This window comes from Pimephales promelas, chromosome 7, assembly GCF_988280905.1.
Source record: "Pimephales promelas chromosome 7, fPimPro1.hap1.1, whole genome shotgun sequence".
Taxonomy (NCBI): Eukaryota; Metazoa; Chordata; class Actinopteri; order Cypriniformes; family Leuciscidae; genus Pimephales; species Pimephales promelas.
Window position 1 is genome coordinate 17,416,802 of NC_142775.1, and position 71,320 is coordinate 17,488,121.

Genomic DNA, 71,320 nt, shown 5'->3' on the forward strand with positions numbered 1-71,320 from the left:
GTTGTGTTTTTCTCACCACAGGGGCTTCACACTTGATGTTAAAATTCAATCTCAAAACCAGGTTAGAAAATTACTGCACTCGCCAATTTTCCTGCTGGGATGAGTGTCATCATGACTGCTTTGTGCTTATATTTATTTTGCATTGGCCACTGTAGATTTCATCCTTAATTATATTCCTCGGGCAGATGGATGGTTTCTTGAAAAGATCTCTGCTGCATGCTGTGTTAGAATCGTCCGATGATGTGAAATGGTCAACATATATCATAATCATATTGAGAGATGACATCCAGGGAGGGGCACAGCCTCAGGGTGGATAGATGCTTTCAGGGCAACATAATAACACAAACAACCTGTTTTTCAGCACCCCTAATTGCTGCACTTTAATTACATTAAGGAGTGGAATATCAATAAATCAATGGGCAAATGAACTGGGCAACTATGAGCAATGACTGTTTAGTGTTGCTCTGTATTATTCTATTGATGTTCCACTAACGGCCGTCCTTGAGATTTTGAATGCTATTCAACCCAGGCGCTGACATCATAATAGAAGGCAGCGTTGAGCAGTCTGGCCGGGTGCACGGACAGTCGGCCTCTGCGGCATGTTTTCCTCACCTGTGGACATGCTTTTGAACCCTAGAGTGACACTATAGTTTTATAAAGTGAGTGTACATTTGGACTTTCAAGTGAATAGTAAAAGTAATTGTCTCTCTAAAAATATATATATATATATATTTATAGCCAACATTCACTGATCTGTCCCTGATTGTCTCTTAGCTGTGAGATCTGGTTATATGGAGCCATTTAATGACACAAGACAAAAGTAATTGTAAATATATAGCCTAGTTAAGACCAGTATGAAAAACTTTCAATATATTCACATAAATGTAAAGGTCAGACTGGGTTGTCACATGGATGTTGTCATAACATATTGAGGCACAAGTCCAATTATCTATTTGTTTAGATAAAATGGTCTTATAATCATTGTGCTAATATTTTCCAAACTATAATTAAGCCTATCATTGTATTTTAAGCTGTATGACATAACAAACTGCACTCATATTAATACAAGGCTCTAACTATATGATCAAGGGTATTTTTCAAAAATGTTGGGGAAAGTTTTCAAAAACATTTGTTTTTAAATGTTCTAATTTTCAGGAAATATATTAATTCGTTATATCTGTTGGCCAAAACAAGGGTTATATTATAGCTTGACTGTTTCTTGAATTTGTGTGCTTCATAAATGTGTCATTGGTTTGCTGAAAGTCATCACATTGTGACAACGTGCTCAAAGATCTGTAATAACATTAGAATTGTTTAATACATTTTTATAGTAAAGACTTCAAGGTTTGTTTGATAGAAATACACAGAGAAACATTCAAAATGTGCAATATTAAAAAAATAGCCTATATTTTCATTTCAGGACAAAGAAAAAGTCTGTGACCCTTTCTCTCTAGTAATGAGTTTGACAGAAATGCTTTTAATGTTTGATATCTAGGATATGTAAAAAGTCATGTGAGAGAATTTTGTCAGCTTGTTCTTGACCCACTATTTTTTAAGAATTTGTATGATCTGTGTTATGATTAAAGCTTTGATGGTTTTTTTTTTTTCTGTGGCAAGTTTATTTTAAGCCTGTTTTAGTGCACTTTCACCTTCATGTGAGCATTTCAGACTGTTGACAATTGCCATTTTAATCCAATAGCCTATTCAAAGATTTTTTTGTAGGATAGCAGGCTAATTCAAATATCAAAATATTTTGGCAGGTATGATTTCTTTGTTGGTTTGTTTTCATAACCTCGGTGTCTCAGAGTATTATTAAGTAAAATCTCTTGAGTTCTGTTTGAAGATATAAATAGCGTGTACTGCCATCTAGTGCTGTAATTATGCAACAGTGCTTTCCGACGGTGTATGCCAGTCCTCAAACTTCTGACTGATCTGTTCCAGTGAGGATAGTCTGCATACTTTCTAGATATAATATTCAATCATTAAAAAAGTCTAACATTCATAATTAAATTATGTAATGGAGGCAATTTTTAAAAAGCCTCTGTTGATCTCATACAACGTGCGTGTCGTTCAATTGTCTCGCAATTTGAGTAAACAAGAACAAAGAACAGCAAAAACGAGCAAACCATGGTTGCAAATCAAACATGCAAATAAGAGGAATTATTCGCATATCCTGCACAAACTAGCTCAGTGGGAATCAGTCAGGCTTGTTCTCGATGGCCCTCTTCTTTCCTCTTTTTCCCTGCTGTGAACAACGTGCTCTGTCAGTGATTAGCAGTAACACAGACAAGGGATGTAATTTCGGTAGGAGGGCTCACGTGCAATATCAGACCTTTAATAAGCACACGCACACACATGACACATTCTTCTTCTCTGTGCCTGAGTCCCACACAGGTTGCCTACAGACAGTTTAAGACACGTTTTTTGATATTCCACATCTGAGTGATTGTGTAGCATATGTAGCCATCAGACTCCTGCAAGGCCAGTTGCAGATTTCCGCAGATGCTCGAGAAGAGCAGAGAAGGCCATCACTGGCGCCTCCATTGTCTATATGCTACACAGGTACACACACATGCTGCCTACTCCCCGGGTTGCTAATGTAATGGCTTTACATTGATTCTGTCTGACTAGATGGCTTGTTTTCATCCATTTTAGGGAGCTGGGCCAAGGTTTTAGCCTCCTGTGATGTGAAAAGTGTGTCCTTTTCAGCACGAATCAAACAGATAGGCTACTACCTCGATATGTTGGCTGATACTGTCCTCAGAAAGATTTTTTAAAGTATCTTTTTACCATGCAGTCAGACATATCTGTTGCCATGGTAGCATACATTTGTTTCTGAAGCACTTTGAGAGGATTGTCTCACGGCCTAATAAGAACCAGATCTTTATATCCCAGACGTCAAGACAACGTCTCCGATAATGTGAGGTGGAATTATGTTTTAGGAATAGGCCTAAGTTCGAACATGATCATGTGATCTGACAGAAGGCCCTGACCTTCAGATATATATTCAAAATTTCTTTTATCGACAAAATTTCCCCCCAAAAATAGTAGGCTAATAATATCCAAAATCCTTGTGGGGACTTTTTTTGTGTATATTTAAATTTTTTATTTAGATAGGCTACATTTTAATGTTGGTTACCTATGTGTAATATTCGCATGTCCCTGGATAGCAATCAGATGGAAACACTTCTGGAATTTTTATCACATATCCTGAAGAAGATGCTCACAAATTAGATACTGCTGTAGTCAAAGGAGTCATTCTTTGGCAGAGATAAAGAGAATATTGGCTCGATTGAAAGATCACAGTTAGCTGCCTTTGATAAGACATCACTGAATTTTCTTTCTCATTAAAAAAATATATATTTTCAATGTGTTACTAATTTCATGACAAATTGTGGCCCGTTTAAAATAATGATAACATAATTGCTCACATTAAATGTTATTATTAAAACTTAGGCAGAAAAAAAAATAATGATTACAATTACTGATGACAATTTGCCTCGTTCAATTTAAGCTCTGATTTTGTAGGTCATTAATGGTTTTTAATTGCAGTCTCTTCAATGTTATTACATAAGCTACTTCTTTTTCTGTGCATATTGGTGAATAAAAGTTTCATTTTACCTACACAAAAAATAGATTAACTTTATAACTGTTCATTATTAATTAACCTTGTCTGTCTACTTTGATCAGCCTTAAAAAATGTTTGAAAAACATTTTTTTAAAGATGTATTTCAGGTCCGACTCTTTATTTGAAACCATTGCCTTTTTGGTAGTCCATTACACAGTTTCAGCTCACATTCGTCAGATCGTTCGCACTCTAAAAATCTGAACATGAGCTGTGCTGAGCTCAGACTGTAGCCCTGAATTACAACATTTAAACTGTATTTATGCTTTCATTGATTTTCGTGACGCAGAGGTGAGTTAAATTCTCAATCTACACCTTGTCACTCACATCAATGAGATATTACACCACAGTAAATACATCTGAACCACAGCTACCACAGTCAGCCTGAGCACAGATCCACTGATAACTATGATGGGAGTTGTTGGACTGATTCTTCACTCAGTCAAATCCAATGCCTTCTAATCTTCTCCTGCTTTTTCTGAATTATTCAAACAGATCTTGAAGCAACAGAGGCGTCTCGACAGCGAGCAAAGCTCCCTATGAGAGAGCTTCAGATAATGTGAAATGAATGATGAAATTCTGGGAGCTGAAATGAAAGACTGATGTGATGCATGTTCAAAGGTGGGGCCCGGGTCCCCAGGCCCTTGGAGGGCTCAACAAGCCTCTTTTACCTTTTTTTTTTTTTTTTTTTTTTACCAGGGATGAATATGCTGTAACGTCTTTGGCAAAAAATAACCAAAACCTATTTCCACATTCACATGGCAGCATGCGGGCATGTCAGGGAAATAAACGGCTCTTTGTCCAGCATTGGGGGCAATCGGACAACTTTTCTTCTCATGTTTGAGGGGGGAAAAACAAGATTGAAATCTCAAGTCAATTAATAGATGAAACACATTTTTCTAAAATAGGTTACTCATTTTTGTAGGAAGCATTTAGGGGGCAATTTAGTTAATGCATGAAATAATTCACGCCATGATGTAATGTCCACTCCTTTTTATCTTGAAAGGAAACTGGCTTATCTGCCTTTTAATAGCACGTCAACAAACAAATAGCTTTAAATACCGTGATGTTCTTCGATTAATATTGATGACATGCTATTTGACCTTGGTACTTGAGTGTGATTAAATAAAACAATAAAAGGAATATGCGCACAATTATGTTTACAGGTCAGTACCTTGCTATAAAACAAATATTAAACTTCTCTGTGAACTCAAAATTCAATGTTTTTTTAATGCAGTTCGCATACAACATGCTTGTAAAGCATAACCAGCACTGAAGTCCAAATTCTGAAAGTTTCCCCAAATGTAAAAGCTTTTGCACAGTCATCTGAAACAGTGTGTGTGTGGTTAATGCATACCTGATATATCATTCTAATCATTATGGGACTAAGTCCAGTAATTCTTGTGTGTATGTGTGCTCTGGTGAAGTATGATCTCTGCAGGTCATACACTAATTCCCTATTCATCTATTCAGAGTTAAATCAGACACTTATTTTCTGAAATGTAAAAATAAAAAGACAGGTGCAATTACAAGTCAACTCGATCATGATGCATCATTTTCTACTATTATTTTCTTTTTTCAAATGATATTGGGCAATGAAAGTTCCTCCTCCATATGTACCATTAACATCAATATAGCATGAGAAAATCTCCATGTATTTTCAAAGGCATGATCATCATTCCCATTCCCCATTGTGATCTCAAATAAAGAAACCAAACATCTGAGAGCAATTGAAGTGTCTTGTGAAATCTGTTCTTCCCACCAAGCATTGATTTATTATGTGAATTACAAATCTAAATGTTTTTTTTTTTTTTAATAAAGAGGGTGGGTGTCCTTTTGTGCTTTTATTAAAAATCATGAGGTACAGTGTGGAATAACTATTAAAGGATTTCAGACTGTGCTGTAGATCATATGGTTTCTGTGTTTCCCGAAGCATAATGGTATTACAGCAGTAGTCTTTGTTTAAACAATTTATACACAGCAATCATTAGATTTAGGCCTACAAGAAGTTTCTTTCTGTTAAGTGCAATGCCTAATGTGGTGTTACTGTAAATTTCAGGAACATTACAGGGGGCTCCATATTATTAGTTTGATCAGTCTAACATTTTGGCCATTAGAATTAATTTATCAGGACACTGCTAGCACTAATGCAGTAGTCTAATGCAATTTCCACTGCACTTTGATACCTTTTTGTTCAGCGTCATATTTAACTAATATTCTACTCTTAAACAGAATATGTTCACATTGGCTATTAAATAAGTAAAGCAAGTGAGCGTAGTAAGAGAAACTTAGTTTATTTAGTAACAGGGTAGCACATCAGATGAATAAAACACATTTTATTTATGAGTAAAAATTATATAGCTATGATTGAACAGACATATTTTCCCTCATATAAAAATTGTGATGACGAAAAAACATGAAGACTGAGTAGCTAAATACATAAATTATAATAGTTCAAGAGCATTAGTGAAAATTATAGTTTCCAGATCTTTCGATATGAAAATGTTTTAGAAGCAGTAGGCTACATTTCTGTTGTGAAATTTAGCAAGTAAGAAGCACACATTAATAATGTTTCCCTATATTCTCTTTTGAGTAGCCTAAAATATAAAAACAGAAAGGCAAGTCTTACAAAATAACTAAGACTGGATGAACATTATCAAATCTAACCACAATTTATCTGTACATTGCCAAAACAAGTAAATGAAATGAAATGTCTTCAGAAGAGTGACAAAAACGGACTTTTTCCCCATAAGAATAAGAAAGGCTCTCTGCTATCCTTTCAAACGGCAACTCACACGATTCGAGCACTTTCTTCTTGCGAATCGGTTTGCTTGATTCTTTAAAAGAATCATTTCAAACGAACGACTCGTTCGCGAATGGACGTCACGCAACTCTCGCGATATAAACTTTTCCCGGTTACCTGAGGAAACGAGAGTTTGATTCAAAGTGTACCCTTATATGAATGAACGAAAACAACAGAAAGTCATCTTAATAACAGGAGGTAGAGTAATGCAAACTAGTTGCCTTTATATCTGTACTGTTTACTGATTAAATATACGTTTATTTATCTTTGTGGTGGTGTTTATCTAATTATTTACCCGTTATCCGTTAGCTTTGGAAAGATGTGCTTCGTAGAGTCAGCTAGCAACAGCTAATAAACCATCTTAGTCCTGTCATATTTCAGTATTGGTTCTTTTTAAACACTTTCTTCTGGCTTATGTGTGGAATTGTGAGGAAAAACAAAGTGATATTAGCGTGTTTTCTAGTTTTGTCCTACGCGGTAGATGTTTAGTAACCATAGTTTACTCCACAATATCATAGCAACCGCATTTATTATGTAAAATCATAACGTAACTTAGTAACGTAAAATATGACGTCTGTAAAACCCATTCGCTATCGAGTTGAGTTTCTAGCATTGTTACCACAGTTTTTCAGTTGCAGCTAGTTTCAAACAATAATTTGTTACTTTGTATTTGATGATAAGCAAGCGTTTGTTTGTGCTTTTTATGTTCTGATTGACATTTACATGAAATTCTTGTGTGTGTGTGTGTGTGTGTGTGTGTGTGTGTGTGTGTGTATATATATATATATATATATATCAATCATTTGTAAATTGCTTAGTGCATGTTTCAAACATCTAAGTTTGGCAAAGGTGTCTTACTGTGTTTTCTACTTTATTCTTTAGGTCATTTTAATCATTTTTTGAGAGAGAGAGAGGATCTCGGCTGCATGAAGATAACCAGAAATGGCATCACCACAAACGCTTCAGCCTGTCCTGAAGATGAAGGTCGACGAGCTCTTCCTCTTTTGGTTGAGTGAGCCAAGTACACAGGCGATGCTAAAAGACTACCTCAACAAAATCAAGAACGGGGAAGAAATGGATCTAAGCCATGGCGATTTTAAGAGCACAAGCACTTTGGTATTAACAGAAAACAACAACATTGCTTCAAAGATAAATGGGACGGACAGAATGACTGCGGCCCTTGGTTCCCCATGCAGCCCTCCTTCCGCCTCGCTGCCATCTGCGAGTGGCAGCAATAACAGAGCTGGAGTGAATGCGAGGGCCCTGCGACGCTCTGTCAGCACTAAGAAGGTAAAGCACCTGTGTTCAGAAGTCTCTTCACAATGTAGCATGACCCTTGATCTATCACCTTGCAGACTGTTGTATCCAGGGCCACTCAGTCTAAATTTGTATTCTACCAATTTTCATACGGAGTCTCAAATCCATCAATCCCTCATATCACAAATACAAACATAACAGTTTGTTTTATTTTTCAAATAGTTAGCATTTCATGTAGTAAAACGTATATGCCAAACACATTTTTACTAGGGCTGTGCAAAAGTTAATTGCGATTAATCGCATCCAAAATAAAAGTCTGTGTTTACATAGTATATTTGTGTGTGCTGTATATAATTATTTTGTATATATAAATACACACACATGCATGTATATGTTTAAGAAAATGTGTTATTCCTATATAAAATATTTATATTTGTATAATATAGATTATGTATTTATATATATATATATATATACAGAATTCAAGCGCAAATAATTCTTAAATATATACATGCATGCATAGGTATTTATATATACAAAATAATTATATACAGCACACACAAATATATTATGTAAAACAGACTTTTATTTTGGATGCGATTAATCGCAATTAACTTTTGCACAGCCCTAATTTTTACATAGTTTAACATAGAAACCGCAGATTTGAGGGTGATTATCTGTTTTTTTTAACAGTGTCTAAGAGAGGGTTAAACAACTTTTTCCCGGTTTAGCCACAAGAGGATGCTGAATGGATTTTGCAGCTTTTAGTTAGTGTATGTAGGGCTCCTGCTCAGGTCAGATGAGCTCTGTGAACTCTGCATGTCTTTGTGTGTGAAGAAATCCTGTACATGTGTTCAACACTGGCCAGAGGTGGGTGAATCTCAATGCTGTCAATCCCTGGAATGGTAATGACTGTCATCATGTGCTGTCCAGTGACTCTGCTGGACTTAGCTGCTGAGTTTTCGGAGCTCATAAATTGGATTATGCATGGATATCTTTTACTAAAGCAATGCCTCGATACTTCCTGTTGTCAGTATCAGATCAATGTGTCATTAAATTCACACCTCACATATTGGCCCAAAAAGAGAAAACTGATATCAAGACAACTTATTCATATAATAAGTAGTATTGATGCACCTGCTGTGGAAATTAAAAAGATTGTGATAAAATTAGCTTCTGCTGTGGAATGCAAGAGGAATCTGTTGTGCTGTGTCCACGTTTCACGGAAAACTACATTTTTTCTGGTTTCTATTAGAAAAAGTCTTATTTTAGTCGCATACTAAATTTGCTTAAAGTTTAAAGGGAAGATAATTTAGAAAAAATGTAAAAGTATGAACTGCAAAGTTTCTTCAAGGATGACGCATAATGCATTTTGAGGGAAGACATCTTTTGTCAGTGAATATAAATCATGAGTATTGAGTAAGGGATGTTATTTGACCAGTGTGATTCTTGTGAAATGTTAAGCAGATGTGTGTGGAAGCTTTGATTTCTATGTCTAGTTATTCTCACATGCTTTGGTAATCCTTCATGCTGAAGGAACAACTGTTGGCTATTTTATGGTTTCTGGCATGATGGTACAATCAACATGTGCCCACAACTTGTCACAATGATTTTTTTTGATCCTGTATGTTCTATTTTGAAAGGCTATAGGAATTCCAGAACACAAATACATTCTCCAAAGTATTAGTTAAAAATTCAATTAACGTCATTCTGATGCTCATCGGAGCAACTGTGCAGCGTTGACACAGGACACCAGTAAAGATAGCCTTGGTTTCTCTGTGCAGGAATTAACTACTGGTAATTTGGCTTACTCTTCATTGTCAGTTTACATATTTGTCCATGGTGTAATACAGTATGTGTAAACTCAGTCAGATGCTGGTAATAGTCAGAATAACTTGGTGTCTGCCATGCCTGACTCTTGTTTGCAAGGTGAGAGGTCATTAAGACATGTTGCCTAAAAATTGTAAGATAATTAACAAGAAAAAATATTAACACATGAGCGAAATCATTGTGGTGTCCATGAAGATGTAAAAAATGTAGTTTGTTTTCCTCCCCCGCCTGATTAACCGACGCTGATTTGATTTGGGTGGGTTTCTCCCATCCCCATACAACGTCACTTCTGTCTTTCACTGCCCTGGCAAGAACGTTCGTCTCCTCGGCTGTGAACCGCTCCCTGCGTCCACCTGGTAAACCCGCCATAATAATAACAATCCGCCATGCAACATGCGCACCTGCATTAAAGGGTATGTTGGATGATGCTCTCATTTGTTTTTCATGTTATACGCCCAAACCACACCTATGAATAATGAAGCTATTTCAGACCAGCCCCTTTTTAAACTTGCGTCGGGCGCAAGAGTCATTTATCCTGCCAGTAAAATAGCAACAACGCCCACGACCCGCCCACAAAGTTACTTGGGCTTCGCGCTTTTTCAAATCGTTAAAATAGGGCCCATAGTGTTTATATTTTTTTCCCCTACAGCATTTCTTATTGTAGCATGTTTGTTAGTGCTCCCCACTTTTGCCTTGCTGGTCATCCTCTCTTCAACCACTTGACTCTACTGACTGGACACAGAGCTTTGTTTGGAAATTGGCACTATCTGCACGGACAGCTGCCAGCTCTTGTTCAGGCAGATCTTTTTCTCGTTCTGTTTGTACCAGCTTACTCTGACAGTGGAGAGTTGTTTTATGCATAGCACAAACACAGAGCCAAATGGTGGGGAAAGTGCTGTTAGGAGAAAACTTTCCAATAGACCCAAATGAAAAACAAAAATATTGACAAGTTCACCAGTGAGTTTACTATGTTGGTTTTCCATATTTCTTTAACAGACTGATGAGTAAAGTGCAGTAAAAGCAGTAAGAGGATTAGGCTTATCAAATGTGTGCAGTATCCTGCCATTGGATGACAACAGGAACTGTTTATACTGGAATGAGTGGAAGAATGCAGACTCGATGATCTGACATCTAAAAATACTTATTTAAGCCAGGCAGGGCTTTATTTTTGCACCACTTTGTTTGTTAGATTCTCTGGCTCCAAGCCTTCAGTGCATATGCACTCACTTTTATGGCAGATGATCAGTTGTCACTAAAGTTTCCTTTTCTAATAATCCAATTAGTTCCAGTATAATATGTGCATAAGATATGTACAACGCCCAGCCGCAGAGACTTAGTTTCTTTGGATCAACACAGTTGGAAGGAATTGATGTAATTGCAGTCAGTCTGGGAACGGATGTTTGTTAAAGGACTAAAGATACATTTGTTTCTTGGGGTTGCCCAAACAGAGCATGTTGGGTCTTTTAATAGTCCTCAACTGCTTCAGCCATCATTCTTTGAATTCAATACTTCCACGCTGTGCTACTAACTAAGACTTGTCATCTATAATAAGCCACAGAAAAGCTGGAAGCTGTAGCCTTGGAAAGCAAAATAAACAAAACATAAGGCAGTAATACTTGTGTATTTTTTTATTTAAGTTTAGCTTCGGCTTTGTGTTCTGCTATACGGGATTAAATTGACCTTGGGTATGTAGATGGTAACCAGACTTATTTATTCAACTATTTGAAATCAGAAGAGAGACATTGCAACAACAACCCTACAGCAATGATAGCAATAAATTAGTGTTGTGATTTCTTTCCTTCACAGTGGGACATTCTTTCCTCCCTAAAAAAAAGCCCAAACGTAATGTTCAAATCAGCTAGATATAGTCTATTTTTGCTAAACTGTAGGACGTTATAGATAATTTAAAAAAAAGTTATTAAAATTGCATTAAGTCATTTAGTACAGTGAAGACTATGCACTGATTTTACATTTAAAAACACTTTTAAATGTAAAAACTTTGTTGATAGAGACTTTAAACACTTTGTAGTAAACACTTTGTTGATAAAGACTTTAAAAATTATTTATTTCACACAGGAATGCTATGCTGTTCCTAATCAGAAAGCGAGACTAAGCGAGAGAAATGGAACATTATTTTTATATTATTTTCACTATCAGCCATCTGTCAATTGTTTAAAAACAGTCGATTATCAGGGCCGATTATATCCTGTCAATCAAAAGGGGCAGGAAAATGCGTCAGACCGTAACTCATACTGCGTGTGAAGAAAATCTCTGTGTTAATATTAGAGAATTTATAATCCTTCCTTCCTCTAGTTACAGCTTGTTATATTAAGGTAGGAATTATACATGCTATTAAAGAGTTTGAATTAAACTGCGCAGAAGTCAAAGCGCACAGATCGACAAACCAATTGTGTGACTATTAGCTATACATTTCTTAGAAATTCAGTATAGTGTCCTGTCCTTATTATACATTCCTCACACAACAAAATAAATGTGATGCATCATGGTAACACCATTCGTGTGTACCTGCACTTCATGTCTTCCAATCACACAAAAAACAAAAACAAAAGAGAGGATATTTTTTCGCAATCCAGATGAAACTGGACAAGGTGCATCTGTTGTTGAACTCACAAATGTAAATTTTTCTCCTCCTAAAATGGTAAAGACTAAACATGCAAGCGTTTTTTTAACGACTCTACGCAGCGACTAACGACTGCACTACTGCAACATGCATCGCCCCAGAGAAGTAGCTGAGCATCCTTCAAGAAGGTAAAGCGAACTTTAAACAAAGTTCTCCGTCTGATCCTGAAGCACATAGCTGAAGTAAAACACATTTTATGAAAAATGTATTCAGAAATTTAAGGTTCTGCACTATTTCTATGTGAGCCATAATTAATATTTAAAATATGTGTTTATTTATTTATACATATTGGAGTGAGATTTTGGCACAGTGATTAACTCAGAAACTTAATGGCACTTCATGACAAAAATGTTGTCGACCCCTGCACTATATAGTGATTTAGATTCAGAATGGGTCCATAGTTGTCTTTAATCTGTGCTTTTCTTCTAATATCACTGTCTTAACCACCCCACACAGCTGATTGGTTGATGTTGTACGACACGTTTTTGTTGCAAAGTGCATTCAGCCCTTATCATATAAAATCACCAAACATGCAATGCAGTGAATTAAATTAGTTTTTGTTTACGTGACCTCTGGGATAAAAAAACAAAAATGCATTTATAAAAACTGTGCTAAATTACAATGCAGTTCCACTAACGTCCACAAGACGTGCAAAATAAGAATCTAGGCTGAGGACAAAGGACATGTTGCCCTTTTTAAAGAAACATGTTTAGCTAATGTCTTTTGGATCATGCGTTTGATTTAAGGCTTAACAGTTAAAGGGATGGCTGTGTTTCCAGACTTTCTGCAGTACACGAAAAAAAGAAGCAACAAAATGAGAGTGAATTATGACAGAATTTTTATGATTTAATAATGGTCTGTATGTTGTGAAAAGAATTCGCATCCCAAATTGTACATCTTTGGATTGCTCTCCATAGATGTGAAAGTATGCTGATCTATCAAAATGTTGCATCCTATTGCAGTTATCAGTATGCATTGTTCTTGGTTGCTGCAATCAGGGTTCAAAGTGAACAGATTTGTGTCTTTACATAACCTCTAGGAGAGCTGTGGAATGCACACTGAAAAGGGCAGATCCACCTCAGCACTCCACTGCTCTCACACAGACACCCTCGTCCTATCTACCCACAGTGACTTTTCAGGATAGGACTGTGACCTCTACCAGCCACTATCGGATGTGTGGAGCAACAGGCAGGGCTGTGATTCAGGCTATTGCACAGTTGAGGAGAGCAGCTGCCGCTCACCATTAAGAGAGCTGGTGCTTTGATAAAGACAGGCAGAGGAGTGTCCTGTGGTGGGACAGTCACTGGACGAGATTATTCTGACCCAAGAGTGCGTACTGTCTGCCACACTGGCTCCATTAGCTGACAGCAGTATGAGAATGAAGGAGATCTCTTTACGACAGGACCCTGACCTGAGGAAGGAGTTGGCACTGCTGGCTCGCGGCTGCGACTTTGTGCTGCCCTCTCGCTTTAAGAAGAGGCTCAAAGCCTTCCAGCAAGGACAGGCAGGTGGTCTTATATGTTCTGTGTGAAACCATCAAAGCTTTTGTTTTTGCTTATTGCTGGCAATTGTCAGTCTCGGTGACGATGTGATCTGATGTTTGCGTTCCTGAGGTGTGTAATCATAGCAATGGCATTTTGCAAAACAAAATGTTTTACATGTATAGAATAACTTAGACCAGAGGATTATCATCGTTTTTAGAGCATCCAAATGTTTAAGATGGGGCAATGGCTCTGTGCTGGAGTTGATGATGGTCATTGCCTTTTATAGACATGGCTGACACTGACTGGAGAAGGCTAGATAAAATGCATGCATCTCTCACAGTGGTTTACACTGAGCAGAATCCCTCGCATGCCACATCAGAGAGACTTTCTAAATGCGTTAAGCTTCCAAACTTCCATATAGGTTAGTGTTAGTGTTTTTAAAAGCAAAAGTCTAGTTTGTTGCTTAAGTTGTCACTGCTTTTACTGATTAATAACAGTGGTTTATTGCTGGACATACATTGTGGATGTCTCTAGAATGAGATCACAGGAGAGTAAAGCAAGAAGTAAACAGTCAGGATTAAATGACACCTAAGATTACAAAGTCATCAAATTTTGTTAGACATGTAAACAGTTCCTAAAGGTGTTTACTGAGAAGAAATATGGCTGTGCCCATGTGCTCACTGTGCTGTTTTTATTGCTCCATATAGTGCACGAAGTTGCAATATGGACTTATGATTTTTTTATTAACCCACAAAAATGACTACCGACTTGAAAATAATTCAATTGCACTTCTTGGTTTTCAAATACTTCTTTTGTTTTGTTTAAAATTATTAGGATTCCTACCTACGCAGTTTGGAAAAGTATGGATGGAATTTAATTTCAGTAATTTCTAGTCTGGAATCTGGATAAGTATGGAAAAATATTTTTGTTTTTTGAGAGACTATTGCCCCATTCATTTTTCTAAAATATAAAATTAAGATTTTAAAAATAAATAAATAAATACATAGTTCTCTTACAAGCAGGGTGATTTACGGCACAAGTTTAATGATCGTTTTGTGATTATCGACATGACTGAATGAATTCAAGGCACACATTTTCATTACACAAAACAGTTTGTCTTTACCATAAGCGAGTCTCTTTGAACCTCACTAATGTGTGTGTGTGTGTGTGTGCCACTCAAACTAGCAACGGATAAATGAGAAAATGGTTATTTAAATCAGACTGCACTTTACTGTTTGGTGATTGTGCCACATCAAACCACATTTACAGAATTCAATTGATGTGTCAGAGCAGAGGTGAAATATATTCAGGTTATAATAAAGCATTTTAGGTTCTTCTCATCATGTAAGGGCATATTAACAACTTTGTGAAAACCAATGAAAAAAAAGAAAAGAAAAAAGTATTTATAAAAGGATTACAGTATTATATGCCAAATATAATGCTGTATGAACCATTTATGTTAAATATGGTGTGAAAAATCTACAGACAGGTTTGGAAGTTTGAGACTGGAAAAGTATAGTATTTTTAAATCAAATGTGTAGGAACCCATATATCCGGTATAAGTTTTTGAAATCTTAGGGAAGAAAATAATTTTAAAATATATAAGTTTAAGTTTAAATATAAAGCCCACTAAATTAGGTATTTACTGTTGCTTTCTATTGCATGAAATGCATTTGTGTATGCAATGCAGCAGACTCCAGGTCCTGCTTATTTAATAATTGAATTATTACATTTAATGTCATGCCAAATTAATGAAATAAATTAAAATTAACGTGAATGCACCTCTGGACTGAGAGGTTTACAGTGGATTTGGAAGGAGTAACAATAAAAATATTGTGAATTTTCTGCCCGAGTAAATGATGGTTATATGATCAGCTTGCATCTCACAAGAACCAAATATTGTCACCGAAGTCATTCCCTTGATGTACAAAATATTTGTATCCCTCAGTATAAAACTTCTGTACGGTAAGGGTCGAGTTGTCTGAAGTCAACATGTATGTGTCTAATACAGAAATGCTACATAATGTATTAAATGTAATGTTGCTTATTCAAGAGAGTGGGCTTTGATGGAGTTTTTTTTTTTTTCTCCTCTGTGTAAGTTCTAGGGGGGTCAAGATCTTCACAGCTGCAGCTTGACACTCAAATAGTTGAGGTTTTAAGTTACTGTGGGAAGTTGAGCCTTTGGAAAATCAGTAATATGAGGAATTTAACCACAAGTGTTCACAAAACATTTGGGCACGAAGGACGTTTTGTCATTGAGAGAAGTGTACACAATAACAGTATGATGTCTTTGTTTTTAAATGTAACTACTTTGGAGATTTCAAACTCTGCAGTCATTCAGCCTGTTCTACAAATGTCAAGGTTTTTTTAACTACTTCAATGTTTCAGCCAGGCATGGCTTTTCCAAGCAAATACCAACATTTGTCTCTGATTGTTCCACTTGTTTTATAAACTCTTTTAGATTTATTTATTTTTTTAGTCAGTGTAATTAAATGCTTGATTACAAAATGTATAACCAATCCAATAGTTTATATCTGATGCTGTCTTAGCAAGTTAATGTTTCAAACAGTTATGTTTACCCTAATGTGCTAACCCTAACTTTAAAACTGTTCTTTCAGAACATTCCAGCAAATAATTGACAATTTTTTTTTTTTTTTTAAATATGAGTATATTTGATATATTAGTGTATTAAGATCAAATGAAGGCATTAATTAATCACTGCTAATATTTCAAACAATTATCCACGACATGTTCTTATCCTTGTCTTGGGTACTGCATCATGTGTAATAGGTATCCCAAAAAATATTGCAAGCCTTAGCTTCCTCAAAGTCATTTGCGAGGTGTGCATCGGTCAAATTTCTTTTGTGTTGTGTTTTACGGATGCTGGGAAGTAACGCGCCTAAATTAATCCATCACTGTGAAATGCTGATTGAGGTGAAATTTTCAGAGCAGCCAATGATGAGTCTTGTGGCTAATGGTTATTAATTCTGTCCGTTCAGCAGGCGCAGGCTAAGAAAGAGGAGCCCGTGACACCAGCTTTAAGTGAAAGCATTCCAAAGTTCTACTTCCCTCGAGGACAACCCCAGGCCAACATCAACATAGACAATCTCATTTCCAAGATCGAACAAATGTTTTCTCAATTTCCTGATGAAAGAGTCACTATTAAAGACATGGGGCTAGTTGCCAAGGTAAGTGTGGATTGTAACGTGCCACCTTTACCTGCTCAGCAAATTGTTCATTTGTGTAACTTATTACTGTTTACTAGTCTGAAGGTTTTCCTGTAGATGGAGAAATATCATCTCTGTTATGTGTTGAATTATTTATCCTGAGGAGAAGCCGTCTAGTTTAACGACAGGGTTCAGAAATTTAAACAGATTTATTTAAAAACAGTCTTCGCTAATTAGCTCAGTTTGCTACTGCATATGTGAAAGATGTAGTCAGTGTTCAAGCACTTAGAAACCTCTGATTGTGCTGAATTGCTTGTTTAAAATACAAACCCAATTCCATAAAAGTTGGGACACTGTACAAATTGTGAATAAAAACAGAATGCAATATACCCAATCATGTTATACCCAATCATGTTGCCAATTGACCTAATAAGTTGCAAATTGGTCCTCCAGCTATTCCTTATATGTACATTTAACTTTTCTGGCCTCTTATTGCTACCTGTCCCAACTTTTTTGGAATTTGTAGCTCTCATGAAATCCAAAAGGAGCCAATATTTGGCATGGCAATTCAAAATGTCTCACTTTCAACATTTGATATGTCATTTATATTGTATTCTAAATATAATATTGAAATTTGAAACTTCCACATCATTGGATTCTGTTTTTATTCACAATTTGTACAGTGTCCCAACTTTTATGGAATTGGGTTTGTAGAATGATTAAAGAGTTGCAGAAGTTATTCTTCTGTAACTTTCTAATCTCAAAACTTTACAGTTTGTTTGGCACTTAATGAATTAGATAGAAATCATGACATCTTGACCTATTTTGTCACCCTGAGGTCTATTTTTGTGTGACCCTTTTGTCTCTTTGCAGGCCTGTGAGTGCCCACTCTATTGGAAAGCTCCATTGTTCCATGCTGCCGGAGGAGACAGGAGGGGATATGTGTCCGTTCACAAGTTTGTGGCAATGTGGCGAAAGTAAGACAATAGTTCTCTTCACAATGCCCTTTCACATTAATGTCTACAGTGGTCAGTGGCTACACAAGTGTGTGAATGTCCTTTTATCAAGAGCTGAAGTGTTGTGAGCTCTCTGTGTACAATTTTGGTATGATACTGCAGTTTATTTTAGGTGTCCCTGCAGAGGTTTGTGGTTTTGTTTTTGTTTTTGGAGAAGGGGAGGGTACTGTCGTGTATACACTCATTCAAGTTTTCAACAATCCTGCTGGGGTTCCGTGAACGGATATATGAAACTTATTAGATTTTCCTTCAAATATATAATGAAAAAACAAACAAACAAACAAACAAAAAATTATTAACTTCTATATTATTAATGCATTTGGGTGGGTGGTGGGGGGGGTGGTGGTCCCTGAGTCTGTAAAGGTAAAAAAAAAAGAAAAAAAAAAGAAAATGTTTTATGATTATTCCTCCATTGTACATCAGAACTGGCTGAGCGTGAATTCCAGAGCCTCATTTGTAGATGCCATTAATCCAAAGCCACATATTTAAAGTGAAGGGTTTTGGAGACTATATTGCTCTTTGAAAGGGTGAGATGGAGCCTGAAACCATCTGTTTCCTCTCCACAGAGTGCTTCAGACCTGTCATGATGACGCATCCAAATTTCTTCACCTTCTGGCCAAGCCTGGCTGCAATTATTTGGAACAAGAGGACTTTATTCCATTCCTGCAGGTAGAGAGTGTTGGACCTACCACTGAGAACACACGTCAAAACATGCTGAGCATCGATATTTCGGCTTCATGTTATTTGCTCTCATTCCGTGTTTTTATGTACTTGCAAAATTCCAAATGTGGCACTAAATGTCCTAAAATAATTGTGCGCAGAAGTGCATTCTTCGAGTTCAGTGATGGACATGTCATTGATATTCACTGGCAGGATTGGCCGTGCACAGTGGAAGAGATCTATTCTGGCGTCTGCGCTTTAATTTGTATTGTGTAGCTTTAGCAATTGCTTTGACCGTTTTGATGAATGAAAAAAGTATTGCTATGGAGTAGATTGGCCTGTTCCCGTCTGCTCCTTTACAGCAGTGATTTATGTGTTTTTCTATTGTTTAATTTCACATGGGGAAGGGTCAAAGAGTCCCGCACCTCCCCTAAAATAAGTTGTCGCAATTTATCACTTTTTACGCATGTATACCAATATTTGACTATGAAACATGCATGAGAAAAAGCTTTGCTTCTCTGCTGATGAATGCACTTGATAGGAAAAGTCAGTGGGCCATATATATGCAGAGACTGAAACTGAGGCCTTAAAATCAGCCCTTTGTTCTTAGAGGTTTAATACCTTTAACATTTCCACACGTCGGTCTTGTACCAAAACATTATCCTCTGCAAGTGGACAGAATGATTCGCCTTTTCTCTGTAATCTAATCCAGAGCCTCTTTGCACACAAATGGATTTAACACTAGGCTTTTTTTTTTTTTTATGTAAGCAGTGTCTGTTATTATATGCTGACTTTGATGTTATATTGGTGTATGTATGAATCATTATAATGTGTTTTTTTTTTTTTTTTTAAGGATGTAGTGGATTCACATGCAGGTCTGGCATTTCTAAAGGAGGCTTCAGACTTTCACTCACGCTACATTACAACTGTAAGGAATTCTTCCAATATTGTTCTAGATACCAATCAGCTGGTAGTAGTATTTTTCTTTTTGTATATGAAACAGATTTGCACACTTCAAATAACTATTTAGGCTATACGGTTATTGTTTTGGTACACCAAAAGTCTGGACAGTTGACCGATATCTCGATGAGCCTGATGTTCAACAAAGTGCTTCTTCTGCCAACAGGTAGTCCAAAGGATATTTTATAATGTAAACCGCTCATGGACTGGAAAAATAACATGTCCAGAACTCAGGCGAAGTAGTTTTTTACAGGTAAATGTGTTGTTAGTCTATCTAGGACTGTAATGAACATTTGACAGTTAATTGTCATACTAACTGATGTAACTAAAATAAACAAAAAGATGGTGTTTTCTCAATATATAGTGTTTTAAAATAGACAGATGTTTTTTTTTTTTAAACCTAACTCACATTAATATTATTTTAGATTAATGGCTGATTTATATATTATCATTGTAGATTTTAAATATGATTTTATGTTAATAGTTAATTACTATCAATTGCAATAGATTTAACTCTCACGCTGCTTTTTAAGGCTATCTGGTGGAAGCACCTAGCTTTAATTTTGAATGCAATATGTAAATGGTATATGGTATCACCAGGCGGGCCTACCTATAATTTATGTGACTAAGCTTTTCCATTGTTTAACGGTAAAAATGTTTCCCAACAGAATGTGGCATTACTGGAAGAGGAGGAAGAGATTAATGAGTTAACGGAGTTCTTCTCCTATGAACATTTTTATGTCATCTACTGTAAGTTTTGGGAGCTGGACACGGATCACGACTTGTACATAGACCAGAGAGACCTGACGCGACATAACGATCAAGGTACCCATCCACCCGCCGCGGTTTTAAAAAGCATTTCACTCTTCTGACATGCTGTTTAACGATTGTCTGCTTTTCGTTGGAGGTGACTTGAAATATCCATCGCCTCCAGCAGCACTTGACTGCATGTGTTTCTGTTTGCTGCAGTATGAGCTTAGTAAATTGAATGAAGTGCGCTGAAATTTGAACATCAATTTCCTCTACCATGACGGCATGTCTGGCACTCTGATAATTTTATCTCCTTTCAGACATCGCTGTGTCTTTAAAATGATAAAATAAGGATATTAAATCACTGTGTCTTACTGCTGCAATGTACAATATTTACAACCTTTTTGACAGCGAATTATTACCCTATTTAAGCATAAAGGATAAGACTGTGATGTGATTTTTCTGTTCTCTTTGACAGCCATTTCCAACCGAATGATTGAGAGGCTATTCTCTGGAGCTATATCCAGGTACCATCTTTCATTTTACAGACTTTTGTTCCCTCGTGTAGCGTGCGTGTAATGTATCATATTGTTATAGAGTGCTGTGGTTAATTATTCTCTGATGCTCAGGGACAGAAAGGTTCATAAAGAGGCCAAGTTAAACTATGCTGACTTCGTGTGGTTCCTCATATCTGAGGAGGATAAAAAGACTGAGACCAGGTAATTGAAAATCTTTTTTTTTTATTATTATAGCTTGTAGATTTCGTTAACGATTTGGTGGGTTTTTATCAAAATAAAATGTTAGGTTGTAACTAACAACTGCTTTGATCATTAATTAGTCAATTCTTTCTTATTTGTTGCTTGTGTAGCATAGAGTACTGGTTTCGCTGTATGGATCTGGATGGGGATGGAGTTCTGTCCATGTATGAACTTCAGTACTTCTACCAGGAACAGTGTCAGAAGCTTGAGGCTTTGGCCATTGAACCATTGCCTTTCGAGGACTGCCTGTGCCAAATGTTAGACATGGTCAAGCCAGAAATCCCAGGTATTATTTGAAAAGATGAATAACTTTTTCTTGTATCAAGCTTTCTAGGTATTTTATCCTTTACTTCAGAATGATGTCTTCCTAGCAAAAGTAAACAAAACAGTAACCATGTGCTCTGATTTTTGTTAGGAAAGATCACTCTCAGGGACTTGAAGCGGTGTAAGCTTTCCCATATTTTCTTTGACACGTTCTTCAACATTGAGAAGTACCTAGAGCACGAACAGAGGGATCCCTTAATGGCTGCAAGGGTAATGAACAACAGATTATTTATATAATTTTATTGCTATTATGGTCACTTAGATCCTGTAATAAGTTTGGTGTTCTTTGTATGTCATTTTATAGGATACCGAGACAATGGGACAGGAGATTTCTGACTGGGAGAGATATGCTGCAGAGGAGTATGATAACTTGGTGGCAGAGGAAACTGCGAACGAGCACTATAACGATGGGTAAGGATGTTTCGTATATACTCTGACCACATTTGTATCAGTGCGCAGTATCATAGATGAGCGTGCAGCTGGAAACAACCTCTAAGCCACATGTGTAGACTCAGTCCTTCACCTCATGCTGCAGTTTAATAACATCAATCCACTTGTGTCATTTAGTCAGTGATCGAAGGGCTGATGAGGTTTTGTGTGACGATTTTAGGATCAGCACTGACTTCTAATGGCAGGATGAGTAGAGTTGAAAGAGGTAAGACACTGTAGGTGCAGGTTGAGGTTCCTCTCATGTTCTCCTCCACTTCTGTTCCGTTGTGGGGTCCTCCACGTTTTGCTCATCAGATATCGGACTTGTTTTACGTGCTAAAATTTCCAACAAACTCTTTTCAGTATTGTCGGGTGTCTTTTTTTTTACACCAGTTCCTTATCCATTTGCCATTTAGTTGGTATAGTAAAAATTGTGTTTTTTCCATTTTTCTCCATGAGTATTGAACGAAACTGGCCAGTTCTGAGATGAATCACTGCATTATGATATTTTGTAACCCAATACTGTGTTTTGATTTTTTTTTTAGCTATGACAATGCTCTGGACCCAGTTGATCACATTACATGTGCCTTTGACCTTCGGAGCGAGAAGAGACATCTCTTTGAGATTCCCAACCCTCACAGTAATCTGGACTTGGATGAATATGAATACGAGGACGATTTTGAATGACTACACAAGTAACGGTGACTATCTGGAAGTGTGTGGAACAGGATGTGGACTGATCCTGCTCTCAAATACTGATACTGCCTGGTTCAGCTAACCGAGGCTCAAGAAGCGTACGGATGCACTCCTTCAGCCGCTGGATGCCAGACAGTAAACCAGCGGTCGGGCGAGGCTCTGTTTATCAAGACGGATTGTGATGGCCCAGTCTGTCTGTCAGTGTGACATCTATGCACAACCAGGTCTATAAAATGTAGCTGCACTGTAGGTTTCAAGGAACTACGCTGGAACCAAACCAGGACACTTGAAATATTGAATATGCACCAAGTTTATAAATATTTACGTTTTTACTCTCAGAATTGGTTTATAAGACATTCCAGAGATTCACCAAAGTGATTTCGGCTTCATTTCATGGAAGGATGAAATAATGTGGTGATCAGACTCTGACATGTCTATGTGAGAGGTGTCTTTAAATTATAATGTATTTATATGTATTTGTAAATGTTTGTTGGTTTTGCCTTTTGTTTGTTCAAAACCTTTAGGCTTAGTCCACTTAAATGTTTTCAACAAATTATGTTTGTCATTTCTATAGAAGTACCTCCTAAAAATATACTTTTATTGTAAAAAATTTTTTGGTATTAAAAGTTCAATAAACAGGGATGTGATTTTTCCGGATTAATCCGGAATTCTGGATTTTCCGACCTGAAAATGTGACCTACGTGAATCAAAAAAAGAAGAAGAAGAGGGGGACTGGTGTCGGCAGCCGGACTGAAAAGGAGAGAATAAGAGCACATAACCCATAACTGGCTGACATACAGAAAGTTCCTTTCAAAGTATCAACAAGGACGTATATAGACCATTTCACAAGATGTAAACAACACTGGTCCAGAAGCACTCCTGTTTCAGTTTTTTAACACTACATAAAAGCTGGGATAAAATACAAACAGCAGAACATGTAAAACTGAATCAAAAAGTGAAACAAACATTTTTAAGATGTTTTCTTTACATGTGAAATAAAGAAAGCAGTTACAAACTGAAACAGGAAGTGCTTCTGGACCAGTGTTGTTTACATCTTGTGAAATGTCTATAGAGAGAATGTCTAATTGGTTCAGCTTGTTCACCTGCTCAATTTCGTATCAGTCGCTCTCGCGCTGAGTATCGTCGTCAGTTGACAAGAACATCACAGGTCACCAGGGCTGGGCGATATATCGATATAGTTCAAATTTGCGCTATGATTCTTGCTCCAATCAAGCTGCTGACTGCTTTTGTAGAAATATCGTGCATTCTGTCAGTTGCAGTTCTGACACCTCCGTCTCAACAGCACTGCCATTAGTGTAACTTTAACGCGACAAATACTCGCACTATTAACGCAGAGGAACGGCTAACGTTACATCAGTTCAGCGAGTTCACAAAAGTTAATTTGCATGTGCTTAAAGCCTTGCCGGTTAAACATGTTTGCGTTCACTGCTGATGCGCTGTTCTGAGACTGCGGTCAAGTGGGCCGCACATGGAAAATACACGGCCAGCCGCACCCCGGTATCACGACAAGACGTGAAATCACGTTGGTCCACTTTGGAAAACGTGTAGATGTCACGGTTTAACAAAACCATAAATAGGGCTATACTGCCCTCTTGTGTCAAATTATATTTTTATATTTATTTTTCCAACAAATAAAACCAAACCTATAATAAAAACCCATCCAATAAACCCTTGAACTTTGTGGAAGCTTATGTGTAGCATTATTCAATTTGAAATGTAATATGCAAAAAGACAATGCAATATGTAAAATGGCATTGCATTTTGTATTTAAATTTACATTTTGGCAAATGTAAATTGTCATTTCATTTTCATTTTGCACCAAACGTTGCTAAAATGGTAATGTAAAATGTAAATTTAAATACAAAATGCAATGCCATTTTACATATTGCATTGTCATTTTGCATATTACATTTCAAATTGAATAATGCTACACATAACCTTCCATATTGTGATGTATGAAAATGTGCAAAAAGTGTTTTTCAACCCAGACAGTATTCATGTCCAAGGCCTTGATGAAAGTATAAATTGAAACGTTGGCTTTGATTCAGCATACATTATACGTTTTTAAAATCAAAAAGTTAAGACTTAAAATTATAAATAGTTAAGATCCTTCTTCATAATTTAACTTATGACATTTGTGCCATTTTAATGCAATTTACTCTGCCTATTTAAACTTCTAAAAATATATGTGGACTGTGAAGATGAGCTAATTGACACAAACAAAAAGTCCTTTTTAAACTCCCCTTAAACCACAGAGCAAATAAATAAGTCACAGCTTTTTTTGTGTTTTAACTTAAATCTACTGTCACACTATATTAACACACTGGTTGGCGAAAAATATAACATTAGCTATAATTGAACACACACATCTGCAAAAAACACCATCTGTCTTCCAGAAAATAGCGTTTTATATTTCATGGCGATGTATGAGTGGAAATAAGATCTGCACGCGTCCTCTTTACCGTCTGCACTCTCTCAGGATGCTATAGCTAGTACAGTGTAGTTCGACTTTTTCAGTTTTCCTACACATTCACAGGGAACTACGATATAACTAAACATTAAATTACCATACCTCTCAATCTACAGATTCCCGCGTTTTTATCGTTGTATTTGTTGCTGTTGCAAGACTGTCCACCTGTTTCACGGAGCAGCAGCCAGCGCGCGCATCTCATTAGTAACCTGACCGGCATGGCCAAACGTCTGCTGAGCAGAAATCAGCTCTCAGAGCCTCGGTATGACTATTACTGTGTTATTAAAAAAGGTAAAACTGGACCTAAATCGGTTGATCAGCTGTCACCATTGATTGACAGCATTTCTCTTGTGTCTTGTGTTGACGAACTTGACCAACTACCTATCAGATCTGGGGTGGCCACAGGGGTGGCCAATGAGCTTTCAGGGGTGGCCCTGACCCCCTAGAATCACCAGTGCCTCTATTAGAATCCAGAGTTTTGAGAAGATTGGGGATACTTAATTTTTCGCCCCCCCCAAAAAAAAACGTAAGGGGTAACACTGTCGTTTTTTTTTTTTCGGGTCGAAATTTTGATTTTCGATATCTCAGCTCTGGAAGGGTCAGGAGCCTCCATTGTTGCACTCAGGTCTATGTCTCATGGCCCTCTATCAGAATCCAGAGTTTTGAGAAGATTGGGGATACTTCATTTTTGGCCCAAAAAAAAAAAAAAAACGTAAGGGGTAACACTGTCGTTTTTTTTTTCTGGTCGAAATTTTGAATTTTGATATCTCAGCTCTGGAAGGGTCTAGAGCCTCCATTTTTGCACTCAGGTTTAAGTCTCATGGCCCTCTATCAGAATCCAGAGTTTTGAGAAGATTGGAGAAACTTCATTTTTCGCCCGAAAAAAAAAACAAAAACGAAAGGGGTACCAATGTCGTTTTTTTTTTTTTCGGGTCAAAATTTTGAGTTTCGACATCTCAGCCCTGGAAGGGTCTAGAGCCTCCATTGTTGCACTCAGGTCTATGTCTCATGGCCCTCTATCAGAATCCTGGAGTTTTGAGAAGATTGGGGATACTTAATTTTTCGCCCCAAAAAAAAACGTAAGGGGTAACACTGTCGTTTTTTTTTTCTGGTCGAAATTTTGATTTTCGATATCTCAGCTCTGGAAGGGTCTAGAGCCTCCATTTTTGCACTCAGGTCTATGTCTCATGGCCCTCTATCAGAAACCAGAGTTTTGAGAAGATTAGGGATACTTAATTTTTCGCCCCAAAAAAAAAAACGTAAGGGGTAATACTGTCGTTTTTTTTTATGGGTCGAAATTTTGATTTTCGATATCTCAGCTCTGGAAAGGTCTAGAGCCTCCATTGTTGCACTCGGGTCTAAGTCTCATGGCCCTCTAACAGAATCCAGAGCTTTGAGAAGATTGGGGATACTTAATTTTTCGCCCCCAAAAAAAAAACGTAAGGGGTAACACTGTCGTTTTTTTTTCTGGTCGAAATTTTGAATTTCGATATCTCAGCTCTGGAAGGGTCTAAAGCCTCCATTGTTGCACTCATGTCTAAGTCTCATGGCCCTCTATCAGAATCCAGAGTTTTGAGAAGATTAGGAATACTTAATTTTTCGTCCCAAAAAAAACCGCAAGGAGTAACACTGTCGTTTTTTTTACGGGTCGAAATTTTGATTTTCGATATCTCAGCTCTGGAAGGGTCTAGAGCCTACATTCTTGCACTCAGGTCTAAGTCTCATGGCCCTCTATCAGAATCCAGAGTTTTGAGAAGATTGGGGATACTTAATTTTTCACCCAAAAAAAAAAAACGTAAGGGGTAACACTGTCGTTTTTTTTTTCGGGTCGAAATTTTGAGTTTCAACATCTCAGCTCTGGAAGGGTCTAGATCCTCCATTGTTGCACTCAGGTCTATGTCTCATGGCCCTCTATCAGAATCCAGAGTTTTGAGAAGATTGGGGATACTTAATTTTTCGCCCCAAAAAAAAAAAAAAAACGTAAGGGGTAACACTGTTATTTTTTTTTTCGGGTCGAAATTTTGAGTTTCGATATCTCAGCACTGGAAGGGTCTAGAGCCTCCATTGTTGCACTCAGGTCTATGTCTCATGGCCCTCTATCAGAATCCAGAGTTTTGAGAAGATTGGGGATACTTAATTTTTCGCCCAAAAAAAAACGTAAGGGGTAACACTGTCGTTTTTTTTTTCGGGTCGAAATTTTGAGTTTCGATATCTCAGCACTGGAAGGGTCTTGAGCCTCCATTGTTGCACTCAGGTCTATGTCTCATGGTCCTCTATCAGAATCCAGAGTTTTGAGAAGATTGGGGATACTAAATTTTTCGCCCAAAAAAAAAACGTAAGGGGTAACACTGTCGGTTTTTTTTTTTTGGTCGAAATTTTGAATTTCGATATCTCAGCTCTGGAAGGGTCTAGAGCCTCCATTGTTGCACTCAGGTATAAGTCTCATGGCCCTCTATCAGAATCCAGAGTTTTGAGAAGATTGGGGATACTTAATTTTTCACCCAAAAAAAAAACGTAAGGGGTAACACTGTCGGTTTTTTTTCTGGTCGAAATTTTGATTTTCGATATCTCAGCTCTAGAAGGGTCTAGAGCCTCCATTTTTGCACTCAGGTTTAAGTCGCATGGACCTTTATCAGAATCCAGAGTTTTGAGAAGATTGGAGAAACTTCATTTTTCACCTGAAAAAAAAAACAAAAGGGGTACCACTGTCATTTTTTTTTCCGGGTCGAAATTTTGAGTTTCGATATCTCAGCTCTGGAAGGGTCTAGAGCCTCCATTTTTGCACTCAAGTCTAAGTCTCATGGCCCTCTATCAGAATCCAGAGTTTTGAGAAGATTGGGAATACTAAATTTTTCGCCCAAAAAAAAAACGTAAGGGGTAACACTGTCGTTTTTTTTTTTTCTGGTCGAAATTTTGAATTTCGATATCTCAGCTCTGGAAGGGTCTAGAGCCTCCATTGTTGCACTCAGGTCTATGTCTCATGGCCCTCTATCAGAATCCAGAGTTTTGAGAAGATTGGGGATACTTAATTTTTCGCCTAAAAAAAAAACGTAAGGGGTAACACTGTCAATTTTTTTTTCGGGTCGAAATTTTGAGTTTCGATATCTCAGCACTGGAAGGGTCTAGAGCCTCCATTGTTGCACTCAGGTCTATGTCTCATGGCCCTCTATCAGAATCCAGAGTTTTGAGAAGATTGGGGATACTTCATTTTTCGCCCAAAAAAAAAAACGTAAGGGGTAACACTGTCGTTTTTTTTTCTGGTCGAAATTTTGAATTTCGATATCTCAGCTCTGGAAGGGTCTAGAGCCTCCATTGTTGCACTCAGGTCTAAGTCTCATGGCCCTCTATCAGAATCCAGAGTTTTGAGAAGATTAGGGATACTTAATTTTTCACCCAAAAAAAAAAACATAAGGGGTAACACTGTCGTTTTTTTTACGGGTCGAAATTTTGAGTTTCGACATCTCAGCTCTGGAAGGGTCTAGAGCCTCCATTGTTGCACTCAGGTCTATGTCTCATGGCCCTCTATCAGAATCCAGAGTTTTGAGAAGATTGGGGATACTTAATTTTTCGCCCAAAAAAAAAAACGTAAGGGGTAACACTGTTATTTTTTTTTCAGGTCGAAATTTTGAGTTTCGATATCTCAGCAATGGAAGGGTCTAGAGCCTCCATTGTTGCACTCAGGTCTATGTCTCATGGCCCTCTATCAGAATCCAGAGTTTTGAGAAGATTGGGGATACTTAATTTTTCGCCCCAAAAAAAAAACGTAAGGGGTAACACTGTCGGTTTTTTTTTCGGGTCGAAATTTAGAGTTTCGATATCTCAGCACTGGAAGGGTCTAGAGCCTCTATTGTTGCACTCAGGTCAATGTCTCATGGCCCTCTATCAGAATCCAGGAGTTTTCAGAAGATTGGGGATACTTAATTTTTCGCCCCAAAAAAAAAACGTAAGGGGTAACACTGTCGTTTTTTTTTCTGGTCGAAATTTTGATTTTCGATATCTCAGCTCTGGAAGGGTCTAGAGCCTCCATTGTTGCACTCAGGTCTAAGTCTCATGGCCCTCTATCAGAATCCAGAGTTTTGAGAAGATTGGGGATACTTAAATTTTCGCCCAAAAAAAAAAAACGAAAGGCGTAACACTGTCGTTTTTTTTTCGGGTCGAAATTTTGAGTTTCGACATCTCAGCTCTGGAAGGGTCTAGAGCCTCCATTGTTGCACTCAGGTCTATGTCTCATGGCCCTCTATCAGAATCCAGAGTTTTGAGAAGATTGGGGATACTTAATTTTTCGCCCAAAAAAAAAAAAAAACGTAAGGGGTAACACTGTCATTTTTTTTTCGGGTCGAAATTTTGAGTTTCGATATCTCAGCAATGGAAGGGTCTAGAGCCTCCATTGTTGCACTCAGGTCTATGTCTCATGGCCCTCTATCAGAATCCAGAGTTTTGAGAAGATTGGGGATACTTAATTTTTCACCCAAAAAAAAAACGTAAGGGGTAACACTGTCATTTTTTTTTTTTGGTCGAAATTTTGAGTTTCGATATCTCAGCTCTGGAAGGGTCTAGAGCCTCCATTTTTGCACTCAGGTTTAAGTCTCATGGCCCTCTATCAGAATCCAGAGTTTTGAGAAGATTGGAGAAACTTCATTTTTCGCCCGAAAAAAAAAAACGAAAGGGGTACCACTGTCGTTTTTTTTTTTCGGGTCTAAATTTTGAGTTTCGATATCTCAGCACTGGAAGGGTCTAGAGCCTCCATTGTTGCACTCAGGTCTATGTCTCATGGCCCTCTATCAGAATCCAGAGTTTTGAGAAGATTGGGGATACTTCGTTTTTCGCCCGAAAAAAAAAAAACGAAAGGGGTACCACTGTCGTTTTTTTTTTTCGGGTCGAAATTTTGAGTTTCAATATCTCAGCACTGGAAGGGTCTAGAGCCTCCATTGTTGCACTCAGGTCTATGTCTCATGGCCCTCTATCAGAATCCAGAGTTTTGAGAAGATTGGGGATACTTAATCTTTCGCCCAAAAAAAAAAACGTAAGGGGTAACACTGTCGTTTTTTTTTTTCGGGTCGAAATTTTGAGTTTCGATATCTCAGCACTGGAAGGGTCTTGAGCCTCCATTGTTGCACTCAGGTCTATGTCTCATAGCCCTCTATCAGAATCCAGAGTTTTGAGAAGATTGGGGATACTTAAATTTTCGCCCAAAAAAAAAAAAACGAAAGGCGTAACACTGTCGTTTTTTTTTTCGGGTCGAAATTTTGAGTTTCGACATCTCAGCTCTGGAAGGGTCTAGAGCCTCCATTGTTGCACTCAGGTCTGTCTCATGGCCCTCTGTCAGAATCCAGAGTTTTGAGAAGATTGGGGATACTTAATTTTTCGCCCAAAAAAAAAAAAACGTAAGGGGTAACACTGTCATTTTTTTTTCGGGTCGAAATTTTGAGTTTCGATATCTCAGCAATGGAAGGGTCTAGAGCCTCCATTGTTGCACTCAGGTCTATGTCTCATGGCCCTCTATCAGAATCCAGAGTTTTGAGAAGATTGGGGTTACTTAATTTTTCGCCCCAAAAAAAAAACGTAAGGGGTAACACTGTCGGTTTTTTTTCGGGTCGAAATTTAGAGTTTCGATATCTCAGCACTGGAAGGGTCTAGAGCCTCCATTGTTGCACTCAGGTCTATGTCTCATGGCCCTCTATCAGAATCCAGGAGTTTTCAGAAGATTGGGGATACTTAATTTTTCGCCCCAAAAAAAAAACGTAAGGGGTAACACTGTCGGTTTTTTTTCGGGTCGAAATTTAGAGTTTCGATATCTCAGCACTGGAAGGGTCTAGAGCCTCCATTGTTGCACTCAGGTCTATGTCTCATGGCCCTCTATCAGAATCCAGGAGTTTTCAGAAGATTGGGGATACTTAATTTTTCGCCCCAAAAAAAAATGTAAGGGGTAACACTGTCATTTTTTTTTTCGGGTCGAAATTTTGAGTTTCGATATCTCAGCTCTGCAAGGGTCTAGAGCCTCCATTTTTGCACTCAGGTTTAAGTCTCATGGCCCTCTATCAGAATCCAGAGTTTTGAGAAGATTGGAGAAACTTCATTTTTCGCCCGAAAAAAAAAAAACGAAAGGGGTACCACTGTCGTTTTTTTTTTTTCGGGTCGAAATTTTGAGTTTCGATATCTCAGCACTGGAAGGGTCTAGAGCCTCCATTGTTGCACTCAGGTCTATGTCTCATGGCCCTCTATCAGAATCCAGAGTTTTGAGAAGATTGGGGATACTTAATTTTTCGCCTAAAAAAAAAATGTAAGGGGTAACACTGTCATTTTTTTTCGGGTCGAAATTTTGAGTTTCGATATCTCAGCACTGGAAGGGTCTAGAGCCTCCATTGTTGCACTCAGGTCTATGTCTCATGGCCCTCTATCAGAATCCAGAGTTTTGAGAAGATTGGGGATACTTCATTTTTCGCCCGAAAAAAAAAAATGAAAGGGGTACCACTGTCGTTTTTTTTTTTCGGGTCGAAATTTTGAGTTTCGATATCTCAGCACTGGAAGGGTCTAGAGCCTCCATTGTTGCACTCAGGTCTATGTCTCATGGCCCTCTATCAGAATCCAGAGTTTTGAGAAGATTGGGGATACTTAATCTTTCGTCCAAAAAAAAAACGTAAGGGGTAACACTGTCGTTTTTTTTTTCGGGTCGAAATTTTGAGTTTCGATATCTCAGCACTGGAAGGGTCTTGAGCCTCCATTGTTGCACTCAGGTTGTACTGCCCATTGTGAGAAGAGGTATTTGGGTTTTGAGTTTCTTGTGTTTTGTCCACTCAGAGTTTCCGTAGCTCAGTTGTTCTCATAACATTCCCCCTGCAAGTCGATCTCCAGAGTGTTAAAGTTTCTGAACTGTCATTTCGGTCTCTGACGAATATCTGTCTGTAAGTATTTGTTTCTTAGAGATCTTAGCCTACTTTTGATATCCTATTTAGTCATTTTAGCATTTTTCTGTTTGTAATTTGCAAGGAAATATGTGACGCTAATTGCGTTAGCTTCTCTATGGCGTTTTCTATGTAAATTAGCATTGTGCTATTTGTTTGCCATACAATCGTGATTTGAAAGTTTAGTTATTTCTAGACTACATATTTATTTTTGTATTGTATATTCTTCATATTGAGATTGTAATATGCTTTTCTTTGTTTTTGTATGTTACAGTTTTACAGTCCTTTCAGTAAAACACCACAATACAGCAAGAAGCTTCTGGTACTTTATTGGAAACTGTTAGCTATCTGTAAAACTAGTTTATGCACACTAGTGAAGGCAGAATAGTAAAAAGACACATGGAAAGTCAGCCAAAAGTCGACACGGAAGACAACACTGCTGTCTCTGATCGCCAAAGTTCAGCCAGCAACGTTGGTGACCTGTGGGAAACGAGCTCGAACTGTTCCAACAACTCACGCGCTAGTAAGCGGTCACACGCCAGTCAGCGGTCACACACCAGTCAGTGGTCTAATGCAAGTGTTTTGGCTGCTAGAGCACGCGCTAAAGCAGCAGCCGCTCAAGCAAAGGCATCATACGCTGAACGAGAAGCAGAGGTGTTAAAAGAAAAGGCCCACATCAAGGCTGAGGCTACAAAAAAGAAAGCAGAGCTCAGCGCTGACCTCCTCAAATTGCGTCTACAGAGTGCAGCTGCTGCTGCCAACGCCGAAGCAGAGGTCCTGGAAGCAGCCGCTGGGGAAGAAGGTGGAGAACCCTGGTTTCTAGAAAGCAGCGACAAAGTAGTTGACTCCATACCAGCTCCACCTCCGCAGACTATTAATCGCTCTAATTACCCTCAAGCTAGCACAGTGACACTTCCAGCAGCTCAGCGAGTGAAATACAGTGGCGATATTGAGCAACATAAAGATAAAGAGCATAACATATCAAACAGCGAGATTAGTGAATATGGGTTTCAAGAGCTACCAGTGACGCATTCTCCACAGTATGACATCAGCAGTGGAGCAACTCATCCTTATGCCCAAAGCTCGTTCAAAAATGCCCTTTTCACGTCCCACTCACAGTATCCTACCCCAGCTACTACAGACCACAGATTTCAGCAACATCTAATGAACCAGTCAGTTCCTTTGCAGCCTAGGCTGACGTCACCACGCCCTGTACCCAGTGCAAACGAGTCCAATTCCCCAGCCACATCGGACTTAGCCAAATATTTGGTACGCAGAGAGTTGGTCAGCTCAGGGCTCCTGACGTTTGATGATAAGCCTGAAAATTATTGGGCTTGGAAGGCATCCTTTTTGAACGCTACAGCAGGTCTCTATTTATCCCCAAAAGAAGAGTTAGATCTCCTCTGCAAGTGGTTAGGCCCCAAATCATCAGATCAAGCCAAACGATTAAGGGCTGTGCACACTTACGATGCCGCAGCTGGTGTAAAAATGGTATGGCAAAGACTGGAAGACATCTATGGGTCCCCTGAAGCGATCGAGAATGCTCTCCTGAAAAAGTTGGAAGATTTTCCCAAAATCGCAAACAGAGAAAACGGCAAGTTAAGGGAGTTAGGTGATCTCATCTCAGAGCTTGATGCTGCCCGGGTAGATGGATTCCTGCCTGGTCTGAGTTACCTAGACACGTCCCGGGGCATCACACCCATTGTTCAGAAACTCCCATTTCACCTTCAAGAAAAATGGATTACCACAGCATCTTACTATAAAGAGCAACACCATGCTTCATACCCGCCATTTCCCGTTTTCGTGAAGTTTGTGTGCGACAAAGCTAAAACTTTAAATGACCCAAGCTTTGCTCCCTTGCTTTCTACCAGTGGTCCAAGTGTTTGTAGGCCTGAAAGAATGATCAAGCCCAATTTCAAAACCGCAGTATCTGTTCGAAAAACTGAAATACTTGCTCCAAAAGGCAATCGTGAATCCTCTGACCAAAAGGTGGTTGACCCGGATAAACTGTGCCCGCTCCACAATAAACCACATTCCCTTCGCAAGTGTCGTGGTTTCAGAGCAAAGACTTTGGATCAGAGGAAAGTCATTCTGAAAGAATTGGCCATTTGTTACAAGTGCTGTTCCTCCGTCAACCACATGGCAAAAGATTGCGACGCAAGTGTACATTGCAATGAGTGCAAAAGTGACCAACACGTTACCGCACTGCACCCTGGACCACCAACCTGGAAAACGGAAACTCCAGGATCTGAATCTCCTAACGTGCATGGCGGGGAGCAAGCAGAAAGTCCTATACGCGCCATTGTCTCCAAATGTACTGAGGTATGTGGAAAGGGTAACAGCTCACGCTCATGCTCCAAAATCTGCTTAGTAAACATTTATCCTGTTGGGCACAAGGAAAAGGCAGTGAAAGCTTATGTTGTCTTAGACGAGCAAAGCAATAGGTCTTTAGCAAAAACAGAATTCTTTGAGATCTTTAACGTTAACACAGACACCAAAATTTACACTCTAAAGACTTGTTCAGGCGTAGGAGAGACAAAAGCACGCCAAGCTGACGGGTTCATTCTGGAGTCTCTTGATGGCAACACTAGCGTCCGGCTGCCCACATTAATCGAGTGCAACATGCTCCCAGATGATCGATCTGAGATCCCCACACCGGAGGCTGCAAGACAACACGCTCACCTCAAGCATTTGGCAGCCAAGATTCCTGATTTGGACCCTAATGCTTCAATACTGGTCCTCCTTGGTCGGGACATACCAAGACTGCACAAGGTCAGAGAACATTACAACGGCCCTCACGATGCTCCTTACGCCCAACGCCTCGACCTCGGCTGGGTGATAATAGGTGATGTTTGCCTTGGAGGTGCTCATGTGCCTAGCAATCTCAGTGTTTACCGCACATCAGTGTTGATCAATGGACGCACATCTCTGTTGGACTCTTGCACCAATTCATTCCATGTTAAAGAAAAGATTCTGAGCTCTGACGGCCTATTTAATTCTGGGAACATGTGCAGCTTGATGGACATAGATGAAAATGACTGTCTAACCAACAAATTGTTCAAGAGAACCCCACATGATGACAAACCTGCCATGTCAGTCGAGGATGAACTCTTCTTGGAGATCATGGATGAACAAATGTTCATGGACGAGTCTAACAGCTGGGTGGCACCACTGCCCTTCAAAACGAATAGACACAGATTACCCAACAATCGAGACCAAGCAGTCAAACGTCTCAACTCACTGCGTCGAGCGCTTGACAAAAAGCCCCAAATGAAAGAACATTTCTTGAACTTCATGGAAAAAATGTTTGAGTCAGGACATGCTGAACCCGTTCCGCCACCCACCAAAGATCAAGAGTGTTGGTACCTACCGTTTTTTGGTGTGTACCATCCACGCAAACCTGATCAGATACGGGTAGTGTTTGATTCTAGTGCAACTTACAAAGACACGTCTTTGAACGATGTTTTGTTGAGTGGTCCAGACATGAACAACACACTTATTGGGGTCCTTTTGCGCTTCCGAAAAGAACCTGTGGCAATAACTGCGGACATACAGCAAATGTTCTACTGTTTTGTCATTCGCGAGGACCACCGCGACTTTGTGCGTTTCCTGTGGTACGAAGGTAACGATCTCACAAGGGCAATCAGAGAGTACAGGATGACCGTACATGTGTTTGGAAATAGCCCGTCTCCTGCCATAGCTATATATGGTCTCCGGAGGGCGGCGCTGGCCACACAGGATGAGTACAGTGAAGAGGCCAAACAGTTTGTCCTTAAAAACTTTTACGTTGATGATGGACTGGCTTCTTTTTCTTCAGACGTTAGCGCCATTCAAACTCTGAAAAGTGCCAAAGAAATGCTGGCGGACTCTAACATTCGTTTGCACAAAATAGCCTCCAATAACCCAGACGTAATGGAAGCATTTCCATCTGAGGAACGTGCAAAAGAACTGAAAAGTCTTGACCTTGGTGCAGAGCCTCTGCCCTTACAGAGAAGTTTAGGGCTTAACTGGGACTTGCAACATGACTGTGTCACCTTTCTCGTATCAAGAGAAGACAAGCCGTTCACAAGAAGAGGCATCCTTTCTGCTGTTAACAGCTTGTACGATCCTCTTGGGTTTGCTGCCCCCATCATCATGCAAGGTAAAGCTCTCATTAGAGAATTGTGCTCAGAGAACTGTGAATGGGACACTCAATTGCCAGCAGAAAAAGAGGCACTATGGAAATCTTGGAAAGATTCGCTTGTAGACCTTGAGAAACTTCAAATTCCTAGACAGTATGTGCACACGTCACTGCAATCTACCTGTCAAAGAGAGTTGTGTGTCTTTGCAGATGCTTCTACATCAGCTATTTCAGCGGTTGCATACCTCCGAGCCATAGATTCTGAAGGTCAAGTCCACGTAGGCTTCTGCATGGGCAAGTCCAAATTAGCTCCTAGACAAGTCCACACAGTACCTCGCTTGGAGTTATGTGCTTCCGTTCTGGCGGTGGAGTTAGCAGACATGTTGCTGAATGAACTTGACATAGAAATTCACAATGTGAAGTACTACACTGACAGTCGAGTAGTCTTAGGCTATATCAATAACATCAGCCGAAGGTTCTATGTCTACGTAGCAAACCGTGTTGCTCGCATCAGGAAGTCATCCGATCCCAGTCAGTGGCACTTTGTGAGCACGGAAATTAATCCTGCCGATCATGGAACACGACATGTGCCAGCTTCCTTATTGAGTTCTACAAATTGGTTCACTTGTCCCAACTTCTTGAGGGAAAGAGATGGAGAGTGTCCTGTGCAGCAGAATGACTTTCAGCTTGTTGAACCCTCCACGGACATTGAAGTCCGCCCACAAGTCTCTACGTTTGCAACTACAATCGTGGCAAATTCACTCGGGTCACACAGGTTTGAGCGATTCTCCAGTTGGAAACGCCTCACTCAAGCTATAGCGAAGCTCATTGAAAAGGCCAGATCTATCTCAAAGGCTACTGATTCAGATGAAGCAAAGATGGACGCTTTAATTCAAGCAAAGTTAGTCATTGTCCGAACTGTTCAAGGTGAGTCCTTTGAAGAAGAATTGAGAACTTTGAACAAAGGCGAGGACATAATAAAACACAGCCCATTGAAGAATCTCAATGTGTTTTTGGACAAGGAAGGTCTGCTGCGAGTAGGAGGACGTGTGACTTCTGCTGAAATAACTCAAGAACAAAGTCAGCCTATTGTGATTCCGAAGAAGCATCACATTGCTGCCTTGCTGGTCCAGTTCTACCACGAACAGGTTGCGCATCAAGGCAGACATATCACTGAAGGAGCCGTCAGGTCTGCTGGACTGTGGATCCTTGGAGGAAAAAAGTTGGTTTCAAATCTACTCAACAAATGCACAACCTGCCGCAGGTTAAGAGGGAATGTTCAACAACAAAAAATGGCAGACCTTCCGGCTGATCGTCTTTTCCAATCTCCTCCTTTTACACATGTCGGAGTAGATGTGTTTGGACCGTGGAACATATGCATCCGTCGTACAAGAGGTGGAGTGGTAGAAAATAAACGATGGGCAGTAATGTTCACCTGTTTGGTCACACGAGGAGTTCACATCGAGGTTGTGGAGTCTCTCTCTACTTCAAGTTTCATAAACGCGCTCAGAAGGTTCCTGGCCATAAGAGGACCCACCAAACTTTTCCGTTCAGATTGTGGAACGAACTTTGTAGGAGCATGCAAGGAGCTTCAGATAAGTTCAGACCCAGAGCTTCAATCCTACCTCAAAAAGGAGGCATGCACTTGGAAGTTTAACCCACCTCACTCTTCTCACATGGGAGGGGTGTGGGAAAGAATGATTGGTGTGGCTCGACGTATCTTGGATGCTATGATGCTGAAGGTTCATTCTCCAAATCTGACTCATGAAGTACTTGTGACGCTCATGGCAGAGGTAACAGCCATAATGAATGGTCGTCCATTAGTACCTGTGTCATCGGATCCTCAACAACCTGATTTACTGACTCCGGGGGCTCTTCTCACTCAGAAAATCTGTCCCGCTTCTATTCCTCCTGGGGACTTCGATCCAAAAGACTTGTACCGGAAGCAATGGAAACAGGTGCAAAGTCTGGCTAACTCATTCTGGAAACGATGGCGAGAAGAGTATCTTGCTACCATTCAACCAAGAAGAAAATGGCAAGCAGATCAACCAAACTTAGCCATTGGTGACGTTGTCCTCTTAAAGGACTCTCAGGTCAAAAGAAACGAATGGCCTACTGGACTTATTGTGAACACTTATCCTGGGAGAGATAAAAGAGTACGTAAAGTAGATGTCCGCATAGTTAAAGAAGGTACTCCTAAGGTGTACTCAAGACCTGTTTCGGAAATTGTGTTATTAGTAAAGGGTTAATAGTGTAATAGTAGTATTCCAGGCGGGGAGTGTACTGCCCATTCAGCCCGTTCTCATCCTTTAACGTCATATAGAGCGCTATATGACAAAACGGCGCTATACTACGCTAAAGGCACCCGTTATCGTTAATATAACACGCGAACCCAAGACGTTATAAATCCTTTAGCGTGAATATGACACGTACACCCTACCCCACACCTAAACTTAGCCCTCACAGCACGTGTTATATTAACGATAACGGGTGCCTTTAGCGTAGTATAGCGCCGTTTTGTCATATAGCGCTCTATATGACGTTAAAGGATGAGAATGCGTTGGCCCATTGTGAGAAGAGGTATTTGGGTTTTGAGTTTCTTGTGTTTTGTCCACTCAGAGTTTCCGTAGCTCAGTTGTTCTCATAACATTCCCCCTGCAAGTCGATCTCCAGAGTGTTAAAGTTTCTGAACTGTCATTTCGGTCTCTGACGAATATCTGTCTGTAAGTATTTGTTTCTTAGAGATCTTAGCCTACTTTTGATATCCTATTTAGTCATTTTAGCATTTTTCTGTTTGTAATTTGCAAGGAAATATGTGACGCTAATTGCGTTAGCTTCTCTATGGCGTTTTCTATGTAAATTAGCATTGTGCTATTTGTTTGCCATACAATCGTGATTTGAAAGTTTAGTTATTTCTAGACTACATATTTATTTTTGTATTGTATATTCTTCATATTGAGATTGTAATATGCTTTTCTTTGTTTTTGTATGTTACAGTTTTACAGTCCTTTCAGTAAAACACCACAATACAGCAAGAAGCTTCTGGTACTTTATTGGAAACTGTTAGCTATCTGTAAAACTAGTTTATGCACACTAGTGAAGGCAGAATACAGGTCTATGTCTCATGGCCCTCTATCAGAATCCAGAGTTTTGAGAGGATTGGGGATACTACATTTTTCGCCCAAAAAAAAAAAAACGTAAGGGGTAACACTGTCGTTTTTTTTTTTCTGGTCGAAATTTTGAATTTCGATATCTCAGCTCTGGAAGGGTCTAGAGCCTCCATTGTTGCACTCAGGTATAAGTCTCATGGCCCTCTATCAGAATCCAGAGTTTTGAGAAGATTGGGGATACTTAATTTTTCACCCAAAAAAAAAAAACGTAAGGGGTAACACTGTCGGTTTTTTTTCTGGTCGAAATTTTGATTTTCGATATCTCAGCTCTAGAAGGGTCTAGAGCCTCAATTTTTGCACTCAGGTTTAAGTAGCATGGACCTTTATCAGAATCCAGAGTTTTGAGAAGATTGGAGAAACTTCATTTTTCACCTGAAAAAAAAAAACAAAAGGGGTACCACTGTCATTTTTTTTTCGGGTCGAAATTTTGAGTTTCGATATCTCAGCTCTGGAAGGGTCTAGAGCCTCCATTTTTGCACTCAAGTCTAAGTCTCATGGCCCTCTTTTAGAATCCAGAGTTTTGAGAAGATTGGGAATACTAAATTTTTCGCCCAAAAAAAAAAAGTAAGGGGTAACACTGTCGTTTTTTTTTCTGGTCGAAATTTTGAATTTCGATATCTCAGCTCTGGAAGGGTCTAGAGCCTCCATTGTTGCACTCAGGTCTATGTCTCATGGCCCTCTATCAGAATCCAGAGTTTTGAGAAGATTGGGGATACTTAATTTTTCGCCTAAAAAAAAACGTAAGGGGTAACACTGTCATTTTTTTTTCGGGTCGAAATTTTGAGTTTCGATATCTCAGCACTGGAAGGGTCTAGAGCCTCCATTGTTGCACTCAGGTCTATGTCTCATGGCCCTCTATCAGAATCCAGAGTTTTGAGAAGATTGGGGATACTTCATTTTTCGCCCAAAAAAAAAAAACGTAAGGGGTAACACTGTCGGTTTTTTTTCTGGTCGAAATTTTGAATTTCGATATCTCAGCACTGGAAGGGTCTAGAGCCTCCATTGTTGCACTCAGGTCTAAGTCTCATGGCCCTCTATCAGAATCCAGAGTTTTGAGAAGATTGGGGATACTTCAATTTTCGCCCAAAAAAAAAAAAACGAAAGGCGTAACACTGTCGTTTTTTTTTTCGGGTCGAAATTTTGAGTTTCGACATCTCAGCTCTGGAAGGGTCTAGAGCCTCCATTGTTGCACTCAGGTCTATGTCTCATGGCCCTCTATCAGAATCCAGAGTTTTGAGAAGATTGGGGATACTTAATTTTTCGCCCCAAAAAAAAAAACGTAAGGGGTAACACTGTCGGTTTTTTTTCGGGTCGAAATTTAGAGTTTCGATATCTCAGCACTGGAAGGGTCTAGAGCCTCCATTTTTGCACTCAGGTTTAAGTCTCATGGCCCTCTATCAGAATCCAGAGTTTTGAGAAGATTGGAGAAACTTCATTTTTCGCCCGAAAAAAAAAAAACGAAAGGGGTACCACTGTCGTTTTTTTTTTTTTTCGGGTCGAAATTTTGAGTTTCGACATCTCAGCCCTGGAAGGGTCTAGAGCCTCCATTGTTGCACTCAGGTCTATGTATCATGGCCCTCTATCAGAATCCAGGAGTTTTTAGAAGATTGGGGATACTTAATTTTTCGCCCCAAAAAAAACGTAAGGGGTAACACTGTCGTTTTTTTTTCTGGTCGAAATTTTGATTTTCGATATCTCAGCTCTGGAAGGGTCTAGAGCCTCCATTTTTGCACTCAGGTCTATGTCTCATGGCCCTCTATCAGAATCCAGAGTTTTGAGAAGATTAGGGATACTTAATTTTTCGCCCCCCAAAAAAAAAAAACGTAAGGGGTAATACTGTCGTTTTTTTTATGGGTCGAAATTTTGATTTTCGATATCTCAGCTCTGGAAAGGTCTAGAGCCTCCATTGTTGCACTCGGGTCTAAGTCTCATGGCCCTCTAACAGAATCCAGAGCTTTGAGAAGATTGGGGATACTTAATTTTTCGCCCCCCCAAAAAAAAACGTAATGGGTAACCCTGACGTTTTTTTTTTGGGTCGAAATTTTGATTTTCGATATCTCAGCTCTGGAAGGGTCTAGAGCCTCCATTGTTGCACTCAGGTCTAAGTCTCATGGCCCTCTATCAGAATCCAGAGTTTTGAGAAGATTGGGGATTCTTCATTTTTCGCCCAAAAAAAAACGTAAGGGGTAACACTGTCGTTTTTTTTTCTGGTCGAAATTTTGAATTTCGATATCTCAGCTCTGGAAGGGTCTAGAGCCTCCATTGTTGCACTCAGGTCTAAGTCTCATGGCCCTCTATCAGAATCCAGAGTTTTGAGAAGATTAGGAATACTTAATTTTTCGCCCAAAAAAAAAAGCAAGGGGTAACACTGTCGGATTTTTTACGGGTCGAAATTTTGATTTTCGATATCTCAGCTCTGGAAGGGTCTAGAGCCTACATTCTTGCACTCAGGTCTAAGTCTCATGGCCCTCTATCAGAATCCAGAGTTTTGACAAGATTGGGGATACTTAATTTTTCGCCCCAAAAAAACAAACGTAAGGGGTAACACTGTCGTTTTTTTTTTTTCGGGTCGAAATTTTGAGTTTCGACATCTCAGCTCTGGAAGGGTCTAGATCCTCCATTGTTGCACTCAGGTCTATGTCTCATGGCCCTCTATCAGAATCCAGAGTTTTGAGAAGATTGGGAATACTTAATTTTTCGCCCCAAAAAAAAAAAACGTAAGGGGTAACACTGTTATTTTTTTTCGGGTCGAAATTTTGAGTTTCGATATCTCAGCACTGGAAGGGTCTAGAGCCTCCATTGTTGCACTCAGGTCTATGTCTCATGGCCCTCTATCAGAATCCAGAGTTTTGAGAAGATTGGGGATACTAAATTTTTCGCCCAAAAAAAAAAAAACGTAAGGGGTAACACTGTCGGGTTTTTTTTTTCTGGTCGAAATTTTGAATTTCGATATCTCAGCTCTGGAAGGGTCTAGAGCCTCCATTGTTGCACTCAGGTCTGTGTCTCATGGCCGTCTATCAGATTCCAGAGTTTTGAGAAGATTGGGGATACTTAATTTTTCGCCCCAAAAAAAAACGTAAGGGGTAACACTGTCGTTTTTTTTTTCTGGTCGAAATTTTGATTTTCGATATCTCAGCTCTGGAAGGATCTAGAGCCTCCATTGTTGCACTCAGGTCTATGTCTCATGGCCCTCTATCAGAATCCAGAGTTTTGAGAAGATTGGGGATACTTAATTTTTCACCTAAAAAAAAAACCGTAAGGGGTAACACTGTCATTTTTTTTTCGGGTCGAAATTTTGAGTTTCGATATCTCAGCACTGGAAGGGTCTAGAGCCTCCATTGTTGCACTCAGGTATATGTCTCATGGCCCTCTATAAGAATCCAGAGTTTTGAGAAGATTGGGGATACTAAATTTTTCGCCCAAAAAAAAAAAACCGTAAGGGGTAACACTGTCGTTTTTTTTTTCGGGTCGAAATTTTGAATTTCGATATCTCAGCTCTGGAAGGGTCTAGAGCCTCCATTGTTGCACTCAGGTCTAAGTCTCATGGCCCTCTATCAGAATCCAGAGTTTTGAGAAGATTAGGGATACTTAATTTTTCACCCAAAAAAAAAAACGTAAGGGGTAACACTGTCGTTTTTTTTACGGGTCGAAATTTTGATTTTTGATATCTCAGCTCTGGAAGGGTTTAGAGCCTCCATTGTTGCACTCAGGTCTAAGTCTCATGGCCCTCTATCAGAATCCAGAGTTTTGAGAAGATTGGGGATACTTAATTTTTCGCCCAAAAAAAAAAAACTTAAGGGGTAACACTGTCATTTTTTTTTCGGGTCGAAATTTTGAGTTTCGATATCTCAGCAATGGAAGGGTCTAGAGCCTCCATTGTTGCACTCAGGTCTATGTCTCATGGCCCTCTACCAGAATCCAGAGTTTTGAGAAGATTGGGGATACTTAATTTTTCGCCCCAAAAAAAAACGTAAGGGGTAACACTGTCTTTTTTTTTTCTGGTCGAAATTTTGATTTTCGATATCTCAGCTCTGGAAGGGTCTAGAGCCTCCATTGTTGCACTCAGGTCTAAGTCTCATGGCCCTCTATCAGAATCCAGAGTTTTGAGAAGATTGGGGATACTTAATTTTTCACCCAAAAAAAAAAAACGAAAGGGGTACCACTGTCGTTTTTTTTTTTCGGGTCGAAATTTTGATTTTCGATATCTCAGCTCTGGAAGGGTCTAGAGCCTCCATTGTTACACTCAGGTCAATGTCTCATGGCCCTCTATCAGAATCCAGAGTTTTGAGAAGATTGGGGATACTAAATTTTTCGCCCAAAAAAAAAAAACGTAAGGGGTAACACTGTCGTTTTTTTTTTTTTCGGGTCGAAATTTTGAGTTTCGATATCTCAGCACTGGAAGGGTCTAGAGCCTCCATTGTTGCACTCAGGTCTATGTCTCATGGCCCTCTATCAGAATCCAGAGTTTTGAGAAGATTGGGGATACTAAATTTTTCGTCCAAAAAAAAACGAAAGGGGTAACACTGTTGTTGTTGTTTTTTTTGGGTCGAAATTTTGAATTTCGATATCTCAGCTCTGGAAGGGTCTAGAGCCTCCATTGTTGCACTCAGGTCTAAGTCTCATGGCCCTCTATCAGAATCCAGAGTTTTGAGAAGATTGGGGATACTTCATTTTTCGCCCAAAAAAAAAAACGTAAGGGGTAACACTGTCGTTTTTTTTTTCTGGTCGAAATTTTGAATTTCGATATCTCAGCTCTGGAAGGGTCTAGAGCCTCCATTGTTGCACTCAGGTCTAAGTCTCATGGCCCTCTATCAGAATCCAGAGTTTTGAGAAGATTAGGGATACTTAATTTTTCACCCAAAAAAAAAAAGGAAGGGGTAACACTGTCGTTTTTTTTACAGGTCGAAATTTTGATTTTTGACATCTCAGCTCTGGAAGGGTTTAGAGCCTCCATTGTTGCACTCAGGTCTAAGTCTCGTGGCCCTCTATCAGAATCCAGAGTTTTGAGAAGATTGGGGATACTTAATTTTTCGCCCAAAAAAAAAAACGTAAGGGGTAACACTGTCATTTTTTTTTCAGGTCGAAATTTTGAGTTTCGATATCTCAGCAATGGAAGGGTCTAGAGCCTCCATTGTTGCACTCAGGTCTATGTCTCATGGCCCTCTACCAGAATCCAGAGTTTTGAGAAGATTGGGGATACTTAATTTTTCGCCCAAAAAAAAAACGTAAGGGGTAACACTGTCGGTTTTTTTTCGGGTCGAAATTTTGAGTTTCGATATCTCAGCACTGGAAGGGTCTAGAGCCTCCATTGTTGCACTCAGGTCTAAGTCTCATGGCCCTCTATCAGAATCCAGAGTTTTGAGAAGATTGGAGAAACTTCAATTTTCGCCCGAAAAAAAAAACGAAAGGGGTACCACTGTCGTTTTTTTTTTTCGGGTCGAAATTTTGAGTTTCGAAATCTCAGCTCTGGAAGGGTCTAGAGCCTCCATTTTTGCACTCAGGTCTAAGGCTCACGGCCCTCTATCAGAATCCAGAGTTTTGAGAAGATTGGGGATACTTAATTTTTCGCCCGAAAAAAAAAAACGTAAGGGGTAACACTGTCGTTTTTTTTTCGGGTCGAAATTTTGATTTTCGATATCTCAGCTCTGGAAGGGTCTAGAGCCTCCATTTTTGCACTCAGGTCTAAATCTCATGGCCCTCTATCAGAATCCAGAGTTTTGAGAAGATTGGGGATACTAAATTTTTCGCCCAAAAAAAAAAACGTAAGGGGTAACACTGTCGTATTTTTTTCGGGTCGAAATTTTGAGTTTCGATATCTCAGCACTGGAAGGGTCTAGAGCCTCCATTGTTGCACTCAGGTCTATGTCTCATGGCCCTCTATCAGAATCCAGAGTTTTGAGAAGATTGGGGATACTTAATCTTTCGTCCAAAAAAAAAACGTAAGGGGTAACACTGTCGTTTTTTTTTTCGGGTCGAAATTTTGAGTTTCGATATCTCAGCACTGGAAGGGTCTTGAGCCTCCATTGTTGCACTCAGGTTGTACTGCCCATTGTGAGAAGAGGTATTTGGGTTTTGAGTTTCTTGTGTTTTGTCCACTCAGAGTTTCCGTAGCTCAGTTGTTCTCATAACATTCCCCCTGCAAGTCGATCTCCAGAGTGTTAAAGTTTCTGAACTGTCATTTCGGTCTCTGACGAATATCTGTCTGTAAGTATTTGTTTCTTAGAGATCTTAGCCTACTTTTGATATCCTATTTAGTCATTTTAGCATTTTTCTGTTTGTAATTTGCAAGGAAATATGTGACGCTAATTGCGTTAGCTTCTCTATGGCGTTTTCTATGTAAATTAGCATTGTGCTATTTGTTTGCCATACAATCGTGATTTGAAAGTTTAGTTATTTCTAGACTACATATTTATTTTTGTATTGTATATTCTTCATATTGAGATTGTAATATGCTTTTCTTTGTTTTTGTATGTTACAGTTTTACAGTCCTTTCAGTAAAACACCACAATACAGCAAGAAGCTTCTGGTACTTTATTGGAAACTGTTAGCTATCTGTAAAACTAGTTTATGCACACTAGTGAAGGCAGAATACAGGTCTATGTCTCATGGCCCTCTATCAGAATCCAGAGTTTTGAGAGGATTGGGGATACTACATTTTTCGCCCAAAAAAAAAAAACGTAAGGGGTAACACTGTCGTTTTTTTTTTCTGGTCGAAATTTTGAATTTCGATATCTCAGCTCTGGAAGGGTCTAGAGCCTCCATTGTTGCACTCAGGTATAAGTCTCATGGCCCTCTATCAGAATCCAGAGTTTTGAGAAGATTGGGGATACTTAATTTTTCACCCAAAAAAAAAAACGTAAGGGGTAACACTGTCGGTTTTTTTTCTGGTCGAAATTTTGATTTTCGATATCTCAGCTCTAGAAGGGTCTAGAGCCTCCATTTTTGCACTCAGGTTTAAGTCGCATGGACCTTTATCAGAATCCAGAGTTTTGAGAAGATTGGAGAAACTTCATTTTTCACCTGAAAAAAAAAAACAAAAGGGGTACCACTGTCATTTTTTTTTTCGGGTCGAAATTTTGAGTTTCGATATCTCAGCTCTGGAAGGGTCTAGAGCCTCCATTTTTGCACTCAAGTCTAAGTCTCATGGCCCTCTATCAGAATCCAGAGTTTTGAGAAGATTGGGAATACTAAATTTTTCGCCCAAAAAAAAAAAAGTAAGGGGTAACACTGTCGTTTTTTTTTCTGGTCGAAATTTTGAATTTCGATATCTCAGCTCTGGAAGGGTCTAGAGCCTCCATTGTTGCACTCAGGTCTATGTCTCATGGCCCTCTATCAGAATCCAGAGTTTTGAGAAGATTGGGGATACTTAATTTTTCGCCTAAAAAAAAACGTAAGGGGTAACACTGTCATTTTTTTTTCGGGTCGAAATTTTGAGTTTCGATATCTCAGCACTGGAAGGGTCTAGAGCCTCCATTGTTGCACTCAGGTCTATGTCTCATGGCCCTCTATCAGAATCCAGAGTTTTGAGAAGATTGGGGATACTTCATTTTTCGCCCAAAAAAAAAAAAACGTAAGGGGTAACACTGTCGGTTTTTTTTCTGGTCGAAATTTTGAATTTCGATATCTCAGCACTGGAAGGGTCTAGAGCCTCCATTGTTGCACTCAGGTCTAAGTCTCATGGCCCTCTATCAGAATCCAGAGTTTTGAGAAGATTGGGGATACTTCAATTTTCGCCCAAAAAAAAAAAACGAAAGGCGTAACACTGTCGTTTTTTTTTTCGGGTCGAAATTTTGAGTTTCGACATCTCAGCTCTGGAAGGGTCTAGAGCCTCCATTGTTGCACTCAGGTCTATGTCTCATGGCCCTCTATCAGAATCCAGAGTTTTGAGAAGATTGGGGATACTTAATTTTTCGCCCCAAAAAAAAAAACGTAAGGGGTAACACTGTCGGTTTTTTTTCGGGTCGAAATTTAGAGTTTCGATATCTCAGCACTGGAAGGGTCTAGAGCCTCCATTTTTGCACTCAGGTTTAAGTCTCATGGCCCTCTATCAGAATCCAGAGTTTTGAGAAGATTGGAGAAACTTCATTTTTCGCCCGAAAAAAAAAAACGAAAGGGGTACCACTGTCGTTTTTTTTTTTTTCGGGTCGAAATTTTGAGTTTCGACATCTCAGCCCTGGAAGGGTCTAGAGCCTCCATTGTTGCACTCAGGTCTATGTATCATGGCCCTCTATCAGAATCCAGGAGTTTTTAGAAGATTGGGGATACTTAATTTTTCGCCCCAAAAAAAACGTAAGGGGTAACACTGTCGTTTTTTTTTCTGGTCGAAATTTTGATTTTCGATATCTCAGCTCTGGAAGGGTCTAGAGCCTCCATTTTTGCACTCAGGTCTATGTCTCATGGCCCTCTATCAGAATCCAGAGTTTTGAGAAGATTAGGGATACTTAATTTTTCGCCCCCCAAAAAAAAAAACGTAAGGGGTAATACTGTCGTTTTTTTTATGGGTCGAAATTTTGATTTTCGATATCTCAGCTCTGGAAAGGTCTAGAGCCTCCATTGTTGCACTCGGGTCTAAGTCTCATGGCCCTCTAACAGAATCCAGAGCTTTGAGAAGATTGGGGATACTTAATTTTTCGCCCCCCAAAAAAAAAACGTAATGGGTAACCCTGACGTTTTTTTTTTGGGTCGAAATTTTGATTTTCGATATCTCAGCTCTGGAAGGGTCTAGAGCCTCCATTGTTGCACTCAGGTCTAAGTCTCATGGCCCTCTATCAGAATCCAGAGTTTTGAGAAGATTGGGGATTCTTCATTTTTCGCCCAAAAAAAAAACGTAAGGGGTAACACTGTCGTTTTTTTTTCTGGTCGAAATTTTGAATTTCGATATCTCAGCTCTGGAAGGGTCTAGAGCCTCCATTGTTGCACTCAGGTCTAAGTCTCATGGCCCTCTATCAGAATCCAGAGTTTTGAGAAGATTAGGAATACTTAATTTTTCGCCCAAAAAAAAAAGCAAGGGGTAACACTGTCGGATTTTTTACGGGTCGAAATTTTGATTTTCGATATCTCAGCACTGGAAGGGTCTAGAGCCTACATTCTTGCACTCAGGTCTAAGTCTCATGGCCCTCTATCAGAATCCAGAGTTTTGACAAGATTGGGGATACTTAATTTTTCGCCCCAAAAAAACAAACGTAAGGGGTAACACTGTCGTTTTTTTTTTCGGGTCGAAATTTTGAGTTTCGACATCTCAGCTCTGGAAGGGTCTAGATCCTCCATTGTTGCACTCAGGTCTATGTCTCATGGCCCTCTATCAGAATCCAGAGTTTTGAGAAGATTGGGAATACTTAATTTTTCGCCCCAAAAAAAAAAAACGTAAGGGGTAACACTGTTATTTTTTTTCGGGTCGAAATTTTGAGTTTCGATATCTCAGCACTGGAAGGGTCTAGAGCCTCCATTGTTGCACTCAGGTCTATGTCTCATGGCCCTCTATCAGAATCCAGAGTTTTGAGAAGATTGGGGATACTAAATTTTTCGCCCAAAAAAAAAAAAAACGTAAGGGGTAACACTGTCGGGTTTTTTTTTCTGGTCGAAATTTTGAATTTCGATATCTCAGCTCTGGAAGGGTCTAGAGCCTCCATTGTTGCACTCAGGTCTGTGTCTCATGGCCGTCTATCAGATTCCAGAGTTTTGAGAAGATTGGGGATACTTAATTTTTCGCCCCAAAAAAAAACGTAAGGGGTAACACCACTAGCGGCGCCAGGATTTTGATTGTAGGTGGGCCTTCAGAAAACTGGATGGGCCCGTCCGTAAGGAAAAAAAAAAAAAAAAAAAAAATCCCCTTCATATCCGTTTCAGCGCTTTTCTGCGGCACTGTGGACAGCGACTCAGTAAGCCTATAACTTGATTTATCTCTTTTGAATGTTTAATACACAAAAAGACTGAAACGGAATTATATCTTTGGAGGGTCTCTGTTTCTCTCTTCAGTTACGGGCAGGGAACTGTCCAAAATTATTTAACTGTTTCTTATAGCCTAAAGTTAGAATGACAGAAGAACTTTATCGACATGAAATAACAGCAGCACTGAATCTGACACAGCTGCTAAACAAAAACAGCAGGAAAACGATACAAAATTATTTAACTGTTTTTTTTTTATTTTATTCAGAATGATAGAAGAACTGTACCAACATGAAATAATGAAATGAACAACATATCTAACCAAAGTGGGGAGCCAGAGCATGCCATGGGAGGCGTGGAGAGTGGTAAAATATGCCTATAATTAGATTAAATAAAAAAGTTAAATTGTTATTATTCTGAAAAAAAAAGGCCTCGATTACTCTGCAGGTCTTGATGCCCAATTCTAATTTGTTACATTTCTCCGATTTTTTTTTTCTTTTACCGTCCGTTTACACGTTCTTTCAACTTTATCCGAGTCATGTGTTTACGCTTGCCATATAGCCATATCTAAAAACATCGCGCTTGCTTAAAGGGTGACCATATTTTGATTATCAAAAACCAGGACAATCGGCCCGGCAATGAGATACTCAAATGATACTCGAAGTTTACTCAAAGATGCCTTAATTTCAATAATTTAATAGGGTATGCCTCCGGATATAAATGGTTACATTACAAAATACTATCTATAACCAAAGACCAAATTCAGATGGCTTCTCATAGGTTATACTCTACTCAACATGTTTTATTATGACAGGTTTCAAAAATAATGATAGAAATAATGTCTCTTCTGTATTAGAAATAAATAAATAAATAAATAAAAATAAAAAATAGCCTACCTCCAAATTGAACCAAAATAGCTCTCACAAACTTAACAAAAACCTAACTAACAAAAGTTGTTTATATATTTAGGTTTCTTCTTCCTCTTTTTCATGTTTTTCTTTTTAAATGGCCCAATGAAAAATAATTAAAACCAGGACATTTTCATCACTTTATAAAAAACAGCCACGACAAGACGTGAAAACAGGACATGTCATGGGAAAACAGGACGTTTGGTCACCCTAGCTTAAAGGGTTAAATTCTCTTTTTTACAGATGGACGAACGTGAAACATGCTTGATGCTAAATCTGCAATTTATGCGAAGTTCTCCAAACATTACCATGATTTTGAGGAGGAGGACAACGAAAAGTGCCATCATTGCTGCCTGCGCATGGCCGCATGCGCTTCAGTTATTGTGTGCGAGAGAAATCTCAGGACTGGTGGAAGCATATTGTGTTTAAATATAGGCTTTAACGAGGAGCAGTGGGTCCGAAATTTTAGGAAGAGCAAGCCAACCTTTTTGATATGTTGATATGCGTCAACGTTTGTCCACAAACATTCACGTTTTCTCTACGGCGTTTTGTCGGGCAATCCATCCCTTTGCAGATGCGCGTCGGCTCTCGTCATTAAACCGCGGAGAAGTGGTCTAAATGCATTGACATCTGATTCATTTCCAATTTATTTCCACATATGAATGAGGCCTGAAACCGATCTCGAAATAGCCGAATGCATGCGTTTTTTTTTCCTGTTTACATGGTCACAAACACATCCGATCTGTCACAGTGTCACATTCACATGAGCAAAAAATTATAAGTTGGTTACGGGAGGACTTGATGCAGAGAGGGCGGCCGAGCAGGATGGTAACTCTTCATTGAAGTAACCGCGTTACTAAAAATGGCAGGAGTTTCCTCCTCCTGCTCCTCGGAGCGTTTTTTATTTTTTTATTGCTAAATTTAAATGAAAACAAGCTGCTTTGCTTTTCCATATTACGCTTCATTTTAGCTAATAGCTACCGACTGTTTCTGTCTCATTGAAAATCTTGCGCGCCAACGTCATTCATTTCATTGGATCACTTGCTGGTGACGATGCAGCCTGTGGGCAGGCTTAAGAGTCCACACGTGAGGTAGAAGCTGCTGATTGGTTTAGAAGCTTTCACTCAAAGTTTTCCTCTGGCTGCTTATTGGATGTCTGAGAATGAAAATCCGTACGCCTGCGAGGTCTCTGCAGACGGTAATAGGAGTTACCCGCCTGGCTCAAAATGGGCGGGCCCGGACCTAAAATGGGTGGGCCCAGGCCCACCCAGGCCCAATGGTAGCGCCGCGGCTGGGTAACACTGTCGTTTTTTTTTTCTGGTCGAAATTTTGATTTTCGATATCTCAGCTCTGGAAGGATCTAGAGCCTCCATTGTTGCACTCAGGTCTATGTCTCATGGCCCTCTATCAGAATCCAGAGTTTTGAGAAGATTGGGGATACTTAATTTTTCACCTAAAAAAAAAACCGTAAGGGGTAACACTGTCATTTTTTTTTCGGGTCGAAATTTTGAGTTTCGATATCTCAGCACTGGAAGGGTCTAGAGCCTCCATTGTTGCACTCAGGTATATGTCTCATGGCCCTCTATAAGAATCCAGAGTTTTGAGAAGATTGGGGATACTAAATTTTTCGCCCAAAAAAAAAAAACCGTAAGGGGTAACACTGTCGTTTTTTTTTTTCGGGTCGAAATTTTGAATTTCGATATCTCAGCTCTGGAAGGGTCTAGAGCCTCCATTGTTGCACTCAGGTCTAAGTCTCATGGCCCTCTATCAGAATCCAGAGTTTTGAGAAGATTAGGGATACTTAATTTTTCACCCAAAAAAAAAAACGTAAGGGGTAACACTGTCGTTTTTTTTACGGGTCGAAATTTTGATTTTTGATATCTCAGCTCTGGAAGGGTTTAGAGCCTCCATTGTTGCACTCAGGTCTAAGTCTCATGGCCCTCTATCAGAATCCAGAGTTTTGAGAAGATTGGGGATACTTAATTTTTCGCCCAAAAAAAAAAAACTTAAGGGGTAACACTGTCATTTTTTTTTCGGGTCGAAATTTTGAGTTTCGATATCTCAGCAATGGAAGGGTCTAGAGCCTCCATTGTTGCACTCAGGTCTATGTCTCATGGCCCTCTACCAGAATCCAGAGTTTTGAGAAGATTGGGGATACTTAATTTTTCGCCCCAAAAAAAAACGTAAGGGGTAACACTGTCTTTTTTTTTTTCTGGTCGAAATTTTGATTTTCGATATCTCAGCTCTGGAAGGGTCTAGAGCCTCCATTGTTGCACTCAGGTCTAAGTCTCATGGCCCTCTATCAGAATCCAGAGTTTTGAGAAGATTGGGGATACTTAATTTTTCACCCAAAAAAAAAAAACGAAAGGGGTACCACTGTCGTTTTTTTTTTTCGGGTCGAAATTTTGATTTTCGATATCTCAGCTCTGGAAGGGTCTAGAGCCTCCATTGTTACACTCAGGTCAATGTCTCATGGCCCTCTATCAGAATCCAGAGTTTTGAGAAGATTGGGGATACTAAATTTTTCGCCCAAAAAAAAAAAACGTAAGGGGTAACACTGTCGTTTTTTTTTTTTTTTCGGGTCGAAATTTTGAGTTTCGATATCTCAGCACTGGAAGGGTCTAGAGCCTCCATTGTTGCACTCAGGTCTATGTCTCATGGCCCTCTATCAGAATCCAGAGTTTTGAGAAGATTGGGGATACTTCATTTTTCGCCCAAAAAAAAAAAACGTAAGGGGTAACACTGTCGTTTTTTTTTTCTGGTCGAAATTTTGAATTTCGATATCTCAGCTCTGGAAGGGTCTAGAGCCTCCATTGTTGCACTCAGGTCTAAGTCTCATGGCCCTCTATCAGAATCCAGAGTTTTGAGAAGATTAGGGATACTTAATTTTTCACCCAAAAAAAAAAAGGAAGGGGTAACACTGTCGTTTTTTTTACAGGTCGAAATTTTGATTTTTGACATCTCAGCTCTGGAAGGGTTTAGAGCCTCCATTGTTGCACTCAGGTCTAAGTCTCATGGCCCTCTATCAGAATCCAGAGTTTTGAGAAGATTGGGGATACTTAATTTTTCGCCCAAAAAAAAAAACGTAAGGGGTAACACTGTCATTTTTTTTTCAGGTCGAAATTTTGAGTTTCGATATCTCAGCAATGGAAGGGTCTAGAGCCTCCATTGTTGCACTCAGGTCTATGTCTCATGGCCCTCTACCAGAATCCAGAGTTTTGAGAAGATTGGGGATACTTAATTTTTCGCCCAAAAAAAAAACGTAAGGGGTAACACTGTCGGTTTTTTTTCGGGTCGAAATTTTGAGTTTCGATATCTCAGCACTGGAAGGGTCTAGAGCCTCCATTGTTGCACTCAGGTCTAAGTCTCATGGCCCTCTATCCGAATCCAGAGTTTTGAGAAGATTGGAGAAACTTCAATTTTCGCCCGAAAAAAAAAACGAAAGGGGTACCACTGTCGTTTTTTTTTTTCGGGTCGAAATTTTGAGTTTCGAAATCTCAGCTCTGGAAGGGTCTAGAGCCTCCATTTTTGCACTCAGGTCTAAGGCTCACGGCCCTCTATCAGAATCCAGAGTTTTGAGAAGATTGGGGATACTTAATTTTTCGCCCGAAAAAAAAAACGTAAGGGGTAACACTGTCGTTTTTTTTTCGGGTCGAAATTTTGATTTTCGATATCTCAGCTCTGGAAGGGTCTAGAGCCTCCATTGTTGCACTCAGGTCTAAATCTCATGGCCCTCTATCAGAATCCAGAGTTTTGAGAAGATTGGGGATACTAAATTTTTCGCCCAAAAAAAAAAACGTAAGGGGTAACACTGTCGTATTTTTTTCGGGGCGAAATTTTGAGTTTCGATATCTCAGCACTGGAAGGGTCTAGAGCCTCCATTGTTGTACTCTGGTCTAAGTCTCATGGCCCTCTATCAGAATCCAGAGTTTTGAGAAGATTGGGGATACTAAATTTTTCGCCCAAAAAAAAAAAAACGTAAGGGGTAACACTGTCGTTTTTTTTTCTGGTCGAAATTTTGATTTTCGATATCTCAGCTCTGGAAGGGTCTAGAGCCTCCATTGTTGCACTCAGGTCTAAGTCTCATGGCCGTCTATCAGAATCCAGAGTTTTGAGAAGATTGGGCATACTTAATTTTTCGCCCCAAAAAAAAAACGTAAGGGGTAACACTGTCGTTTTTTTTTTCTGGTCGAAATTTTGAGTTTCGATATCTCAGCACTGGAAGGGTCTAGAGCCTCCATTGTTGCACTCAGGTCTAAGTCTCATGGCCCTCTATCAGAATCCAGAGTTTTGAGAAGATTGGGGATACTTAATTTTTCGCCCAAAAAAAAAAAACGTAAGGGGTAACACTGTCGGGTTTTTTTCGGGTCGAAATTTTGAGTTTCGAAATCTCCGCTCTGGAAGGGTCTAGAGCCTCCATTTTTGCACTCAGGTCTAAGGCTCACGGCCCTCTATCAGAATCCAGAGTTTTGAGAAGATTGGGGATACTTAATTTTTCGCCCCAAAAAAAAAAAACGTAAGGGGTAACACTGTCGGGTTTTTTTCGGGTCGAAATTTTGAGTTTCGATATCTCAGCACTGGAAGGGTCTAGAGCCTCCATTGTTGCACTCAGGTCTAAGTCTCATGGCCCTCTATCAGAATCCAGAGTTTTGAGAAGATTGGAGAAACTTCAATTTTCGCCCGAAAAAAAAAAACGAAAAGGGTACCACTGTCGTTTTTTTTTTTCGGGTCGAAATTTTGAGTTTCGAAATCTCAGCTCTGGAAGGGTCTAGAGCCTCCATTTTTGCACTCAGGTCTAAGGCTCACGGCCCTCTATCAGAATCCAGAGTTTTGAGAAGATTGGGGATACTTAATTTTTCGCCCGAAAAAAAAAAACGTAAGGGGTAACACTGTCGTTTTTTTTTTCGGGTCGAAATTTTGATTTTCGATATCTCAGCTCTGGAAGGGTCTAGAGCCTCCATTGTTGCACTCAGGTCTAAGTCTCATGGCCCTCTATCAGAATCCAGAGTTTTGAGAAGATTGGGGATACTAAATTTTTCGCCAAAAAAAAAAACGTAAGGGGTAACACTGTCGTATTTTTTTCGGGTCGAAATTTTGAGTTTCGATATTTCAGCACTGGAAGGGTCTAGAGTTTCCATTGTTGTACTCAGGTCTAAGTCTCATGGCCCTCTATCAGAATCCAGAGTTTTGAGAAGATTGGGGATACTAAATTTTTCGCCCAAAAAAAAAAAACGTAAGGGGTAACACTGTCCTTTTTTTCTGGTCGAAATTTTGATTTTCGATATCTCAGCTCTGGAAGGGTCTAGAGCCTCCATTGTTGCACTCAGGTCTAAGTCTCATGGCCGTCTATCAGAATCCAGAGTTTTGAGAAGATTGGGCATACTTAATTTTTCGCCCAAAAAAAAAAACGTAAGGGGTAACACTGTCGTTTTTTTTTTCGGGTCGAAATTTTGAGTTTAGATATCTCAGCACTGGAAGGGTCTAGAGCCTCCATTGTTGCACTCAGGTCTAAGTCTCATGGCCCTCTATCAGAATCCAGAGTTTTGAGAAGATTGGGGATACTTAATTTTTCGCCCAAAAAAAAAAAATGTAAGGGGTAACACTGTCGTTTTTTTTTTCGGGTCGAAATTTTGAGTTTAGATATCTCAGCACTGGAAGGGTCTAGAGCCTCCATTGTTGCACTCAGGTCTATGTCTCATGGCCCTCTATCAGAATCCAGAGTTTTGAGAAGATTGGGGATACTTCATTTTTCGCCCCAAAAAAAAAACTGTAAGGGGTAACACTGTCGTTTTTTTTTCTGGTCGAAATTTAGAATTTCGATTACTCAGCACTGGAAGGGTCTAGAGCCTCCATTGTTGCACTCAGGTCTAAGTCTCATGGCCCTCTATCAGAATCCAGAGTTTTGAGAAGATTGGGGATACTTAATTTTTCGCCCAAAAAAAAAAACGTAAGGGGTAACACTGTCGTTTTTTTTTTTCGGGTCGAAATTTTGAGTTTAGATATCTCAGCACTGGAAGGGTCTAGAGCCTCCATTGTTGCACTCAGGTCTATGTCTCATGGCCCTCTATCAGAATCCAGAGTTTTGAGAAGATTGGAGAAACTTCATTTTTCGCCCGAAAAAAAAAAAAACGAAAGGGGTACCACTGTCGTTTTTTTTTTTTTCGGTTCAAAATTTTGAGTTTCGATATCTCAGCTCTGGAAGGGTCTAGAGCCTCCATTTTTGCACTCAGATCTAAGGCTCACGGCCCTCTATCAGAATCCAGAGTTTTGAGAAGATTGGGGATACTTAATTTTTCGCCCCCCCAAAAAAAAACGTAAGGGGTAACACTGTCGTTTTTTTTTTTCGGGTCGAAATTTTGAGTTTCGATATCTCAGCACTGGAAGGGTCTAGAGCCTCCATTGTTGCACTCAGGTCTATGTCTTATGGTCCTCTATCAGAATCCAGAGTTTTGAGAAGATTGGAGAAACTTCATTTTTCGCCCGAAAAAAAAAACGAAAGGGGTACCACTGTCGTTTTTTTTTCGGGTTGAAATTTTGAGTTTCGAAATCTCCGCTCTGGAAGGGTCTAGAGCCTCCATTTTTGCACTCAGGTCTAAGGCTCACGGCCCTCTATCAGAATCCAGAGTTTTGAGAAGATTGGGGATACTTAATTTTTCGCCCCAAAAAAAAAAACGTAAGGGGTAACACTGTCGGTTTTTTTTCGGGTCGAAATTTTGAGTTTCGATATCTCAGCACTGGAAGGGTATAGAGCCTCCATTGTTGCACTCAGGTCTAAGTCTCATGGCCCTCTATCAGAATCCAGAGTTTTGAGAAGATTGGAGAAACTTCAATTTTCGCCCGAAAAAAAAAACGAAAGGGGTACCACTGTCATTTTTTTTTCGGGTCGAAATTTTGATTTTCGATATCTCAGCTCTGGAAGGGTCTAGAGCCTCCATTGTTGCACTCAGGTCTAAATCTCATGGCCCTCTATCAGAATCCAGAGTTTTGAGAAGATTGGGGATACTAAATTTTTCGCCCAAAAAAAAAACGTAAGGGGTAACACTGTCGTATTTTTTTCGGGTCGAAATTTTGAGTTTCGATATCTCAGCACTGGAAGGGTCTAGAGCCTCCATTGTTGTACTCAGGTCTAAGTCTCATGGCCCTCTATCAGAATCCAGAGTTTTGAGAAGATTGGGGATACTTAATTTTTCGCCCAAAAAAAAAAACGTAAGGGGTAACACTGTCGTATTTTTTTCTGGTCGAAATTTTGAGTTTCGATATCTCAGCACTGGAAGGGTCTAGAGCCTCCATTGTTGCACTCAGGTCTAAGTCTCATGGCCCTCTATCAGAATCCAGAGATTTGAGAAGATTGGGGATACTTAATTTTTCGCCCCAAAAAAAAAAACGTAAGGGGTAACACTGTCGGTTTTTTTTCGGGTCGAAATTTTGAGTTTCGATATTGTGGTAACCCGAGCAGATAAAGATGCACGCAGACGTTGCTGTTTAGCCTTTTTAATAAACTCAGCAGACGGTACAGAAAAGCGGCTTGCAAAAACGGCCACAACCAAAACATCCGGGGAGCCCCCCCACTTAACTAGGACCCGCGTGAAACACAATCACAAAACAAAGGTTCCGGGTTCCACCCCGGCCTACATAGCCAATAGTCCCTCTGCAACACTTCTCCCTCTTTAAGTGCAAACATAAAACATTAAGACACACTAAAAACATAAGTGTCTCTAGGAAAAACATTGGTACCAATATGAACATCAGTTTTTTTTTTTTTAACAACCAACACTCTTATATAAGGTATCTTTAATATTTGCATTTATAACTCAACATAACAGTCTGTTTGGAGGTTTGTGTTGTCTCTTAGATCTCCTAAGCTCAGGAATAGTATCCTCCGAACTGGAGGAAAGCTCTGGTCCCCCAAGTAGGCTCTGAGCAGGGTCAGCCGAAGCTGCTTGCTCCGACAGTTCATCAGGTGCCTCCTGTGAGGGCTCAGACAGACCCTCATGTGACATTTCCGCGTGCCCTGGATCGACTGGTACGGCGTCCTCAGAGCCGCCCACACTGTCTTTGCATGAAACCCCGTGGGCACTCTTCCCTCCCCCATCATGGCGGACCCTCAAGTGATCTTGGTGCCTGCGCACCTGCCTACCATCACATAATTCCACAACAAAAGATACCGGCCCTGTCTGGCGGTGGATAACCCCTGGCAACCAGAGTGCACCTATGGCAAAGTTCTTGACATATACATTGTCCCCTGGGTAAAAATGTCTCTCTCTAGCATGTTGGTCCCGCCTTGCTTTTTGCTCCTCCTGATTCCTGGCAACCCTCGCTCTGATGTCTGGCTGGAGGAGGTCTAGATGAGACTTTGGTCTCCTCCCCAGCAACATCTCAGCTGGAGCCACTCCCGTAGTTGTGTGTGGAGTAATCCTGTATTGAAACAGGAAGCGTGTGAGCTTGGTTTCCAGAGATTGTCCTGACATCTTCTGCAGCCCCTATTTGAAAGTCTCCACAGCCCGCTCTGCCAAGCCGTTGGACGCGGGATGATAGGGGGCAGTGCAGACATGGCGAATCCCATTTCTATTCATAAATTCCTTGAAAACCTCGCTGGTGAAAGTAGGCCCGTTGTCCGTCACAATTGTGTCTGGCAACCCATGTGTTGCGAAAATGCTTCTCAGGGTGTCTGTAGTAGTAGGTGCAGTAATGTTTGACATTATCTGTGCCTCGAGCCACTTTGAGTGCGCGTCCACTAGCACTAAAAACATCCGACCCATAAATGGGCCAGCAAAATCCAGGTGAAGTCTGGACCACGGACGGCCGGGCCACTGCCATGGGTGCAGTGGCGCTGCTGCAGGCATCTTCAGGTTGCTTTGACACTGAGAACATCCCTTCACCCTTTCTTCCAAGGCACTGTCCATCCCAGGCCACCACACAAATGATCTGGCAAGACTTTTCATACGGGAGACCCCCGGGTGGGCCTCATGTAGCTCCTCCATCACTTGAGCCCGCCCAGGCGGTGGGACAATCACTCTGGAACCCCAGAGGAGACAGCCATCAAGGACACTTAATTCCAGTTTGCGCTTGACGTAAGGTTTGAACCCCTCCTGCTCCACATTGGAAGGCCACCCCTGCATCACCCACCTCTTCACCTGCGACAACACTGGGTCTCTTTCAGTCCACAGCTTTATTTGCTTTGCTGTCACTGGAGCCTGGGACAGTCTGTCCATCAGAAAAACAGTCTCTGGGGGAAAGCCTGTGTGGTGTGGTGTGTCTGGGAGAGGCAGACGGCTAAAAGCATCAGCATTTGCATTGTCGCTACCCGCCTTGTACTCTATGCTATACTGGTATGCTGACAGGGTTAATGCCCAGCGCTGTATTCTTGCTGAGGCCATGGGTGGAATGCCTTTTTTTTCACTGAACAGACCCATTAGAGGCTTATGGTCTGTGAAGATAGTAAAAGGGCGACCAAACAGGTAGTGGTGGAAACGCTTGACTGCAAAAACAACCGCCAGCCCCTCCTTCTCTAATTGCGAGTACCCCTTTTCTGCCGCAGCAAGAGTACGTGACACATAGCTGATTGGCTTTTCGCTTCCATCCTCCATGCGGTGCGAAAGAACGGCACCTAGTCCATACGGGGAGGCATCACACGATAGAATTACCTCCTTGTCTGGGTCAAAGTGTACCAGCAGTCGTGTTGAGTGTAACAGTCCCTTTACATGCTGGAAGGCGTCGTCCTGATCCTGCTGCCATCTCCACACACAGCCTTTGTGTAGCAGCAGGTAGAGTGGGGCCAGAACGGTCGAGAGGTCTGGTAAAAACTTCCCATAATAGTTCACTAGACCCAGGAACGACCTGAGCTCCGCAACGTCCTTTGGTGTTGGAGCTTCCTTAATTGCTCTCACTTTGTCTTCGACTGGAGACAAACCCTGAGCTGAAATCCGATGGCCCAGATATGTGACACTAGGAGCCTGAAAAACACACTTACTGCACTTCAGACGTAGCCCCGCCTCAGACATTCTCTTTAACACCAGTTCAAGGTTTCGCAGGTGTTCATCTTCGGTTTTACCTGTGACGAGAATGTCGTCCAGGTAAACAGCTACCTGGGGAATGTTCTGAAACAGATTGTCCATGGTGCGTTGGAAAATAGCCGGGCTTGAGGCAACGCCAAACACTAGACGGTTATATTTGAATAGGCCCTTGTGAGTGTTTATGGTCACATATTGTTTAGAGTCTTCATCCAGTAAAAGTTGCTGATATGCGTGACTCATGTCTAGTTTAGTGAATGTTTTTCCACCTGCGAGTGTCGCAAATAGGTCCTCCACTCGCGGTAGGGGGTATGTGTCGAGTTGTGAGGCCTGATTAATGGTCATTTTGTAATCCCCACATATGCGCACTTCCCCATCCTCCTTCACCACTGGCACTATTGGGGCTGCCCAGTCAGAAAACTCCACGGGCTCGATCACCCCTGCCCTTTGTAGCCTTTCTAACTCCGCCTCCACCTTTGCTTTCATGGCATATGGTACCGTTCGCGGTTTGAAGAAACGAGGTTGTGCTTTGGGGTCAACACACAGTTTAACTGTGGTCCCTCGGAGGGTACCCAGTTCATCTTTAAAAACATCCGCATACTTCCCTATGATGTCTTGTACCACAGTGGTATGTTTGATTTCACCCCAGATCTGTCCCCAATTCAGGTGAATTTTCTGGAGGAGATCCCGCCCCAACAAGCTCGGTCCCTCCCCCTCAACCACCAGCAGTGTCGCCGCAGCCTGCTGTTCCTGATACACAATGTCCACCTTGATTGCCCCCGCGAGTGGAATGCACTCACCCGTATACGTTCTGAGCCTAACACTCGTCTCTTCCATTGCTGGTGCACCCCCTGAGCTCCACAACCTGTTGAACGTGGTTTGACTGATTACTGAAGCTGAGGCCCCCGTGTCCACTTCCATGTTCAGCTCTTTGCCATTTACTGTAATTGTTGCGTATATGGGCTGAGCCCGGGGCTGGTCACGGATATTAAACATGTTGAATGAGCACTGCTCCTCCAAATCCTCACTCTGCAGGTGATGTGTGTTGGGCTTAGATGCTTTTCCCCATCCTTTTGTCTGCTTAGTTTTAGCACCCCTGCACTTTTTTGCAATATGCCCTCTTTTCTGGCAATTATGGCAAACGGCGTCTTTAAAGCCACAGTCATTTGCAAAATGTGGACCCCCACAACGATAACACTCCGTGAGTTTTCCTGAAACACTTTTGCCTTCTTTTGCTACAAAATGTGCAGTATCTGATAGCGTCCCTCCGCCTGCATTTTTTATGTCAATCGCGTTGTTTGCCGCCGTTTCCATTGCTAGGGCAATATCTAAAGCCTTTTTGAAAGTCAGTGTGGCTTCACCCAATAAGCGGCGCTGTATGACATCATCGTTAATCCCACAGACTAACCTGTCCCGCAACATGTCCTCCAGCACTGCCCTGAACTCACAGTGCTCGGATAGCCGTCTCAGCTCCGCCACGAACTCCGCCACTGTCACTCCTGGCTTGCGTGAATGCGTGTGAAACTTGAAACGCTGCACAATCACCGAGGGCTTGGGATTGAGGTGATTTTGCACCATCTCCACAATTTCCTTAAACCCGATCTCTCCCGGTTTCTGCGGCGTTGCCAGATTTCGGATCAGTCTGTACGTTTTAGCCCCGCACACACTCAGAAGAATTGATCGTTGCTTCTCCCCATCCACAATGTCATTAGCCAGGAAAAAGTGCTCCAGTCTCTCGACATATTCCACCCAGTCGCCGTCCTTCTCAGAGAACTCACTGAGCGAGCCGACCGTAGCCGTCATAGTTTTTGTTTAATTATGCGCCAACTTCTTTGCCGCCGAACCGGCTGACTTACTGGGACCTTGGTTTGGTTAATATCGGTTTTAATCCTCGTCGCCAGTGTGGTAACCCGAGCAGATAAAGATGCACGCAGACGTTGCTGTTTAGCCTTTTTAATAAACTCAGCAGACGGTACAGAAAAGCGGCTTGCAAAAACGGCCACAACCAAAACATCCGGGGAGCCCCCCCACTTAACTAGGACCCGCGTGAAACACAATCACAAAACAAAGGTTCCGGGTTCCACCCCGGCCTACATAGCCAATAGTCCCTCTGCAACAGATATCTCAGCACTGGAAGGGTCTAGAGCCTCCATTGTTGCACTCAGGTCTAAGTCTCATGACCCTCTATCAGAATCCAGAGTTTTGAGAAGATTGGAGAAACTTCAATTTTCGCCCGAAAAAAAAAACGAAAGGGGTACCACTGTCGTTTTTTTTTTTCGGGTCGAAATTTTGAGTTTCGAAATCTCAGCTCTGGAAGGGTCTAGAGCCTCCATTTTTGCACTCAGGTCTAAGGCTCACGGCCCTCTATCAGAATCCAGAGTTTTGAGAAGATTGGGGATACTTAATTTTTCGCCCGAAAAAAAAAAACGTAAGGGGTAACACTGTCGTTTTTCTTTTTCGGGTCGAAATTTTGATTTTCGATATCTCAGCTCTGGAAGGGTCTAGAGCCTCCATTGTTGCACTCAGGTCTAAGTCTCATGGCCCTCTATCAGAATCCAGAGTTTTGAGAAGATTGGGGATACTAAATTTTTCGCCCAAAAAAAAAAACGTAAGGGGTAACACTGTCGTATTTTTTTCGGGTCGAAATTTTGAGTTTCGATATCTCAGCACTGGAAGGGTCTAGAGTCTCCATTGTTGTACTCAGGTCTAAGTCTCATGGCCCTCTATCAGAATCCAGAGTTTTGAGAAGATTGGGGATACTAAATTTTTCGCCCAAAAAAAAAAAACGTAAGGGGTAACACTGTCGTTTTTTTTTCTGGTCGAAATTTTGATTTTCGATATCTCAGCTCTGGAAGGGTCTAGAGCCTCCATTGTTGCACTCAGGTCTAAGTCTCATGGCCGTCTATCAGAATCCAGAGTTTTGAGAAGATTGGGCATACTTAATTTTTCGCCCAAAAAAAAAAACGTAAGGGGTAACACTGTCGTTTTTTTTTTCTGGTCGAAATTTTGAGTTTCGATATCTCAGCACTGGAAGGGTCTAGAGCCTCCATTGTTGCACTCAGGTCTATGTCTCATGGCCCTCTATCCGAATCCAGAGTTTTGAGAAGATTGGGGATACTTAATTTTTCGCCCAAAAAAAAATGTAAGGGGTAACACTGTCGTTTTTTTTTTCGGGTCGAAATTTTGAGTTTAGATATCTCAGCACTGGAAGGGTCTAGAGCCTCCATTGTTGCACTCAGGTCTAAGTCTCATGGCCGTCTATCAGAATCCAGAGTTTTGAGAAGATTGTGCATACTTAATTTTTCGCCCAAAAAAAAAAACGTAAGGGGTAACACTGTCGTTTTTTTTTCTGGTCGAAATTTTGAGTTTCGATATCTCAGCACTGGAAGGGTCTAGAGCCTCCATTGTTGCACTCAGGTCTATGTCTCATGGCCCTCTATCAGAATCCAGAGTTTTAAGAAGATTGGGGATACTTAATTTTTCGCCCCAAAAAAAAAACGTAAGGGGTAACACTGTCGTTTTTTTTTTTCGGGTCGAAATTTTGAGTTTCGATATCTCAGCACTGGAAGGGTCTAGAGCCTCCATTGTTGCACTCAGGTCTATGTCGCATGGCCCTCTATCAGAATCCAGAGTTTTGAGAAGATTGGGGATACTACATTTTTCGCCCCAAAAAAAAAACTGTAAGGGGTAACACTGTCGTTTTTTTTTCTGGTCGAAATTTAGAATTTCGATTACTCAGCACTGGAAGGGTCTAGAGCCTCCATTGTTGCACTCAGGTCTATGTCTCATGGCCCTCTATCAGAATCCAGAGTTTTGAGAAGATTGGGGATACTTAATTTTTCGCCCCAAAAAAAAAAGTAAGGGGTAACACTGTCGTTTTTTTTTTCGGGTCGAAATTTTGAGTTTCGATATCTCAGCACTGGAAGGGTCTAGAGCCTCCATTGTTGCACTCAGGTCTATGTCTCATGGCCCTCTATCAGAATCCAGAGTTTTGAGAAGATTGGAGAAACTTCATTTATCGCCCGAAAAAAAAAAAACGAAAGGGGTACCACTGTCGTTTTTTTTTTTTCGGTTCGAAATTTTGAGTTTCGATATCTCAGCTCTGGAAGGGTCTAGAGCCTCCATTTTTGCACTCAGGTCTAAGGCTCACGGCCCTCTATCAGAATCCAGAGTTTTGAGAAGATTGGGGATACTTAATTTTTCGCCCCAAAAAAAAAAACGTAAGGGGTAACACTGTCGGGTTTTTTTCGGGTCGAAATTTTGAGTTTCGATATCTCAGCACTGGAAGGGTCTAGAGCCTCCATTGTTGCACTCAGGTCTAAGTCTCATGGCCCTCTATCAGAATCCAGAGTTTTGAGAAGATTGGAGAAACTTCAATTTTCGCCCGAAAAAAAAAACGAAAGGGGTACCACTGTCGTTTTTTTTTTTTCGGGTCGAAATTTTGAGTTTCGATATCTCAGCACTGGAAGGGTCTAGAGCCTCCATTGTTGCACTCAGGTCTATGTCTTATGGTCCTCTATCAGAATCCAGAGTTTTGAGAAGATTGGAGAAACTTCATTTTTCGCCCAAAAAAAAAACGAAAGGGGTACCACTGTCGTTTTTTTTCGGGTCGAAATTTTGAGTTTCGAAATCTCCGCTCTGGAAGGGTCTAGAGCCTCCATTTTTGCACTCAGGTCTAAGGCTCACGGCCCTCTATCAGAATCCAGAGTTTTGAGAAGATTGGGGATACTTAATTTTTCGCCCCAAAAAAAAAACGTAAGGGGTAACACTGTCGTTTTTTTTTTCGGGTCGAAATTTTGAGTTTCGATATCTCAGCACTGGAAGGGTCTAGAGCCTCCATTGTTGCACTCAGGTCTATGTCTCATGGCCCTCTATCAGAATCCAGAGTTTTGAGAAGATTGGGGATACTACATTTTTCGCCCCAAAAAAAAAACTGTAAGGGGTAACACTGTCGTTTTTTTTTCTGGTCGAAATTTAGAATTTCGATTACTCAGCACTGGAAGGGTCTAGAGCCTCCATTGTTGCACTCAGGTCTAAGTCTCATGGCCCTCTACCAGAATCCAGAGTTTTGAGAAGATTGGGGATACTTAATTTTTCGCCCAAAAAAAAAAAACGTAAGGGGTAACACTGTCGTTTTTTTTTTCGGGTCGAAATTTTGAGTTTAGATATCTCAGCACTGGAAGGGTCTAGAGCCTCCATTGTTGCACTCAGGTCTATGTCTCATGGCCCTCTATCAGAATCCAGAGTTTTGAGAAGATTGGGGATACTTAATTTTTCGCCCAAAAAAAAAAAAGTAAGGGGTAACACTGTCGTTTTTTTTTTCGGGTCGAAATTTTGAGTTTCGATATCTCAGCACTGGAAGGGTCTAGAGCCTCCATTGTTGCACACAGGTCTATGTCTCATGGCCCTCTATCAGAATCCAGAGTTTTGAGAAGATTGGAGAAACTTCATTTTTCGCCCGAAAAAAAAAAAACGAAAGGGGTACCACTGTCGTTTTTTTTTTTCGGTTCGAAATTTTGAGTTTCGATATCTCAGCTCTGGAAGGGTCTAAAGCCTCCATTTTTGCACTCAGATCTAAGGCTCACGGCCCTCTATCAGAATCCAGAGTTTTGAGAAGATTGGGGATACTTAATTTTTCGCCCCCCCAAAAAAAACGTAAGGGGTAACACTGTCGTTTTTTTTTTTCGGGTCGAAATTTTGAGTTTCGATATCTCAGCACTGGAAGGGTCTAGAGCCTCCATTGTTGCACTCAGGTCTATGTCTTATGGTCCTCTATCAGAATCCAGAGTTTTGAGAAGATTGGAGAAACTTCATTTTTCGCCCAAAAAAAAAAACGAAAGGGGTACCACTGTCGTTTTTTTTTCGGGTCGAAATTTTGAGTTTCGAAATCTCCGCTCTGGAAGGGTCTAGAGCCTCCATTTTTGCACTCAGGTCTAAGGCTCACGGCCCTCTATCAGAATCCAGAGTTTTGAGAAGATTGGGGATACTTAATTTTTCGCCCCAAAAAAAAAAAACGTAAGGGGTAACACTGTCGGGTTTTTTTCGGGTCGAAATTTTGAGTTTCGATATCTCAGCACTGGAAGGGTCTAGAGCCTCCATTGTTGCACTCAGGTCTAAGTCTCATGGCCCTCTATCAGAATCCAGAGTTTTGAGAAGATTGGAGAAACTTCAATTTTCGCCCGAAAAAAAAAACGAAAGGGGTACCACTGTCGTTTTTTTTTTTCGGGTCGAAATTTTGAGTTTCGAAATCTCAGCTCTGGAAGGGTCTAGAGCCTCCATTTTTGCACTCAGGTCTAAGGCTCACGGCCCTCTATCAGAATCCAGAGTTTTGAGAAGATTGGGGATACTTAATTTTTCGCCCGAAAAAAAAAAACGTAAGGGGTAACACTGTCGTTTTTTTTTCGGGTCGAAATTTTGATTTTCGATATCTCAGCTCTGGAAGGGTCTAGAGCCTCCATTGTTGCACTCAGGTCTAAATCTCATGGCCCTCTATCAGAATCCAGAGTTTTGAGTAGATTGGGGATACTAAATTTTTCGCCCAAAAAAAAAAACGTAAGGGGTAACACTGTCGTATTTTTTTCGGGTCGAAATTTTGAGTTTCGATATCTCAGCACTGGAAGGGTCTAGAGCCTCCATTGTTGTACTCAGGTCTAAGTCTCATGGCCCTCTATCAGAATCCAGAGTTTTGAGAAGATTGGGGATACTAAATTTTTCGCCCAAAAAAAAAAAAACGTAAGGGGTAACACTGTCGTTTTTTTTTCTGGTCGAAATTTTGATTTTCGATATCTCAGCTCTGGAAGGGTCTAGAGCCTCCATTGTTGCACTCAGGTCTAAGTCTCATGGCCGTCTATCAGAATCCAGAGTTTTGAGAAGATTGGGGATACTTAATTTTTCGCCCAAAAAAAAAAACGTAAGGGGTAACACTGTCGTTTTTTTTTTCTGGTCGAAATTTTGAGTTTCGATATCTCAGCACTGGAAGGGTCTAGAGCCTCCATTGTTGCACTCAGGTCTAAGTCTCATGGCCCTCTATCAGAATCCAAAGTTTTGAGAAGATTGGGGATACTAAATTTTTCGCCCAAAAATAAAAACGTAAGGGGTAACACTGTCGTATTTTTTTCGGGTCGAAATTTTGAGTTTCGATATCTCAGCACTGGAAGGGTCTAGAGCCTCCATTGTTGCACTCAGGTCTAAGTCTCATGGCCGTCTATCAGAATCCAGAGTTTTGAGAAGATTGGGCATACTTAATTTTTCGCCCAAAAAAAAAACGTAAGGGGTAACACTGTCGTTTTTTTTTTCTGGTCGAAATTTTGAGTTTTGATATCTCAGCACTGGAAGGGTCTAGAGCCTCCATTGTTGCACTCAGGTCTATGTCTCATGGCCCTCTATCCGAATCCAGAGTTTTGAGAAGATTGGGGATACTTAATTTTTCGCCCAAAAAAAAATGTAAGGGGTAACACTGTCGTTTTTTTTTTCGGGTCGAAATTTTGAGTTTAGATATCTCAGCACTGGAAGGGTCTAGAGCCTCCATTGTTGCACTCAGGTCTAAGTCTCATGGCCCTCTATCAGAATCCAGAGTTTTGAGAAGATTGGGGATACTTAATTTTTCGCCCAAAAAAAAAAACGTAAGGGGTAACACTGTCGTTTTTTTTTTCGGGTCGAAATTTTGAGTTTAGATATCTCAGCACTGGAAGGGTCTAGAGCCTCCATTGTTGCACTCAGGTCTATGTCTCATGGCCCTCTATCAGAATCCAGAGTTTTAAGAAGATTGGGGATACTTAATTTTTCGCCCAAAAAAAAAAACGTAAGGGGTAACACTGTCGTTTTTTTTTTTCGGGTCGAAATTTTGAGTTTCGATATCTCAGCACTGGAAGGGTCTAGAGCCTCCATTGTTGCACTCAGGTCTATGTCTCATGGCCCTCTATCAGAATCCAGAGTTTTGAGAAGATTGGGGATACTACATTTTTCGCCCCAAAAAAAAAACTGTAAGGGGTAACACTGTCGTTTTTTTTTCTGGTCGAAATTTAGAATTTCGATTACTCAGCACTGGAAGGGTCTAGAGCCTCCATTGTTGCACTCAGGTCTAAGTCTCATGGCCCTCTATCAGAATCCAGAGTTTTGAGAAGATTGGGGATACTTAATTTTTCGCCCAAAAAAAAAAAACGTAAGGGGTAACACTGTCGTTTTTTTTTTCGGGTCGAAATTTTGAGTTTAGATATCTCAGCACTGGAAGGGTCTAGAGCCTCCATTGTTGCACTCAGGTCTATGTCTCATGGCCCTCTATCAGAATCCAGAGTTTTGAGAAGATTGGGGATACTTAATTTTTCGCCCAAAAAAAAAAGTAAGGGGTAACACTGTCGTTTTTTTTTCGGGTCGAAATTTTGAGTTTCGATATCTCAGCACTGGAAGGGTCTAGAGCCTCCATTGTTGCACTCAGGTCTATGTCTCATGGCCCTCTATCAGAATCCAGAGTTTTGAGAAGATTGGAGAAACTTCATTTTTCGCCCGAAAAAAAAAACGAAAGGGGTACCACTGTCGTTTTTTTTTTTCGGTTTTGAAATTTTGAGTTTCGATATCTCAGCTCTGGAAGGGTCTAGAGCCTCCATTTTTGCACTCAGATCTAAGGCTCACGGCCCTCTATCAGAATCCAGAGTTTTGAGAAGATTGGGGATACTTAATTTTTCGCCCCCCCAAAAAAAACGTAAGGGGTAACACTGTCGGTTTTTTTTTCGGGTCGAAATTTTGAGTTTCGATATCTCAGCACTGGAAGGGTCTAGAGCCTCCATTGTTGCACTCAGGTCTATGTCTTATGGTCCTCTATCAGAATCCAGAGTTTTGAGAAGATTGGGGATACTTAATTTTTCGCCCAAAAAAAAAAAACGTAAGGGGTAACATTTTCGTTTTTTTTTTTCTGGTCGAAATTTTTAGGCTGCGTCCGAAACCGCATACTTCCCTACTATATAGTAGGGAAAAGCAGTAGGCGAGCGAATAAGTATGTCCGAATCCTTAGTATCCATAAAAGAGTAGGCGAGAATTACCAGAGTGACGTACTAATTATCGCGAGATTTGGGCATACGTATACTTATAGTACGTCCGAATATTCCTACTTTCGTACTATATAGTAGGGGAAAACAGTATTTGAAAGGAGTAGTATGTCCGAAACCTCAGTACTCATAAAAGAGTAGGCGAGAAGTTCCCGGATTATCTCCTGCTTTCGCCAAGATTTTTGAGTGTTCATCCGATGGATACTCTTCTATCCCAGGAGGCCACGCGAGAGCATTCGTCATTATCAACATCGCGGAGATCAGCGAAGCAGGGGGTTTTCAAATGTGAGTAAACACGGTTCCTTGTGTTTAAATCGTATGTGTTAAACTACTATAGAGTAAACGTTTTAACTGTTGAAGGTCTAAAGGACTTAGACAGTATAGTATAGTTGTGATTTTGCTGTAAACACATGTTTTATTAGTTAGTTAAACAGGGGAGCTCCAGTAAGTAGGCTACACGTAAGTTTCTAAAATGGATTTACATAACCATATAACGTTACATAAACACGCTGATTTAAAATGTCTATTTACATCTGAAATGAAAATATTGTTTAAGTATTGCAGATGAGCACATCCCAACATGAAAAATACATCTGAGTGATCTATAAAGTAACTAAATATGTTATATTTAATTTGTCCCTTATTAGTGTTGAAATATTAAGGAACATTTAAGTTGGATTAAAAGTGAGTTAACACATCAACCTCAGCATGTAAATTCAGTGTTGAGCTCGTAATGTGAATCTTGTCTGTATGTTACAAGGACAGAAGAACACGCGTGTGTTTATCCGGTGGAGAGAGGCTCATGATGCTGAATGCTGTCATCAAAGGCTTTGGGTGAGTATACTACAGAAATGGATAACAAAATCTATTCAATCTTAAATTGTAGTTTATTTGAATTATTGTAAATTCAAGTAGAGAAATTACAACACTTTTCTGATTCTTGATTTCTGTGCATTTGCTGCATAGCTTTTGTGGTGGAGCAGGACCTGCAAGGAAAGATGATGGCAGCATTTGTTTTAGGGATTTTACTCAAATATAAAGTAAGGTTATTTTTAATAGATAAATCAAATGACATTGTGTTAAAATGACTGCTTTTGTATAATGTTTGTGCATTTTTGTAGGATCTGAAATGTCTGCAGACTGGTGTGAGCACTGAGGATGAGGAGCCCAGAGGTGCATCCTGGAAGTGGTGCCATGGATGAGTCCCTCCATCTCTCCACCTGCCCTTATGGGTCCCTCCATCTCTCCACCTGCCCTTATGAGTCCCTCCATCTCTCCACCTGCCTTTACGAGACCCTCGATCTCTCCACCTGCCCTTATTGCCTCAGATTGTGAAGCGCAGCACAGCAACAAGCTCCGGCACGAAGGCACAGTCCCCTCTGGTGAATTCATCAGAATAATACTGCAGAATGGGAACCGCTGTGTTGAGTCGGCATGATGTGGTGTTCAGCAGCTGTAAATACATGTTTGTAGTTTGAATAAAGCTTTGTTTCATGTGTTGTTGACTTGTATAATGCATTTGTTTATTGTGATGGTTACTTTTATTTGTTCTTTTACTCATTTATTCATTTTTATTATTGTTGTCAGTATATAAAATTTAATTATATAATGTATCCATTAATTCATCGATTGACTGATAATTGAGATGTTTCACTGCATTTATGAATATAAATGTATTCATGCATAACTGTCATATGACAAAACAAATTACATTTTGCTTGTTATATTAAATTATATTTTTAGTATATAAAAAAGTTATATAGTATTGGTCAGCATTTAATATTATTATTTTGTTTAAGTTTTGGGGTGGGCTAACAATGCAATTCATTCTGAGGTAATATTAATTTTTAAGGAGTGATACTTACATTTTTCGAGTATAAAATCAACAGTTTTCTCCAAAAGAGATCTTCGAGCAGCTGCCCGTCTCCTTTGTGCAGACATTACAAACGCAGAGGAAAACTGTTCTAGGTTGTGCTGTCGAGTCACTGATGTTATGAAGTGTTAGTACACCTGTCGCTCATATAATTTAAACTTATAAACGTATTACATACAAGATCATGGAAAGATACCATAATAGTCATAATGACAAAACATAAAGATCATTGTTTGTTTACATCATAATACAGGAAAAAGGAACAATAACAAGGCTAAATATCTTTAGATAGTTTTTCATAATACATGAAAAATGTTGTTTTGTTGTTGTTGTTATAGGTCTGAGGGATGAAACGAGGTAAATTCATCAAGAAAAGGAGGAAAACTTAAAGGAGAAACGTTTTGGGTATAAAATAAAGAAATTAACAACATATATTCAAGAGGTGACGATTTGGGGGTTTCTTAATAAAAAAAATATCGTTATAAGAATAACACTGTGATCACATTAGGCCTAGGGTTTA

General features: G+C 40.2%; 2 protein-coding genes and 1 long non-coding RNA gene across 9 annotated transcripts; all 3 read left to right on the forward strand.

The window, feature by feature from the left end:
• Positions 1-6,510: 6,510 nt before the first annotated feature.
• On the forward strand, positions 6,511-23,096 carry ppp2r3b (protein phosphatase 2, regulatory subunit B'', beta). Of its 6 annotated transcripts, none has more exons than XR_016169267.1 (15): positions 6,511-6,626; positions 7,311-7,718; positions 16,640-16,828; positions 17,681-17,784; positions 18,390-18,492; positions 19,337-19,411; positions 19,610-19,696; positions 20,112-20,268; positions 20,672-20,720; positions 20,823-20,912; positions 21,062-21,237; positions 21,367-21,485; positions 21,580-21,686; positions 21,843-21,930; positions 22,250-22,266. XR_016169267.1 is itself a non-coding variant. In XM_039687836.2 (15 exons), exons 2-14 carry the CDS (start codon positions 7,371-7,373, stop codon positions 21,902-21,904), a joined length of 1,623 nt encoding a protein of 540 aa, XP_039543770.1. In that variant the 5' UTR covers positions 6,511-6,626; positions 7,311-7,370; the 3' UTR covers positions 21,905-21,930; positions 22,250-23,096. The 6 variants fall into 6 exon arrangements, 5 of the variants coding, with proteins under 5 accessions (XP_039543770.1, XP_039543768.1, XP_039543769.1 ...); XM_039687836.2 differs by having other exon boundaries at positions 21,886-21,930; positions 22,250-23,096; XM_039687834.2 differs by lacking the exon at positions 21,843-21,930 and having other exon boundaries at positions 22,250-23,096.
• Positions 23,097-31,590: 8,494 nt separating this feature from the next.
• LOC120488619 (uncharacterized) lies at positions 31,591-38,220 on the forward strand. Its single transcript, XM_089133149.1, has 2 exons — positions 31,591-31,793; positions 32,068-38,220. The coding sequence occupies exon 2, from the start codon at positions 32,157-32,159 to the stop codon at positions 38,160-38,162; it is 6,006 nt and encodes a 2,001-aa protein (XP_088989275.1). The 5' UTR covers positions 31,591-31,793; positions 32,068-32,156; the 3' UTR covers positions 38,163-38,220.
• A 30,241-nt stretch (positions 38,221-68,461) lies between these two features.
• Positions 68,462-70,187, forward strand: LOC148978323 (uncharacterized). Of its 2 annotated transcripts, none has more exons than XR_016169269.1 (4): positions 68,462-69,212; positions 69,688-69,761; positions 69,894-69,967; positions 70,049-70,187. It is a non-coding gene; the product is annotated as an uncharacterized LOC148978323 (long non-coding RNA). The 2 variants fall into 2 exon arrangements; XR_016169268.1 differs by having other exon boundaries at positions 68,471-69,212; positions 69,693-69,761.
• The last annotated feature ends 1,133 nt before the right edge of the window (positions 70,188-71,320 follow it).

Excerpts from the sequence above, each read along its gene's own strand:
- ppp2r3b (XM_039687834.2), top strand. The coding sequence starts at position 7,371 with ATGGCATCACCACAAACGCTTCAGCCTGTCCTGAAGATGAAGGTCGAC. Across the intron at positions 19,412-19,609 it reads ACTCACGCTACATTACAACT|GTAGTCCAAAGGATATTTTA; the intron begins GTAAGGAATTCT and ends TTCTGCCAACAG. Across the intron at positions 21,238-21,366 it reads GGTCAAGCCAGAAATCCCAG|GAAAGATCACTCTCAGGGAC; the intron begins GTATTATTTGAA and ends GATTTTTGTTAG.
- LOC120488619 (XM_089133149.1), top strand. The coding sequence starts at position 32,157 with ATGCACACTAGTGAAGGCAGAATAGTAAAAAGACACATGGAAAGTCAG.